The following is a 60,948-nucleotide window of genomic DNA, read 5'->3' as shown; positions in this document are numbered from 1 at the left end:
ACCCAGGCAATCTGGCTTTAGAGACCATACCCTTAACTGTACTAGAGCATTATCCCAATTTATGTTGATATATTTGTGTTATTTCTTCAGCGATTATCTCCCTCGCCAATGCACAGGTCTGCGGGAGCATGGACTGTCTGAAAGGTTCTGAGTTTAGCTTCAAGCACAGTGCCTGGCACATACCATTTGTTGAATAAATGGATCTATCTATATGTGTGTGTGTGTGTGTGTGTGTGTATATATATATATATATATATTTTTTTTTTTTTTTTTTTTTTTTTTTGAGATGGAGTTTTGCTCTTGTTGCCCAGGCTGGAGTGCAATGGTGCGATCTCGGCTCACTGCAACCTCCGCCTCCCGGATTCAAGCGATTCTCCTGCCTCAGCCTCCTGAGTAGTTGGGATTACAGGCATGCGCCACCACGCCAAGCTAATTTTGTATTTTTAGTAGAGACGGGGTTTCTCCATGTTGATCAGGCTGATCTTGAACTCCCGACCTCAGGTGATCCGCCCGCTTCGGCCTCCCAAAGTGCTGGGATTACAGGCTTGAGCCACCGCACCTGGCCTACTGGATCAATATCTTTTTAAAAAATTCCTCACTGGGAGGAATCTGATGTAGGACTGAATCCCCATATTTTAGAAGCTGCCTTGTCTCTTCTCGCCTCGATTTCCCATCCTGTTAATCAGGAGACTCAGGGTGGGAGGACAAAGCCAGGTGCAAGAGGCGCGAGCGCAGCGACTAGCAAAACGGAGTCGGAAGCCGGAATCTTCAGTTTCCCCCGCTGCATGAGGCACCATGTGCACCACGTGGACTAAAGGAGACACTGTCTTCTCCATTTTGAAGCGGTGTCCAGGCTTCAAGACCCAGATTCCAATTTCTCACTGTGAAGAAGCTCGGGAAAACTGGGAACTGGGGGAAGTGCGCGGGCAGGCATTACCTGGCCCCACGGCCTCTAGGCAGGGGCGGAGTCCGGACCCGGCCACCGCGGGCCCCGCCCCTAGACGGCGGAAGCCGAGCCCGCCCTCTCCGCCCGGGCCTGGGCGTGTCCCGTAGGCGCACGGCATGCTGGGAAGGCGGCCGCGCGGCGGCCATTTTGTCTTGTCGGCTCCTGTGTATAGGAGGGTTTTCGGCCTGAGAGCGGGCCGAGGAGATTGGCGACGGTGTCGCCCGTGTTTTCGTTGGCGGGTGCCTGGGCTGGTGGGAACAGCCGCCCGAAGGAAGCACCATGATTTCGGCCGCGCAGTTGTTGGATGAGTTAATGGGCCGGGACCGAAACCTAGCCCCGGACGAGAAGCGCAGCAACGTGCGGTGGGACCACGAGAGCGTAAGTCCCGCGGGCCTTGGGCCTGAGGCCGGGCTCCGTGGGGGAGGGGAGCGGGCGCGGGCTGTGGCCCGCCGGGCCGCGGCGCAATGTGGGGCCAGGGCCGCACCGGGGTCGAGCGTCTGATCCGGTGCCCAGGGAGCCAGGAGGGAGGATGGCCCAGGAGGGAGGATGGTGTCCGGACCCGGGGATGGGGGTGATTTGGTTTTGTTGTTCTAGTATCAAGGGGGTCCAGGAGAACCTTTGGCAGAATTGAAAAGCACCTTGATGAGGCGGGGAAACGCGGGAAAGAAGTATAGCAGCATCTTATTAAATCTAGCGGCTCCGAGGTTTCACCTCATTGTGAAATAGGGAGAAGGGCACATTCTTCTGTAGTTTGGGTTGAACGTCGTATTTAGACTGAAATTTCTGACTAGGATTCATGGTAAAAATCGTGGCGGTATTTTATTTCAGTAATTACAGCAAGATGCTTATACGGGGAGATAGAAATGTAAAATAAGTAGTTTACTTGTTAGGGGTTACCGTGATGATTTACAAATATTGTTCGTTAACAGTATTCTAATAAGCTGTCAAGATTTTTTCTAAAACATCAAACTCATTTGATGCCCTTAGCCCTGTGAGTAAAGGTAAATATTATAACCCCAGTTTCACTGGTGAGACTTAAAAAGGCTCACCCAAAGTCTTGGCAACTGAGGAAACTAATCTTTGTAGTTAGCTTTCCACAATCCTATGAAACTGTTTCTCTGCACATACTGTAACATTTTAAGTATTTTGATCTAGTTTTGAACATGCAGTGTAATGTTTACTTTAGGTCTTATCTGGAGAATAGATACAGAATTTAATTTTACTTTGCGGTTGTAATCTAACATGCTAATTTTAAAACAATTGCTAATCAAAGTATGAAGGAATCGTTCAGGTAATGCATGCTTCTTTAGAAAACTATTTTCTTAACTCTTTTTAAACGTAGGCTTTAGTGAAGGTAAAATTTCTTTTTTGCAGTGTAGGAAAGCAAGTTGGTGCTAGATGACTTCTTTTAGTACCTTAAGAAAGAGTAAGTTTGGCTCAAGTTGTGTTGGGGTGCTACCTGATTCCAAAGTAGTATGAAACATTCTTAGAGTAGAATTTATTGTTTTTAAGAGGTAGGTTTTTTGTTTTTATTTTTAACATGTAGGCTCCCCACAGCACTCCCCCCATTTCTCACAGTAGGAGACTAAGGAACTGCTTATCTTGACCATCTTTTGTAGGCATCTTTGTTACAGCGAAGTAACTTAAAATTTTTTTTTTTTAACTACCTAACTCTAACCTTTCAGTCTAAACTTTGCAAAGGTGTTAGGAATAACGCTCAAAATCCTAAGGAAGGTAAAATCAAACCAAAACATTATGGCGATTCAGCTGATATGCAATAGGATATTTGTGCATTTTGAATTCAAGAGAAAAATGTTTTCCATTGCACTGCTTATCAGTTGGAGCAGGCTTGTATCTCTGCGCCCTTGGCTTTGAACACGTTTTAGAGAAACTTTTCTTTCCCGGGGTAATTTGTTGCCAGATTACATTGTATGCGATGGGTTTATGACTCTGCAATGATGAGGCCCTCAGAATAGCAATTTAGGTTTTATGTCATCTCAGCCATAATCTGCTTTGCTTTCAGTTTTAGTACTTTTCACTAATTTTAACTTTCAGTGTTTGTTACTAAATTATTTAATGCCTTAATGACAAATTGCACTTCATTCTAGATTGAAGGTTACTGACATTTCAGATTCATATCTGCAGGGAAAATGTTGGTAGTGTTGACCAAAAACAAAGCACATGGTCTCATCTAAATAAGTGGAATTATTGTGTAATAAAGCTGGGGAAGCTCTTGATATCGTTTCCGGGTCATCTGCGTATTCTTGTACTGTTGGCTGTTAGTGCTAACCCTGCAGGGATGGTCAAACCCATTATATGCTGAAAAGGATTCACCATCACTATAGTCTGATATTTTAACATATTTTTGCATTCCTATTACATCTGGAAATTTTTCTTGGCCATACTTGCATTAAATGGAAGAAGCCATTTCAGCTGTATTAGGTCCTTGTTTTTTCTTTGGAATAGAGATGAATACCAAAATAAGGAAAGGAAGCAACCATTTATTAAAACGACAGTTGCCGAGGCATCTGTAGGTATTTAACAGTCAAAATGGTGACTTTAGCTTAGTGTTAAAAGTAGTCCCTAGATAGCTGTATTTGACCTGTGGAATTTGTTTTAAATGCAGATTTCTGTACTTCAACGCCTTGAACTCCCCTTCCCAGGGAGTCTGATTCAACAGTCTTGGGGAAGGGTCCCAGTATCTGCATTTTTTAAAATGGCTCCTCTTAGGCATTCTAAAGTTTGTGACCTACTGTTTCCTGACCCATCCTGATTAGTCCTGGGCTTTTAATTGTGCGTATCTGCACAATTAAATCGTAATTGGTATTAATTTGGTAGTAGATTCTACTACTGTGCTTTTTTCTCCTTTTCATGATGAGTGATATGTGAACAAGCAGCACTTGCGAAGCTCAGTTTCAAGTGAAGAATGCATCTGTGATGCAAAATCATCGACCACTTATTTGTAATGGTGTGTATGTAACCTTCACCAAGGTGTTTTACTAGGGCTAGTGCTTTTACAGGCATTTTCAACTTTGTAGATTGCTACCTCTGGATCTCAGAAACTTTTCAGCTAAAGTCAAATCGAGTTTGATACTGTTTCATGGATTCATTGGTACACCCTCCCACCCTGTTTGTTTGTATTTTGCAATTGTTTGAGATTATTGTTTTGGTGTTTTGCACTAAGCAGTTGCTTGGTTAATCCTAAACAACTACAGAGATGAGGGAAGCATGTGATTGTAACTGACTGCCTAGGGGGAGTACCTTTCAGTGAGGGTTTAATTTCAGTGTTTGCCAGAGAAGGCACTAGTAGCCATATTATCAGAAGATTGTAAGTAAATTGTAAAGTCTGATCTGGAGCTTTTGTTATTTTTTTATGTAGCAAGACAGAAATTTTGTAGTTCAAATTGAGGTTTTTATATTCTAGATCTCGACCTGAAAATGAAATTACTTAATTTTGTTAACACTGATTCTAATATCTGAAATGAGTTTTCTTCCATTTATCAAATTCAAGCCTACCCTCCCTTCCATGAAGGTTTAACATGAAGGTTTAATAATTTATGAAGGAAATTGAACTAAATGTTCTTTTCTGAAATCTTTGGAATGTTAGCAGATACTGTCATTGACACTGAAAAATTGTTTAGAAAAGGGAAAACAGTTAAGGCTTCTGTCCACATTTTTTACTTGTAAACTTTTTCTTTTTGCTTTAAAAATGTTCAGAATTTGGGAGTGAAAATCGAAAGCAAAAAAATAGTAATTGTAATGCACGATGGCATCTATTAATATGTATTTTACTAGTTTTCATTCAGAGTCACCAAAATGTTCATAGTAACTTTATACTGTGTTACAATGGAGTAAGATAGAAAAGTAAGCATTTTCTACCCCACCCCATACCCCCCCCCTTTTTTTTTTTTTTTTGAGACAGAGTCTGTCTCTGTCACCCAGGCTGAAGTGTAGTGGCATGATCTTGGCTCACTACAACCTCCATCTCCTGGCCTCAGCATGCCGAGTAACTGGGATTGCAGGTGTGCGCCACCACACATGGCTAATTTTTGTATTTTTAGTAGACAGGGTTTCACCATGTTGGCCAGACTGGTCTCAAAACTCTTGACCTCAAGTGATCTGCCTACCTCAGTCTCCCAAAGTTGCTGAGGTTACAGGCATGAGCCACCGTGCCCGTCTGGCATTTCCTCATTTCCTACCTTACTCCATAGTAACATAGTAAGTGTTGGCTTCTCAGAATTGCCAGCAGTCCATGTGTTATATGTTTATGTAATTACTGTTTGCTTTTCTTCCCAAAACATACAGAATTAGAGTGAATAGTATAATATAATGAACTCCCCATGTACCCATACCCAATTCAGTAATATTAGCACGTGGTCAATATTATTTCCTCTGTAGCCCTTCCATTATTTTGAAGCAATTCTGTATTTCAGCCTTAAATCCATCATTGTTTATCTGTAAAATATAAGGACTTTTAAAAAAACATAGCCGACCAGGCATGGTGGCTCACACCTGTAATCTCAACATTGGGAGGCCAACGCAGGCGGATCGCTTGAGTCCAGGAGTTCGAGACTAGCCTGGCCAACATGGTGAAACCCCGTCTCTACTAAAAAATAAAAAAAAATTAGCTAGGCGAAGTGGTGCATGCCTGTAATCCCAGCTACTCCAGAGGTTGAAGGGGGAGGATCCTTTCAACCCAGGAGGCAGAGGTTGCAGTGAGCTGAGATGGTGCCACCACAGTCCAGCCTGGGCAACAGAGTGACACTCTGTCTCAAAAAAGAAATAGAATAAAATAACCACAATACCATAATCACACTGAAAATAATAGTAAGGTATTTACTAAATCTTTGGTTGCTTTAGGAAAATGTGTTTGTGTGTCTGTCATTATATATGTTATTAGACTTGATTTCCTCATGAAAGGAGAAGGTAGCTTAAGTTTGTAACATTGACTTTTTCCTAATACAGTTCTTCATTTTATGAAATATTTTCTCTTCTTCCCCCCCCCCCCCATGGAGTCTTGCTCTGTTGCCCAGGCTGGAGTGCAGTGGTGTGATCTCAGCTCCCGGGTTCAAGCGATTCTCCTGCCTCAGCCTCCAGAGTAGGTGGATTTACAGGTGCATGCCACCGTGCCTGGCTAATTTTTGTATTGTGGTAGAGATGGGGTTTCACCATGTTTACCGGGCTGGTCTTGAATTCCTGACAACAAGTGATCCTCCCTAGGCCTCCCAAAGTGCTGGGATTACAGGTGTGAGCCACCGTGCCCAGTCCTTCTCTTCATTCTTACTAGTAGGTTAGGAACATTGTTGTATTCATTTATCCAGCGAAAAAGTATTGCTCTGCCGGGCGCAGTGGCTCACGTCTGTAATCCTAGCACTTTGCGAGGCTGAGGCGGGTGCATCACCTGAGGTCAGGGGTTTGAGACCAGCCTGGCCAACATGGTGAAAACCCGTCTCTACTAAAAATACAAAAATTAGCCAGGCATGGTGGCGCATGCCTGTAATCCCAGCTACTTGGGAGGCCGAGGAAGGAGAACAGCTTGAACCTGGGAGGTGGAGGTTGCAGTGAGCCGAGATTGTGCCACTGCACTCCAGCCTGTGCGACAGGAGTGAGACTCCATTTAAAAAAGAAAAATGTTTTGCCCTTAGGTAGATAACAGCAGGATAGTACAGGTATAGCACTTGGTCCTAAAGAGCCATCAGGTATTGGTGACAGGAAGGAGTAAATGCACTTTTTTTTTTCCCAGTAGGGATTATTCCAGTTGAATGTAAATGCATTTCCATAACAGAATATGATAAATGCCACCATTGGGCAAAGTAAAATTGACCCTTGAACAACACGGGTTTGAGTTGAGTGTGTTTGCTTTATACGTGGATTTTTTTCAATAAATATATTGGAAAATTTTTTGGAGATTTGCAACAATTTGAAAAAACTTGAAGACAAATCACATAGCCTAGAAATATTTTTTAAATACAAGAAAAGTGCATCACAAATACATAAAATAGATGTATATACTAGTTTATCATTTTCCTACCAGAAAATACATACTAATCATAAAAAGTTAAACTTTATGAAAACTTATGCACACACTACATGGTGCCACTAGCCGTCGAGAGAAAGTAAAGATTAAGTAATAACTGCACAAAATTAACTATAGTACATACTGTAATACTGTAATAATTTCGTAGCCACCTGTTGCTATTACAGTGAGCTCAAGTGTTGCCAGGATCCACTTAAAATGCCCTATGACCTGTGACTCAATCTCTGCATGAGCAGTTGGTGTCTATAGTAAATTGCCTATCACAGTAAAAAATGATACCTTGGTTCTTGTGTATTTTCATTATGTTTATTGCAATACCATATAAACTTTTGCTGTTTTGTGTTTTGTTGTTGTTTTTGAGACAGTCTTGCTTTTGTCACCCAGGCTGGGGTGCAGTGGTGCCATCTCGGCTCACTGCAACCTTTGCTTCCCAGGTTCAAGCAGTTCTCATGCCTCAGCCTCCCAAGTAGCTGAGATTACAGGCGTGTACCACCATGTCTGGCTAAGTTTTGTATTTTTAGTAGAGATGGGGTTTTGTCACGTTGGCCAGGCTGGGCTCGAACTCCAGGCCTTAAGTGATCCACCCACGTGCTGGGATTAGAGGTGTGAGCCACAGCACCTGGCCTATGTACCATACCATAAACTTTGAATAATGCCCTGAGACCCATACGAGTGCAGCTCGTATTGGAAGTGCTCCCAAGAAGCAGAAAAGTCATGACAATACAAGAAGTTAAATTGCTTTATATGTACGTAGACTGAGATCTGCACCTGGGGTTGCTGGCATTTTAGGCAATTCATCTTTTGTATACGGATGACCTAAACTTAGGGTATTGATAAATGTAGCACTGTAAATGTGTTTTCAGATTTTTTTCTCTAGCTTACTTATAGTTATTTTTTTCCCTAAACATTCTACAATGCACATCTCTAGCTTACTTTATTGTAGGAATACAGTATATAGCCAGGCACGGTGGCTTACGTCTCTAATCCCAGCACTTTGGGAGGCCGAGGGGGGCGGATCACTTGAGGTCAGGAGTTGGAGACCAGCCTGGCCAACATGGTGAAACCCTGTCTCTACTAAAAATAAAAAATTAGCCAGGTGTTGTGGCTGCTGCCTGTAATCCCAACTACTCTGGAGGCTGAGGCAGGAGAATTGCTTGAACCCGGGAGGTGGAGGTTGCAGTGAGCTGAGATCACGCCACTGCGCTCCAGCCTGGTTGACAGAGCGAGACTTTGTCTCAAAAAAAAAAGAAAAAGAATACAGTATATAGTACATAATTTACAACATACGTGTTAACCAACTGTTAATGTTATCATAACGCTTCCAGTCAGTTGTAGGCTATTAGTTAAGTTTTGGGGGAGTTAGGGTCAGTAACTCTCTCAGTTGTTACAAAGGAATACCTGAGGCTGGATAATTTATAAAGAAAAGAGGTTTATTTAGTTCATTTCCACAGGCTGTACAAGAAGCATGATAGCTGGCACCTATCTGGTGAGGGCCCCAGACTGCTTCCACTCATGGCAGAAGGGGAGCTAGCATGTGCAAAGATTGCATGGCTAGGAGTGCCAGACACTGTTCAACCAATTTTCCAATCAACTAAGAATGGCAATTCACTGCCACAAGAATGTTTTTTTGGGACCAAACAAAGCATATCCAAACCATAGCAGTGCCCCTAGCTCCCTGAGTTCAAAAGTCAACTGTACAGTGCACACAGGAAAGGAGTGCATAACCCAGACTGGGATGGATACTCAGAAAAGGCCTCTCAGACAAAGCGGTCTTTAAATACAGTTACCTAAAAGATTGGTAGGAATTAGCCTGAGGGAGAGGAGAGAGAAGACACCTTACCAGCCTGAAGGAAGAGCTGGAGAAAAATCAGTGAATTTGGCAAATTTTAAATAGTATTATAGTGTGTTTCTTTTTGTTGGGTGGGGGAGTGTAGATAGGTAGGCAGGAACTTGGTTTTAAGTAGTTTTTATAAGCCTTGTTAAAAGTTTAGACTTTATTACATTGGGAAATAACTGAAGGCTTCTAAGCAGAAGAGAGTTGATGACTAACTGGCTGCTGTGGAAGATTGATTGAAATTTTACTAGAAGTTTGTGTAGGCAATAAATAGTGAATCATGCCTGCAAAGGTACATGTAATAAAATTAAAGGCATGGAAATGAATGTGTGGTCGTGGTATAGCTGAAACATAAAACTATATGTTATCAGGGACATAATTTTTGTTATAAATTCTTTTATTAAAAATTTTCTCTTTGGGGGTTTATCTTTAATACAATGAATTGAACTCTTTTAGCTAGAAAGAAAATATTTACTTACAGAATTAAACTGTTAATATTAAGGCAGAAGTGACAAAAGACTACAGCGTGAAAGGTTGTTTTTTTGAAACAGAGCCTTGCTCTGTTGGCTAGGCCGGAGTGCAGTGGCGCGATACCAGCTCACTGCAATCCTCCGCCTCCCAGGTTCAAGCGATTCTTGTGCCTCAGTCTCCCGAGTAGCTGGAATTACAGGCGTGTGCCACTATGCCTGGCTAATTTTTTTTTTTTTTTTTTTTTTTTTTGAGATGGAGTCTTGCTCTGTCGCCCAGGCTGGAGTGCAGTGGCCGGATCTCAGCTCACTGCAAGTTCCGCCTCCCGGGTTTACGCCATTCTTCTGCCTCAGCCTCCCGAGTAGCTGGGACTACAGGTGCCCGCCACCTTGCCCGGCTAGTTGTTTTGTATTTTTTTAGTAGAGACTGGGTTTCACCGTGTTAGCCAGGATGGTCTCGATCTCCTGACCTCGTGATCCACCCGTCTCGGCCTCCCAAAGTGCTGGGATTAGAGGCTTGAGCCACCGGGCCTGGCCGCTTGGCTAATTTTTGTATTTTTAGTAGAGATGGCGTTTTGCCATTTTGGCCAGGCTGGTCTCGAACTCCTGGCTTCAAGTGATCTGCCTGCCTCGGCCTCCCAGAGTGCTAGGATTGCAGGCATGAGCCACTGCACCTGGCTCGTGTTCCTTTTTTTAGCTAATAAAATTTCCAGGTATTCCTGGATTCTAAATTAATCAATATTTGTGTATATGTGACATTTGAAGTATTCCAGTAATATGTCCTGTTTCAGAAACAGTAAGTCTTCATTTAACGTTGTTAATGGCTTCTTGGAAACTGTGACTTCAGTTGAAATTACATATAACAAAAGTTTTACCATAGATTAGTTAATATAAAGAAGAGTTAGGTTTCTATGGCACATTTCTGCTTACAAAAACATAACTAAAAACGACCCAAAACATTTCTGACATCAAACATTGAGATAAATTTGAGTTATACATACATTTAAGAAAGATGAATAAAAGCGAGATAATTACCCAGTTTTTGGTGAATCAGTGAGTGATGGCAATTGTGGTGGTGGGTTAAGTCAAGGAATAAATGTTTACAACTTGAACACTGTCAGAAGCACCTCCTACCTCCATTCAGTTCCAACACAATAATAAATTTGATAAACTCACCAACCACTTTTGGACTACGCTGTTTATTGTCATGCATTTGTGTGATTATCATATGCTTTACAAACTTTTGTTTTACAATAATTTGTATTAATTCCTTTCCAGCCTCCTTATTCCAGTTCAGGGTGGCGGGTGGCCAGAGCTGATCCCGGCTGCCCAGGATGCAAGGCGGGAACTAACCCTGGACAAGATGCCCTCCCGTACTCACACACCCACACTCACCTAGACTGGGACTTAGCCATGCCATTTCACTTACTGTGCACAGCTTTGGGATGTGGAAGGAAACCAGAGTACTGGGAGAAAACCCATACAGACATGGGGAGAACTTGCATACTCCCACACAGTTAGCCCTAACTGGGAATCTTTTTTTTTTTTGCCTCATCACATTATTCAAGGACTTACTGTATATAGTAATTAGGATTGGCTATTTAGATTTTTAAAATTTAAGTCCCTGTCAGTTTTACTGTTTCCAACATGAGTTGTGTTGCCAGTATTTAGATAATCAAAGTAGATAGTGAATATGAATACATTTATATATATATTTTTTTGGGGGGGAGGGCGGGGAGACAGTGTCTGGCTGTGTCACCCAGGCTGGAGCGCAGTGGCACGATCTCGGCTCACTGCAACATCAACCTCCTGGGCTCGAGCAGTCCTGCCACCCCAGCCTCCCGAGTAGTTGGGACTGTAGGCTCGCACCACCCCCGGCTCAATTTTTTGTATTAGTGGAGATGGGGTCTTGCCATGTTGCCTGGGCTGGTTTCAAACTCTTGAGCTTAAGCCATCCACCTGCCTCAGCCTCCCAAAGTGCTGAGATTACAGGTGTGAGCCACCACTTCCAGTCTGTTATCTTTATGATAAGCAGTTTAACAAAAATAGTGCAGACAGGCCAGGAGTTCGAGATCAACCATGGTAAAATCCCATATCTATTAAAAATACAAAAATTAGCCAGGCATGATGGCAGTTGCCCATAATCCCAGCTTGGGAGGCTGAGGCACGAGAATTGCTTGAGCCTGGGAGGTAGAGGTGGTGAGCCGAAATCGAACCACTGCACTCCAGCCTGGGCGACAGTAAGACTCTGTCTCCAAAAAAAAAAAGACGTAAAAATAGTACAGAGGGCATTGAAAATATTTGATTAGCTCAAGGGAGAATTGTATTGCTTAGTGTTGGATCTAAGTAGATACAGAAAGACAAAAATCATTAAGATGTCCTTAATGGGCCTGGTGCTGTGGCTCATGCCTGTAATCCCAGCACTTTGGGAGGCTGAGGTGGGCGGATCATTTGAGGTCAGGAGTTCGAGACCAGCCTGGCCAACATGGCTTAACCCCATCTACTAAAAATACAAAAATTAGCCAGACGTTGTGGTATGCTCCTGTAATCCCAGCTCCTCAGGAGGCTGAGGCAGGAGAATTGCTTGAACCTGGGAGGCGGAGGTTGCATTGAGCCAAGATCGCGCCACTGCACTCCAACCTGGGCAAGAGAGAGGCTCTGTCTCAAAAAAATAAAAATAAAACTGTTAATGAGATTGAACACTTGTTGTCACTAGTGTTGCCTTAAATTTGTTAAGAGGATAAGTCACGATTATGTCGGTATTTAGAGAATTTGCATGGGTATTAATCTGTAATAAGCATTTGTGTCTTTTAGGGATTACTATTAAATGAAGAATGCTAGTATTCCAAAACTTGAGCAGTTGTCATGATTATGTCCAAAAGTAAGAATTCTCTGGGTTTATTCTTTTTTTGAGACAGTCTGTCTCTATAGTGGTGCGATCTCAGCTCGCTGCAACCTCTCCCTCCTGGGTTCAAGCGATTCTCCCGCTTCAGCCTCCCAAGTAGCTGGGATTACAGGCACTCGCCATCATGCCTGGCCAATTTTTCTATTTTTGTAGAGACCGGGTTTCACCATGTTGGCCAGTCTGGTCTTGAACTCCTGACCTCAGGTGATCCACCCGCCTCCGCCTCCCAAAGTGCTGGGATTACAGGCCTGAGCCACCACACCTGGCCTGTCTGGGTTTATTCTTACTATCATTATTGATGACTTTATTTGAAGCACCCAAATATGTTCTTCCCGTTTTTTCGGATCCCTTGTTAATATTTTTAGTTAAAATCAGACTCTGGAGAGAGTTGAAAGAAGCAGTCCAGGTAGCTAGTTTGTTGCATAGAGTAACAAATAATTTTGATGTACCATTAAATGGTAAAGCAGGAGAGTTGAAGTGGAAGGAACACTCAGAACTGGATTGGGGAAATGGATTCTAGTTTGGATTCTGTAGATATAGCTGGATGCTATCAGGGCAAGTCATGTGGTCTCCAATGGGGTGATTGGACTTGATTAGGTAGCTCCTGGTTAGCCCACAGACAGGCATGTGTTATTTGTTCTACACAGTGCAGAAAAACATGTAAAATAATAATCTGCAGTGGACAGGTCTATGGTAGGTCTACGGAAACCTATCCCCAAAGTCTGAGAGGCCGAAGAAAGAGGCTGACAAATCCAGTTTCTTGGAGACAGGTAATAGGAACCTATGAACAGAAGTCAGGTCTGTCTCGGGCAGCTGCTGGTGGCAAGACAAGATGACATCTCCTCAGACCCAGGGCCTATGTACCATAGGGAAAGGGTATCTGTGCTTCAGAAGGCATGTGTAGGATAATTACTTATGGGCAAGATTTATGTTAAGTACACAATCATCAAAATTGTTTTGACCTAAGGGCAGGATTTACAGTAAGTACGTGTTCTTTTTTTTTTTTTTTTTTTTTGAGACGGAGTCTTGCTCTGTCGCCCAAGCTGGAGTGCAGTGGCGCAATCTCGGCTCACTGCAAGCTCCGCCTCCCGGGTTCACGCCATTCTCCTGCCTCAGCCTCCCGAGTAGCTGGGACTACAGGAAGTACGTGTTCTTAACACAAGGAGCAGTAGATAAAATAGAAATCTTGGCCGGGCGCGGTGGCTCAAGCCTGTAATCCCAGCACTTTGGGAGGCCGAGACGGGCGGATCACGAGGTCAGGAGATTGAGACCATCCTGGCTAACACAGTGAAACCCCGTCTCTACTAAAAATACAAAAACTTAGCCGGGCGAGGTGGCAGGCGCCTGTAGTCCCAGCTACTCGGGAGGCTGAGGCAGGAGAATGGCGTGAACCCGGGAGGCGGAGCTTGCAGTGAGCTGAGATCCGGCCACTGTACTCCAGCCTGGGTGACAGAGCGAGACTCCGTCTCAAAAAAAAAAAAAAAAGAAATCTTAGGGGCATTCCTGGAATTGGAGTTAATTGGAAGGCAGCCTGGCAGTTTAACACCCAAGATGGAGTTGCTTTAGCTTTTACATAAGCCAACACCTTTTTCTTTCAGTTTAGCAAATGTATACAGTTTAATCTTTACAATCCCACTATAAGAAATTTATTACCTCTTTTTTTATTTAATTGAGTCTTGCTCTTTCACCCAGGCTGAAGTGCAGTGGCATGATCGCCACTCACTGCAGCCTCAACCTCCTGGGCTCAAATGACCGACCGTTCCACCCTAGCCACCCAAGTAGCTGGAACCACAGGTGTGTGACACATACCTAGCTAATTGTTTTCTTTTCTTTTTTTTTTTTTTTTTTTTCAGAGACAAGGTCTCACTGTGTTGCCCAGGCTAGGCTCAAATGATTCTCCTGCTTTGGCCTCCCAAAGTGCTGGGATTACAGGCATAAGCCATTGGGCCCAGCCTATCTCCCTTTTTTTAATACTGTGAAGAAACCAAGGCAGAATTACGACCCCTGGTTCTTTTTCTTTTTCTTTTTTTTAGACAGGTTACGTTCTGTCACCCTAGCTGGAGTGCAGTGGTGTGATCACAGCACACTGCCACTTCTACCTCCGAGGCTCAAGCAGTCCTCACATCTCAACCTCCCAAAGTGCTGGGATTACAGGCATGAGCCACCACGCCCCATCAGGTACCCCTGGTTCTTTAGCAGATAAGCAGATTTAAACTGTGCCATGTTGCAATGTACCTATTTCACGTGCTTCGAGAGTCAGGAGGGACCGTAGAGATGTGTCTATTTGTTTTTGTTTTAATGGTGAACCTGTCTGAGGATCATAGACATTGTGTCTTGCCTAGCTTAAATTTACGGAACACTTAAATTGGTCATGAGGCCAGTAGAAGTCCTATTAAAAACAATAAAATTAATCTTTAAATAGAATCATCTCCAAAACCCTAGAATGTATTACTGTAAAAATGGGAAATAGAAATGAAATGTTTATAAGTGAAGATTAAATTCACAATAATAGTAAAACTTTCTCTTTTTTTTTTTTTGAGGCGGAGTCTCGCTCTATCACCCAGGCTGGAGTGGAGTGGCCGACTCACTGCAAGCTCCACCCGCGGGGCCCCCCCCCCCCCCCCCCCACTGCCCCGCCACCGTTCACACCATTCTCCTGCCTCAGCCTCCTGAGTATCTGGGACTACAGGCGCCCGCCACCACGCCTGGCTAATTTGTTGTCTTTTTAGTAGAGACGGAGTTTCACCATGTTAGCCGGGATGGTCTTGATCTCCTAACCTCGTGATCCTCCCGTCTCAGCCTCCGGAAGTGCTGGGATTACAGGCGGTAGCCACCGTGCCCAGCCAGTTCATAGTAAAACTTTCATGTCTGTGAGGATGGTACACAAAATTTAGTTTTTAAATTATTTTACAACCATACAGTTTATGGCTATAAATTATAGCAGATTTTGGCAATAACTTTTAGTAAATATAGTTGTGTGAAATTTTTGGGTCTTCAAGGTTAATATAATTGAAAGGCTAGGTCACAGTAAAAGTGGCATAATGGTTGCTGTATCCTCCCTCCCCCAAATGAAAGAAATTCTCAAAGAAATCTTTTTAAAAATTGAGTATTGGCCTTGGTATTTTGTTGTGATGCACTTAAAGTGAACACAAAGTTGAACAAAATGGATGTTTTGAGGTCAGGAGTTCGAGACCAGCCTACAACATGGTGAAACCCTGTCTGTACTAAAAATATAAAAACTAGCTGGCCATGGTGGCACATACCTGTAATTCCAGCTACTTTGGAGGCTGAGGCAGAAGAAGTGCTTGAACCTGGGAGGCAGAGTTTGCAGTGGGCTGAAATGGTGCCACTGTACTCCAGCCTGGGCAACAGAGTGAGTAAGACTGTGTTTCAAAAAATTATATAATGATAATCCACCTAGTAACAGTGAAGTTTTGTGTGAAGGAAAGGTGATATTTTGGAATTTTGATTTACATGGTTTGTAGTGTTATAAAATTAAATTCAGGATAGAGCAGTTTTGGAATATATCTGAAGGAGTTACAAAAGTACCAGTGGGAGAGAATTAAACATTGGTTTTATGTTAATAGTTTTTCCCCATACCGTGGGAACCCACCAAGAGTCTACTGTGTTGGCATGTATGAAAATATCCAGTGGCTAGGAGCAGTGGCTCATGCCTGTAACCCCAACACTTTGGGAGGCGGAGGTGGGAGAATTGCTTGGAGCCAGGAGTTTGAGACCAACCTGGGCAATGTAGCAAGACCCCATCTTTCCAAATATTTTTAAAAATTTGCCAGGCATGGTGCTTGAACCTGTAGTTGTAGTTACTTGGGAGGCTGGTGTGTTAAGGATCTTCTAAACAAAAAGATGGAGCCGAATTGCTTTAAATGAGTGTTATCTGTGATTTAGATGGTTATTTCCAAATCCTAATTTGTAAGTAGGCCCTAATCTACGAAAGAGTTGAAATGATAAGAATAGTGTAAGAGTTTTTAAAAATATAAAAATTGCCCTTTATTTTGGGATGTCTTTCCTATATTTGTTTTTGCTACTTAGGGGTCAGCAGTTGGTGATTAAAAATAGATAATAGAAAATACTAGTAATACAAGTACTGTATATTTTTTCTTCTATCGAAATTCAGGAGTCTGAAAGTCACTAACTTAATATGATTCAACAAATGAAATTCTTATATTGGTTGAAGCATACATACCTCAAGAAATGAGAAAATAGTTATTTGGCACCATTCTCCAGTACAGTTTTAAAACCAAGCAATTTTTTAAGTACCTTTGTTTTTCTTTACTAGGTTTGTAAATATTATCTCTGTGGTTTTTGTCCTGCGGAATTGTTCACAAATACACGTTCTGATCTTGGTAAGTTAATTTTCTGTGTAACTTTTATCAAATTTATGATATTTAAAATGTTGAATAGGAGTGGTGAGAGGAAAAAAACTGGTTCTTTCTAATTCTGTAAAGTTTTTTCTTAAAAGATTTGTTAGTAAGTAATTTCTTACTTGGTTTAGATATTTGAATGTATTAATAAATGTCAGTCTGATTAAACATGGTGGCTTGATTAAACATACATGTCTATTTCCACTCCCTCCCAAAACTCCACTTAAATGAAAAAGTTTTTAAAAAGATGTATATGGAAGAGGAGATAACGTTAGAGATGTCAGCAAATTTTTGGAAGATGACAAGTGGATGGAGGAGTAGCAGCAAACGCAACAGAGCAGAACAACCTGTACCCTAAAAGCCTGCAGAAGGGGATACTAAACAGAAGCGAGTGTTTGATCAGCAGAACCCTGGACAGGCTCAGGATTTGGAGGCACCAGGTACCGCAGAAGGCAGGGTTGAGTCATGGGGCTGAAAATGAGAGAGATTAGTCTGTAGTCTAGTTCAGGGTTTCTCAGCCTTGACATTGTTGACATTTTGAGCCAGTTTTGGAGGGGGCTTTTCATGCATTGTGGGATGTTTAGCAACATCCCTGCCTTTACCCACTAGATAATCAGTAGCACCCCCTGTTGTGACACCCAAAAATGTCTTCAGACATTGCCAGATGTCCCCAGGATGCAAAATTGCCACTAGTGTAGGCGGTCCTGTACATCTGTTGATCTTACTCTCCCACCCATAGACCCCAGGAGAAGAGAGGGTTATTTTCAGGAGAAATTGGGCTAGAGAGACTAGTTTATCTGAACCACAAAACAAAAAATGATTGACAATTTCCTCATTTCTCTCAAGGATGGTACATAACCAGGATCATTCTGGATATATAAAAGAAGTCAATTCATTATGTACAATGTTTGCCTTAGAGCATTAGGAGCGTATTAAGGCAGGACCAGTCTAGATCTTGAGATTTCAGACACAGCAGGGGCAGTAGTAGTAAGTTAAAAAAAAAAAAAAAATGTAAAAGAGAGTAAATGAATCTATATTTTTATTGGTGGGGCTCTCCTCTGCCCTGTTCCTAGAAGGATACAGCCAGATGTTTTTCCCCAGGCAGAAGAAAAGAGGATTCTTCTCTAGAGAAAGTGAACAGTTCCTGAGAAGTGATCTCTACAGGTACTGACCCTTGGGGAATCTCTTAAAAGAAAGTCTTACTGCCTGGTTTTCCTATGATAAAGCCCATTCATGAGCTGACAAACCCTGCCTAATCCCTACTAACTTCCAGTCAGATTTTGGAAGTGTCTTTTTAAAAAACTAGTTGCCTGCCAAGGACCACCAGCCAGACTTTCGAAGAAAGCCTTCAACACAAGAGATTAAGAAAACCAACAGAGAAAGAAGAATTTAGTGGAATTGGAGATAACGGGGAAAGCAGAGAGAGATTCCTCAAAATCTTAAGAAATTTAGTATCTTCAGAGACATATGAGAAGATACTATATTCATCAGCAATAATAGGATGCCATAAAGAGGGAACTTGTGGAAAAAGTTTGGAAAACAGTTTTTGAAAAACAGCTCGTAGAAATTAAAGCTGGAGAAATAGAACTAAAATCGCTGGAAAGATTTGAAAATAAAATTGAGGACGTTTACTGGAATGTTGGGCAGTATGACAGAAGGATTTTTTAAAAACTTAGTCCAGGAACTGTACTACCAACTTAATAGTTGTGGACAGAATAAAAGCAGAGGGAATTGCTTAAGAAAAAAATTTGCGGTACTAAAGAACATTCATCTTTAGGTTGAGCAGGCCCTACAGGTGATCAGGACAGTGAATGAAAAAGATCCATACCTAGGCATACCCCTGTAAAATTTTAGAACGTAGGGGTGGTGGGGGTGAGTGTAGGTCACAGAATTATGAATCAGAATGGCCTAAGACTGGTCAGTAACAATGGGGAAAGTTGAAGACATTGGAGAAACATCCTCAGGGTGCTGAGTGAAAATGTGTCTACCAGGCTTAGCTATGTAGCCAAACATCAAAATATGAGGGGAAAAAAGACATTTTCAGATATACAGGGTCTCAACAGATTTATCTCCCATGGACTTTTTCTCAGGAAACTCCACCAAAACATGTCCATAAACTGAGAAAGAGGAAAGAAAAAACAAGAGATCCAGTAATTCTCACCTACTGCAGAGCAGGAAAGGAATTCATCAGGATAATAGTTCTATAGTGAGCTTAGAAAATAAGTATCCCAGATTGAAGTAAGGCAGAAGGCCAATGGAAGAAAATGAAACTGATGATCTGATGTATTTTGACTCATATATGAAATTAGTATTGAGATAGTTTCTATAGCTGAGTTGAAGTGTTTGAGAAGAGTTTGAAAATATAGAGAAAAAACTAGGTTCATACCTGTAATCCCAGCACTTTTGAAGGCAAAGGAGGGCAGATCACTTGAGGTTAGAAGTTTGAGAACAGCTTGGCCAACAGGGTGAAATCCTGTCTCTACTAAAAATACAAAAAAATTACCCAGCTGTGGTGGTGGGTGCCTGCAATCCCAGCTACTTGGGAGGTTGAGGCAGGAGAATCCCTTGAACCCAGTAGGCGGAAGTTGCAGTGAGCCAAGATTGCGCCGCTGCACTGCAGCCTGGGCGACAGAGCGTGACTCTGTCTCAAAAAAAAAACATCAGAAGTGTCTCATAGTGCACCTTTGTTTGGCCTGACAGTGAATAGTATTTGCATAATATAAACACTAAGTGTTTATTTATCCCAAAATTTTGATGTCTAGGATTGATAAATAGCAAAATAAGCATAGAATTTTAAAAGGTGGAGGTAAATTCAAGAAGAAATAGAGAAGAGTTAAGATAATTGCTTTTTAGAGGTGGGAAGAAGTAGGAGTTGGGTACTAGTCTAGTGCTATTTGACTTTATATACAGATTTGAAAATAATAAAATCAGCAGTGGTTCAGTTCAGTGTCTATCCCCATTAGTTTTCTTGAGTGGCAATAAAGAACAATTTCCTTTTGCCTTCACTCCCTTTCTCTCTCCCTCCCTTACTTCTCTTTTAACCATATATGGTTGCTATCCATTATATTGACTTTGAAGACTGAGCAGATCAGTTTTATGTCCTATTTGGTTATAATGCTTCATGATTCAGTAGGATCAATTTAGATGTCTACAAACTACTCAGTGATAAAGTAAATTCTTTTTCTTTTTAAAAAGAAAAATAACTTTTTGTTTTTGGCAAGAAACGGTTGCTAATAATCACAGATAATTTATACAATTGTATTTTTCCCCCAGGTCCATGTGAAAAAATTCATGATGAAAATCTACGAAAACAGTAAGTTATTTTGGTTGTCATTTCCCTCCCAGTTATTATTTGGTTTAAGGGGGACAAGGGTTGAGGAATAATTGGAATTAATTGTAAAATGAGTGTCTGAGAGAAGTCTAGTCACTGGCTAGGGGTAGTAAGAAACTTCTATCTTACTGCAACCTCCGCCTCCCGGGTTCAAGTGATTCTCCTGCCTCAACCTCCCGAGTAGCTGGGATTACAGGCGCCCACCACCATGCCTGGCTAATATTTTGTATTTTTAGTAGAGACAGGGTTTCACCATGTTGGCCAGGCTGGTCTCAAACTGCTGACCTCAAGTGATCCACCCACCTCGGCCTCCAAAAGTGCTGGGTTTACCGGTGTGAGCCACCGTGGCCAGCCCCAATTTTATACATGAGACTTGTCCCAGGTCCAGGGTCATAGATCCAGTACAGTGGTAACGCTAGTGGTTAAACCCCTGTGTAAAGCTCTGTGGTGAGGGGCAGTCAGAAAGGCACTTCAAATACACCTGGTTTACCCTGCAGCCTAAATGCAATAGTCGTTGAGGCTAATTAAGATAGAATATTAGAGTTGTAATGGATGAAGATTTGGAAATGAATACTTGTTTATTTTCATGTTACCAGGTATGAGAAGAGCTCTCGTTTCATGAAAGTTGGCTATGAGAGAGATTTTTTGCGATACTTGCAGAGCTTACTTGCAGAAGTAGAACGTAGGATCAGACGAGGCCATGCTCGTTTGGCATTATCTCAAAACCAGCAGTCTTCCGGGGTAAGTGAAATCAATTCAGCCTTTGTAAAGGGTCCTTGTTTTCTGGAGATTCAGAGACCTCCCTAATATTTTTGAAACTTGTCTTCTTTTCATTACTTTGTTCTTTTAAAATGATATGAAACTTATAAGGCATTCATTTTTTCCAGTCTTTTTTAGCAAACATAACATTGATTTTGCTAAACATAAGATTTTTCTTTCTTTTTTTCTTGAGGCCAAGATTTTTCTCTTAAATAGTAGTAACTGACAATATGTGATTGACCACCAGAAGTTGAAGATAATTGAATTACTGTCCTTTCAATTAAGCATTTTAATTATTAAATAGAAATATTATGTATGGTATGTGCGAGTTTGCATGTTTATCTTTGTCTTCAACTTGTTGGTAATACGTTTTATTGTCTTCAACAGGCCGCTGGCCCAACAGGCAAAAATGAAGAAAAAATTCAGGTTTTAACAGACAAAATTGATGTACTTCTGCAACAGGTGAGAATTATATGCATTAATGTCAGGAAATACTTGAAACAGACGTGTAACCAGCAAAAATACAGGGATGGGCCAGGCATGGTAACTCATGTGTATAATCCCAGCACTTTGGGAGGCCGAGGTGGGAGGATTGCTTGAGCCCAAGAGTTTGAGACCAGCCTGGGCAACAAAGTGAGATCCAGTCTCTACAAAAATTAGCCAGGTGTGATGATGTGCACCTGTGGTCCCAGCTACACAGGAGGCCGAGGCAGGAGAATTGCTTAAGCCTAAGAGGGTGAGGCTGCAGTAAGACGTGTCTGCGCCACTGCACTCCAGCCTGGGCAATGGAGTGAGACCTTGTCTTGTGTGTGTGTGTACATGTATGTATATGTGTATATAAAAGGACGACAAATATGAAGATGCTCAACATTATTAGTCGTTAGGGAAATACAGATTAAAACTACAATCAAATACCTATTTGACACCTATTAGAATAGCTCAAATTAAACTGATCATACCAGCTATTGGCAAGGATGTGAGTCAGCTGGAACTGGGATATGATACTGTACAATCACTTTGGAAAAAATAGTCTCATTTTTTTCTTTCTTTCATATTCCTGCAGATCATATTGGAATCTGTTTTGTTGTCGTTGTTACTGTTTTTTTAAGACAGTCTCGCTTTGTCACCCATGCTGGAGTGCAGTGGCGCGATCTCAGCTCACTGCAACCTCTGCCTCCCAGGTTCAAGTGATTCTCCTGCCTCAGCCTCCCGAGTAGCTGGGATTACAGGTGTGCGCCACCATCCTCGGCTAATTGTATTTTTAATAGATACGGGGTTTCACCGTGCTGGCCAAGCTGGTCTCAAAATCCTGACCTCAAGTAATTTACCCACCTTGGCCTTCCAAAGTTTTGAGATTACAGGTGTAAGCCACTGTGCCTGGCCCTGGAGTCTGTTTCTTAAAAAGTTAAAAATGTACCATGAGCCATTCTCCCACATATTTATCCAAGATAAACGAAAACGTATGTCTACACAAAGATTTACACTCCAGTGTTCATGAGTGCCGTATTCATAATAGCACTAAAAAAACCAAAAAAAAACCCAGACTGGAATCAATTAAAATATCCGTCAGCAGGTGAGTGGATAATTAAATCATGATGTATCCATATGGTGGAATACCTGTCAGTAATGAAAAGGAATTAGTTACATGAGACAGTATGAATAAATCTTAAAATAATTAGGCTGAGTGAAAGAAGCCAGACAAAAAAGGAATATAGACTCTGGCTCTATATAAAATTTTAGAAAACGCGTATTTACCTATGGTGACAGAAAGCAGATCTGTGGTTGCCTGGGGATTGTGTTTGGGATTGAGGCTGGAGGAGGTACTGAAAAGAGTAGGTGTCTTACACCTGTAATACAAGCACTTTGGGAGGCCGAGGTGGGAGGATTGCTTGAGCTCAGTAGTTAAAGACCAGCCTGGGCAACATAGTGAGACGCTGTCTCTGTCTCTCTCCTTTTGTTTTTGAGACAGAGTCTCATGTCATTACCCAGGCTGGAGTGCAGTGGCACGATCTCGGCTCACTGCAGCCTCCACCTCCTGGGTTCAAGTGATTCTCCTGCCTCAGTCTCCCCAGTAACTGGGATTACAGGTGCCTGCTGCCATGCCTGGCTAATTTTTTTTTGTATTTTTAATAGAGATGGGATTTCAACACGTTGGCCAGGCTGGTCTTGAACTCCTGACTTCAGGTGATCTGCCCACCTTGGCCTCCCAAAGTGCTTGAATTACAGGCATGAGCCACCATGTCCAGCTGAAAGTGCATTTTTCTTAACACATCAGTTATACTTTATTGAAGTATAAAAAAAATCTAGGATGAATTAAACCCAAAGAGGCTTTTGTAAATAAAACCAAACAAAAAGATGGATAAAACCACTAATGAACCATGGGGAAAAAAGGAAATAGTTGGGTTTGAAAGAAATCTTAACTGTTTTTTTCCCCCACTCTTCTAAGATTGAAGAATTAGGGTCTGAAGGAAAAGTAGAAGAAGCCCAGGGGATGATGAAATTAGTTGAACAATTAAAAGAAGAGAGAGAACTGCTTAGGTCCACAACCTCGGTAAGTAAACCTTATTTCACGTTATCTCACCTGTCTGTTAACAGTTAGTAGGAACTCATTTTTATCTGAGAACCTTTGAAAATTATTCTGATGTTCTAAACTTAGAGTCAGCACAATTTGTAGGCCACAAGGTCTGTGGCAGCTACTAAGCTCTGCCTTTGTGCAGTATGCAAGCAACTTTAGATAGTACAAGAAACAAACGGGTGTGGTTGTATCCCAATAAAATGTTAGAAAAAGGCCTCCCTGGCTTGCCAATCACTGCCTTAAACCATAAATTTCCATATGAGCCTCGTTTTATTTTCATTTTTGTTGTAATAAATTACTCAGTACATACTTATATCTTTGTTAAAAATTAATACACCCTTAAAATATCTTATTATTTTAATTGAAGAAGAGAATATATGTGTTTCAGATACTATTGATTGCAGAATATAATTGGTCATTGGTTCCTCCATATTGAATAGGATATGTTCAGATTATAGTCAATGTGCTTAGTTCCTTAATTAGTTTTGTGTATGGACATCATATCCCTTGACCCTAAGCAAGGAATGAATTCATACTAAAATAGGTGGCTTTCTGAAAGGTGGTTTAAATTTCGTAAGGTAATGTGTGTGTTGAACATTGAACAGTGGGTCTCAACATTTTTTCTGGGTGATTCAGCAAGTTAGTTGCTGTTGCCTTAAACGTCTCTCTTTAAAAAAAGTTGACCACTTGTAGCCCAGTATTACTGATTTGGGGAAATGGGAAAGAGCAATTCACACACATTAGAAATCTTTTCTAAATGTTGAGTACTTCTTGAGATTTGTTTCTCTTCCTCAGATGTTCTTGTAACTGATTTATCATTTTAGACAATTGAAAGTTTTGCTGCACAAGAAAAACAAATGGAAGTTTGTGAAGTGTGTGGAGCCTTTTTAATAGTAGGAGATGCCCAGTCTCGGGTAGATGACCATTTGATGGGAAAACAACACATGGGCTATGCCAAAATTAAAGCTACTGTAGAAGAATTAAAAGTAAGTTTTTTTGTTTGTTTGTTTTGAGGCAAATTCTTGCTCTGTCACCTAGAGTGCAGTGACGTGATCTCAGCTCACTGTCACCTCCACCTCCCAGGTTTAAGCAATTCTCATGCCCCAGCCTCCTGAGTAGCTGGGAGTACAGGCATGTGCCACGAGGCCTGGCTAATTTTTGTTTTTTTGTTTGTTTGTTTTGTTTTTGAGACAATCTCACTTTGTCACCCAGGCTGGAGTACAGTGGCATGATCTCACCACAACCTCCACCTCTGGGGTTCAAGCAATTCTCATGCCTCAGCTTCCCGAGTAGTTGGGATTACAGGCATACACTACCATGCCCGGCTGATTTTTGTGCTTTGTTAATAGAGACGGGGTTTTGCCCTGTTGGCCAGGCTGGTCTTGAACTCCTGCCTCAGGTGATCCGCCCTCCTCAGCCTCCCAAGGTGTTGAGCCACTGCGCTCGGCCAACGTTAAGTTTCTTCTAAAGATACATTTTAGCTATTTAAAAAAAAAAATTATTTTAGCTATAGCTACAGCTTTTAGCTATCACTAGCTATAGATAAAAATAACTATATTTTAATATGGCTTAAATGTGAGTTCCTGTGAATTTTTGCTGTTTATCGAACTATGAAAGCACTTGATTTTCTTAACTCTCGCATGCCAGAAATTTGGGAAGAATATATCCTGAGGATTTAGACAAATAATACCTTGTGTATGTACATGGTGTTGGAATGTCTACATTTCCCTTAAGGGCATCAATTCCATAAGTTGGTCTACAGATTACTTCACATTAGTTGACCATTGTTAGTTACATTTGTATAAGAATCCAACTTGATTTTTCTAGGAGAAGTTAAGGAAAAGAACCGAAGAACCTGATCGTGATGAGCGTCTGAAAAAGGAGAAGCAAGAAAGAGAAGAAAGAGAAAAAGAACGGGAGAGAGAAAGGGAAGAAAGAGAAAGGAAAAGACGAAGGGAAGAGGAAGAAAGAGAAAAAGAAAGGGCTCGTGACAGAGAAAGAAGAAAGAGAAGTCGTTCACGAAGTAGACACTCAAGCCGAACATCAGACAGAAGATGCAGCAGGTCTCGGGACCACAAAAGGTCACGAAGTAGAGAAAGAAGGCGAAGCAGGTATATATGGAACACCTAAGACTGATGTCCAGCTCATAATGAGTGTGCAATAACAATAATAATTACTAGTATTATTCCTCAGAATGGTAGTTGGGAAGCTCTTAAGCATCTTTAAGTGATAGAATGGGTTGTGAGAGCAGAATCAGTGAATAAAATAGTTCCATTTTCGGGGCAAGTTCTGTGCTATTTCCCACCTGTCTAGGAAATTTCACACAATCTTTTTACAGTTAGCATACCTGATGGTCTCTTAAGTGCTTGTCTTACTCATTCCAAGAAATAAAATATGAAATCAGCCATACTGTTTTAATTATAACTACAAATTGAAGAAGAGTCTTAAAGAGCACAACGATAACCATCTTAGCACTATTGGAGATGAATTTAGAAATATTTTCAATAATTTTTAGTTCTTAAGATTTCTTATGTAAATAGTTTGAGAAAAAGGGTAAGTTTTGCTAAGAGTTGTTAATTAATAATATCTACTTTAAGGCCTTTACTCACTGTAATACTGGCTGAAGTTGCCTTTTGGTTTTTTATTAAGAAGTAGAGATCGACGAAGAAGCAGAAGCCATGATCGATCAGAAAGAAAACATAGATCTCGAAGTCGGGATCGAAGAAGATCAAAAAGCCGGGATCGAAAGTCATATAAGCACAGGAGCAAAAGTCGGGACAGAGAACAAGATAGAAAATCCAAGGAGAAAGGTTAGTTTATATGAGAATTCAGTTCATTAAGAAACTGTTTTCACACCCTAATTGCCCCACTCACTTTTCTCCAGACACAGACAAAGATCCATTTCATTCATACTCCTTTTTACTGTGAGGAACGCCATTCAGTAGGAGACAGGCATTCTTTCCCCGTCTCCTACTTAGATTTGTGAAAATGACAGTTTATCTGGTGTTTTGATGCTAAACCGCGTCTTTCAGTTGATAACCTGAAGGTTTTTCATGTAGATTCTTTTAAGTATTATATTAACTTTCAGGGTTATTAGGCATAGGATTATATTACCTTGGTTGTTGGCTACCTTTTTTTTTTTCTTCACACTGCAGTGTTTCATAATGTGTCTTATAAAGTAAGTGTACATTGTTGCATTAGTCTTCATTTGTAGCATTCATTTAAGTTAGTAGTTAACATCTAAGTCCCTGGAAGTTGAATTGCTTATATGTATCTTAACCATGTTTTCAGTGGGATCAACATGCTCTTTCCCCTCTTTTTCTTTTTCTTTTTCTTTTCTTTTCTTTCTTTTTTTTTTTTTTTTTTTTTTTTTTTTTTTTTTTTGTGGCATCCCATTAGCTGATGTACTGTGCTGTTAGCACTTTTAATGGACTTTTTAATTTTGTGTGGAATGTTTTCACAAGAATATTCTCATCTAACTTAGCCTTTATTGGAAGATAATTCTGTTAACCATTAGGCTCTCCTTTCTGAATTTTGTGTTCTCCAGATTCTTTTAGTGTCTTTTATTTTGCACTGAATGAGCTGTTGTGCTTTGCATGGTTTTAGGAATGAGAGAAGGGGCCTATTTCTGATTTTCTCAGCTCTCCTTGTTTCATTTCATTCTACCTGTCTCCATGTTTAATCACCAGCATAATATATGTGCTGCTATTTAGGTTTATTATACTTGTCTTTTTTATACTTGTTGTTTATTATATCCTTCAATAGAACTGTTCTGGTTTTTTGTTTTTGTTTTTCCTCTAGACTCAGCTAGAACTAGCGGCACAAACCATGGATATATTTTTTGGCCTCTGCTTTTGTTTTCTTAAAATAAGCACAGTCTTTTTCTGAAATATTTAACATATATTGGCTTTTTCTGTAATGTGGGAAAATGTTGAAAACTTACTGCCAGACGTGCTAGTGTTTGCCATTCAAGTTGAGAACTCGCTTCTCTGATTCAAAAGGCAATTGCTACAATGGGTTAACTGATTTAACATTAGATTTAAGAATGTTTTACCCAATCTTTTTGCAAGACTTTCTGTGTAATTTATTTTTGGGTTGAGAGGTCAACTCTCAAGAGCCAGGTATGACTGTCAGGTCAAATTAATAATATTTGTCTTGAGAAAGTTTTTAGTTTTACATTTCCTATTGTTAGCTTTAGTTGCTCTATTCTGTGTTATCATTTGTGCCATTTAAAATTGTTGGGTTGATTTTTAGGGATAAAAGCTAGCTAGCCTTCATAACTACTTGAAGTCAAAGTTGAGTAGTAAATGACACTGGCCTGACTCAAAACAGGCATATTTGTGTAATTTCTGGATAGAGCAAAAAGATGTCCAGAGTTGCTTACCTTTAATCCTAAAATTGTAATGATGATGACATGAAATTTAGTAAAGCTTTTTGTTTGTTGTTTTTTCAGACAGGGTCTTACTCTGTCATCCAGGCTGCGTGCAGTGGCACGATCACGGCTCACTGCAGCCTCCACCTCCCTGGCCCAGGTGATCCTCACACCTCAGCCTCCTGGGTGGTTGGGACTATAGGTGTACACTACCATCCTTGGCTAATTTTTTTTTTGGCGGGGGGTGGGGGGTAGAGATGGGGTTTTGCCATGTTGCCCAGTCTGATCTTGATCTCCTGGGTTCAAGCAATCCTCCTGCCTCAGTCTCCTAAAGTGCTGGGGTTATAGGTGTAAGCCACCATGTCTGGCCCCTAGCAAAACTTTTGTTTAAGCAGAATAAGCTGAGTTATGTTTAGATTAGCAACAGACAGGGATTTTCCATGTGAGACTTGGTGGAAAGAGAGAAGATACTGAGAAAACTGTATCAGTCTTGTCTTCCATAATTGGGTATGCTATGATAGAGTTAAACATTGGAATCTCTTTTAGAAGTGATATAATTTATTGGCATTTTGAAAATGCTATGTAAAAATTAATTAAAAATCAGTGTGCAGATGAGTGGATGAAAAAAAAAATACAGAAAAGAAACTACCATGTAGCCATCTAGGTAGCCATCTAGGCACTCTTATAAATGATTGAAGATCTGGACTTTGGAACCAGTTGTGAGCCACAGTGGGCATATAATAATGGCAAATGAGAAAGAGCAAGTTTATTACTCCAGGTGCTATGATAGAAGCAGTTTATCTCACTCCACAAATGAAAAGTGGTTTCTCACACAAAGCTGTCGGCAACCAGTGTAAGGTGCTCTCTTTGTCAAGAGAGTTTCCTTTTTTCATCTATAGCCCTAAAATCCACCACAAATTGTGGATGTCCTTAGGACTATTAAGATCTACCATATTTACATAGGGCAGAAGATAAGATTATTGGACTGACTACTAGTCCTCTACGGGACAACAAGACGACTCTTCCTCATTGAAGCTACCTGTGCACCGGAGAGGCCCATAAGGCACAAAGGGAGGACTTTCCCACAAGGTCAGTTAGAGCCCACTGTCCTGGCATAGTTCTCACAAGTGGACAGACAGACATGAAGCAAGTCTTGCACTTAACTACTTGGACGTGGCTTGTGTATTTTGCAAGTGTTATGGACTAAATATGCTCTTTTACATAAGATCTTCAGTTCTCTTGAGTGGGTGCCCCTCCCATACCATATTTTGTTTTCATTACCATCTCTCTTTCCTAGATATTTGGTGTTGTGTCTTCATAACTGTGCAGAAATTATGTAGAGGGTTCTGTTTCTCTTTAAAATGTCTTTTTGTCTTATTAACTACTCTGCCAGAACAGCTATTCTTAGTAAGGGGAAAAGTAATTTTTCCAGAAAGTTTCTAGTTGACTTGAACATTTTCTGTAGAAATTTTTTGTTGGGGGAATACTTGGAACTGAAAAGGCTAGACTATGCTTGCTCTGTGTACCACTTTTACCTCTAGTCTGAGGTCTTACCCATCCAAAGAATAGTAGAGGAAAAAGTTGTTTACCTTTTTCATTCTTCATTTGCAGCTGAGTTGAATTTTAATTTCTCTTTTAGGAAAAACAACTCTCAGATGGCATATATATGACTTTTCTTAGCAAAGCACAAAAGTTCAGTTGCTTAGATTGGGATTTAAGATCATTTTCTTTCATTAGGCTTATCCTTCTTGGATATTCAAATATATATACACACACACATGTTTTTTGCATTTTAAAATATGTAATTGTATTTTTAAAAACATGCCTGTTATAAACGTTCAACTTTTTCTCACCTTTTGGGGTCACCATTTTTACCCTTCTAACTTAATAATTGAACCTCATGTGAACATAGTTTTGTATGCTGTCTTTTATACCTTTCCCAGTGCTTTTTGATGTTTTTTACCCACAATGAAATTTATTTAAATATTACATTCTGCAATGTGCTTAATAGCTTCTCAGCAATTGAGAGAATTTGCCCACTATTTTACCTTTTGCTTCCTTGAATTCCCCTTCCTGCCTTCTCTCCCATATATTACAAATTTTGTCCCTTTGGTAAATTCACCAAACTGTTGCTTGCAGTCTGTGAGAAATGATTGTCTCTCATCTCTCAGTTGTTTCACTTTTTTTCAAAATCATGTCTTTATTGTATTTTACTTTAAAATCCATGGTCAATGTCTTCTTTTATGGCAGAAAAGAGGGGATCTGATGATAAAAAAAGTAGTGTGAAGTCCGGTAGTCGAGAAAAGCAGAGTGAAGACACAAACACTGAATCGAAGGAAAGTGATACTAAGAATGAGGTCAATGGGACCAGTGAAGACATTAAATCTGAAGGTGACACTCAGTCCAATTAAAACTGATCTGATAAGACCTCAGATCAGACAGAGGTAAGTGTATTGTTTCTCACTTTGATTAGGGCTTTTTGTTACTGTTTGACAGTGCAGCGTAAGTATGCACAGATGAAGATGGAACTAAGCCGAGTAAGAAGACATACAAAAGCCTCTTCTGAAGGAAAAGACAGTGTAGTCCTGCAAAACATTTTGAGGTACATTGTTTTGTCTCAGCTATTTTGTAGCAGACTCGTGCCCCCATTAGTGTGCCTCTTTGGAAATTATTGCCCACATTTGTAATATAGTCGCCATTGAAAAGTTAATTATCCTTTTTTTAGGGATTTTGCTGTCATTTCTTTTTTTTTTTTAATAAAAAGGTTGAACTGTTTTTTTTTTTTTTCTTTTTGGTATTAAGTCCATCTTGTGTTGGTACATTGGCAGAGACATATGCTTTAAAAACTTAAATATTTCGGAGGCACATGTTGGACTACTTTGTTTTAATTAAACTGCTAGTATTTCTTTGTCAAGGATGTTTCTAGTTTTTTGCTTTATTGCCTTGCATTCTAATGCAGTTTGTTCTGTAACTCGAGAGCCAGTAGCATTGGATTGATGGAAGTGTAGGGTTTATGAATTATTGCAGCTGACTACCATACCTCACACAGCGTTGGTGTTGTGAGCGGCCCATGAAAAGCCAAATTAAAAATCAAGGATTCAGTCAAACTAAGCAGGTACTCATGCCAGGTACTCCTTTCTCTACCCACATCCATGTTTGAATGCTATTGCCTGTGATCTTTACGCTTAACTGTTGTGTATCTTTTTTGTTCTTTACAAGAAGTGCAGAGGGGTTTTTTGTGTATTGCGTGAAAACTTACCAAATGTTAACAGAATGGAATTTTTTTTCAACTGTATGTAGGGCTGCAGTGGTGGCCAGAATTAGATATCTTTAAAGAATTTTAAATACAATAAACACTTCATATTATTCGCCTTGTTACACTCAATGCAATTCTCAAGTCTATAAGAGGTATGTGCTTAATATTTCCTACTGTGTAGGAGAATTTGCAGTCAGCCATAGGTATGTAGGAATAGTCACTCACTGGCTGATACATTTAAAGCAGCAGTGTGAATAGCAAGGACAGACACCTTCAGTTTGTGAAATCAAAGAACTGATGCACTATATAGAATGAATTTGGGTTTTTTAAGAACTATTAAAAGTTAGGTACTGTAAGTGTTCTTAAAACCTGTAAACTTCATTCTGTGGGCTAGTGGCGTGGGACAAAATATTCCTAATGAAAGGAAGTACCAATTAGTTTATTTGTTGATGGCATTCCTCTTTTGGGAAAGCAATGTAAGATTATATCTGTGTGTGTCATTCACACGTAGGGAAGCATACACAGGCACATGACTTTAAGAACCACACTGATGCCTTGATAATTAAAAAGAATACAAGCATTCCATATACACATGTTAATTAGCAGTTAGTGACTGGGCCAACACTTTCTCATAAAAATTGGCCTTTTACATGTTGTCTAATTATCATTTTTCCCCAAATTTTGCGTTGTAGGACTACTGTTCGAAGATTTTTGGAAGAATACTGAGAACGGCATAAAGTGAAGATCGACATTTAAAAAATGAGGTGAAAGAAAGCTATAGTGGCATAGAAAAAGTATAAAGCTCAGTTAGTTTTTTTATTATTATTATTATTATTAAAAGTTAATTCAGGACTGATGTGACCTACCAGATTTCAGAACATGTGTTAATAGTATATATGCCACTGAAAACTTAGGTCCTGTATCATACTTTTTTCTTTAAGACTTTTTAAGAAATATTACTTAAACATGTGGCTTGCTCAGTGTTTAATTGCAAGTTTTCATTCTTGGACTTTGAAAACAGGATTAAACGTTAGTATTCGTGTGAATCAGACTAAGTGGGATTTCATTTTTACAACTCTGCTCTACTTAGCCTTTGGATTTAGAAGTAAAAATAAAGTATATCTGACTTTCTGTTACAAAGTTGATTGTCTCTGTCATTGAAAGGTTTTAGTATTAATCTTTTTCTAATAAAGTTATTGACTCTGAACTAGTCCCCTGTTTTAAATACAAGAGTTACACTATCACTAGAGGTGTTGGTGTACAGTTTTATCTAATTTGTTCTGTTTAAGACTAATTTTTATAGAGTTTCTAATGTTTTAAATAATGGTGCTTCAATTTTAGGTGGTTATGAATAAATTTGAATTTTGCTTTTAATAGCAAAGATGTACAGTGAACTAGAATATATTTTTACATCCCTGAGAAATTCCTTTAGTAGAAAATTCCAAGTATCCTTCTGACAAGCACTCTTTAGCTAGCTAGCTATGAAATAATGATGTAGAAAAGCTTTCAAGTGCTAGTTTTTGTTAAGTCCTGTATCAAGATTTCTTCTCACCCGGTCGTGTCAGTTTATAAATGTACTTGTGTATAGGGTGTGTAGTATATATGGCAAGGGTTCCCCCCCCCCCAAATGATTATTTTTGTGTCACATCTAGGAAAACTGGCAGCATGTTTCTATCTATAGCCAGCTTCTTCAACTGTATAAAAGTATTCTCTCCAGCTACGTATATACACACGCACATATATATCATAGCAATTCCTTGTGGTTTATAACTTTCAAATACTGCTATCAGTTTATAGGTAAAGAAACTGAGTGTGTTAAATGATTTGCCCAGGGAGGGTCTTGTGGCTTCATGTTTATGGATTTGCTAGGTCTCTGTCTCATGGTCCACTGCCTAACTGTTAAGACAGTGTGTTGATTCTAATAGGCATGATGAATTGTTAAAAGAATTTACTAAAATCTCTTCCACCAAACTTTGAAAAATAATGAAGCCCCCACTTTAGAGGCTCTGTTGGAAACAATGCTGTGGAGACAGATCCCTCCTGGCTCCCTAGCTGATCCTGGAGATGCAGCAGTAGATGAGTGGGTTATCTCTGAATTTGTAAGAGATGATTCCCATGAGGATTAAGATAAAATGGGAAGTAAAATCTAACAAACACAAAGATAGCTCCCAGGCACTGCTTTGTGTAGTTTGACAAGATTGTGGTTGTAGTAGCAAAGGACTTAAAATCATAGTTTTTAAACCATATTCTGTCCCTAAGTATTAAAAAATCTAGGAAGTTATTAAAATACAAGATTTGTTCTGCTCTGTCTCCTCTAGAATCAACATCTAACTTAAATGAAGTATAATCAATGAGCTCATATGAAAAGGCTTCCTCTATGGACGCTTAGATCTATTAGAACTATTGAAGTTACCTGGGATTTGGGGGCGGTGGGAGGAGGACCTGCCTCCTCAGGGCAGCTATGACTAAGGCCTGGCTTTAGTATGGAGAGAGACCTAGAAGTTGAATTTTATACCCAAAATTGATGTGGCTGAAGAGGAACTGATTCTTGGTAACCATCTCATAAGAATCCAGTATTGAGACCAGTTCAGTAGAAGAAACAAACATTTCTGCCTTGCAGACCAAAAAGTTATTAGTTGGGGAATATATATTTTCTCTTTGGAAAGTCTTTAAGGGGAGCAAACCAGTTTTAATCAGATTGCTTGGGAAGTTTGAAATCTGCAATCAGTTGGTCTTAAAAAAAAACCAACAACTTTATTTTGGAAATTTAAAGACATGCACAAAAGAGGAACACAATATCATTAACCTCTATTAACTCATCACCAACAAGACTCATGACCACTCTTATACTTCATGAGTGATTGTATTTGTATCCACTGTCCCCTATTATTTTTGAGCAAGTCTCAGACACACCATTTAATCTGTAAATAATTCAACATGTAACTCTAAAAGACAAAGACCTCTTAAATAACAGTTCATTAGTATAAAACAAATTGGGTAAACTTTTGTCAGTCATCAAACTATATAGCACTGGTCCAATAGTTTAATTTCCATTGAGCCTTTCAAGAGCACCGACCAGTCTGCTGTTCAAGACATCCTCTCCTCTGGAATGTAGAGATGATACATATCATGCTTCTTTTTGTTAAAACACTTTTTTTCCCCTTCAAACACAGTCCAGTCATTTTTCAGTTTGGGTTGAAACATCCTTCTTGTTTTCTTGATCTTGAGCTTATAATAACCTAGTCATACTGCTCAGCTCAGATATTTTTACCCCCTCTCCTTAGGCATTCTGGTTCCTTAAATATAGTTAGTGTCACAGAGGATAATCAACCTTATTTCCGAGGTCTGAGAACACTTGGACCACATTGGTTGAGCTCAGCCACCTTCTGATTGAAGTTTTCAGAGTTGTAAGAACTGAACATTTTTATGGCGGAAGTTCTCTGAGCCCTCATCCATTCTGTTTTTAAAAATGCATTGCCGATGGGCTATGTGAGTATGTTTTTAAACATGTTATGTGCATGAAACAAAACACCTGAAGTTATTATTATGTATACAATTCTGTGGGATGGGACTTCATTCAGGGTTAGTTTTCAAGTTTGATTTCCTGAGGGATTTTTTAGTTGTTTGTGAAAGAACCCCAGGTCTACTTTTGAAATTTTGTATTATAATTGTAATGTTGCCCATGGTTAAAAAAAAAAGTGTTTAGTGATCTGTCTCCTATTATTCCTCTCCCTCTGTTTTTCCTCTGCAGGAGCTTGCTGCTGTTAACAGTTATTCTTCCAAGTAGTTTCTTTGTGGGGAGATGGGAGGTGGGAGAAAATATAAACATTTATGTATAGATCTTTCAAAATATATGACGGTATACACATATCTTCTGAGTCTTGCTGTTTTTACCTGGTAATATTTAGAAACATTTATTTTGAGATAAAGGAGACAGCACTTTTAAGTTGAACCTGTAGTTTTAAAAAGTACATTTCAAGTAAGCCAAAGCAGAGAAGTAAATGTATTTTTCATTGTTGTATCAGAATTTTGAATTTACTATTTTAAAAATTCAAGAGTTTTGTAGCTGATCTATTTCCTCCCCTCAGCCATCCCAAATAGGTCATTTGTCAACAGATTTAAGAATGTTTAGGAACAACAACTTTGGGAAACGGGAAACAATTTGGCATAAGTGGGTGTGCCATAACCTCTCATAGCCATTCACTCTCGGATACATACCCTAGAGAAACTCTCACACATGTGTACCAGGGGATGGATTTAAGCATTGCGTGTAATAGGAAGAAAAGAAGAAAAAACCTGGGAAGACCCTGAGTGTCCACCAACAGTGCGTTGGATAAATACTGTGGGTATATTCCAACAGTGGAATTCCACAGAAGTGAAACTGAACTGCAGCTCTGTATGTGAACATGGACAAAACTCAACAACAGAAGGATCAAAAAAAGCAAGTCAGAAGAAGACATCACTGTGGTTCCATTTCGATGAAAGTCAAAAACAGGCTGTCAAATACATAATAAAAGGAAACGATTAAGACAACATTTAATGTTAGCCGTTCTGACGGAGGGAGAGGTGATCGTGAGGGCAGAGAGGGGTCTTCAGAGGAACTGGCGAGGGTCTGTTTCTGAAGCCCTGTGGGCATTTTCTTTTTTAAGCTGTATGTTTATGTGCTTTTGTATGTACGATATTTCTTAATAAAATTTTAAAAGAATGGGAAAAAGTCTTGGCGCAGGTAGTTACTAATAGATATATAAGCTGTAGTGTATTTCATAAAACTAACCATCAGTGAGTGACAAATTTAAAGATACTGTTTCTTGAGTGCCCAATTTAAGGTTTTATTTTGTTTGAGACAGGGTCTCACTCTTGTCACCCAGGCTGGAGTGCGGTGGCACGAGCTCAGCTCACTGCAACCTCTGCCTCCAGGGTTCAAGCCATTCTCATGCCTCAGCCTGCCAAGTAGCTGGGATTGATTACAGGTGCGTGCAACCACACCTGGCTCTTTTTTTTTGTATTTTCAGTAGAGACAGGGTTTCACCATGTTGTCCAGGCTGGTCTCAAACTCCTGACCTCAAATGATCAGGCCCACCCCGGCCTCCCAAAGTGCTGGGATTACAGGTATGAGCCACTGTGCCCAGTCTTCAAATTGAGGTCTTAATTGTAGTTCTTAAAAAGCTAGAAATGGCGACAAGAGCAAGACTCCGTCTCAAAAAAAAAAAGCTAGAAACGAGACCTAAATGTATGTTTTCTGTGTGATATCTTATTTTCATCTTAACATAATTTCTACTTGTCTGCCAGCCAGGGAGCTGATGCTTTTGTTTTCCTGTCTAAGCAGCTTCCAAAGAAGCTTTTCTCAGATTTATGCCATTCTGCGAAGGAAAACTGCTGGACTGTGCTGTACTCCTTTCCCTGGCCCAAGTTAGATTGTCACTTCACAGAGGCTGCTGCTTTGGCCTTGTTCTAATTTTAGTAGGGGCACCGTGAACACAAAAATGTTTACTCTTTAAAAAGAGGAGGCCGGGCGCGGTGGCTCAAGCCTGTAATCCCAGCACTTTGGGAGGCCGAGACGGGCGGATCACGAGGTCAGGAGATCGAGACCATCCTGGCGAACACGGTGAAACCCCGTCTCTACTAAAAAATACAAAAAACTAGCCGGGCGAGGCGGCGGGCGCCTGTAGTCCCAGCTACTCGGGAGGCTGAGGCAGGAGAATGGCATAAACCCGGGGGGCGGAGCTTGCAGTGAGCTGAGATCCGGCCACTGCACTCCAGCCCGGGCGACAGAGCCAGACTCCGTCTCAAAAAATAATAATAATAATAAAAAAATAAAAAGAGGAAAGTGATGGAAATTTGAATTGCACTTGCAGATTCATAAGGCTCATATAACTAAGGCCCTACGTCAGTTCACACTAGCCCTGTTACCCCTCAACTATGCCCCAGGTAAAACTTGGATCCCCTCAGTATGAGCATAGGGCTTGGTTGTGAGTTCGTCCAACACACATCCCTGAGTGTTCCTATGTGCTGTGGAGTAACTGATACCTTTGGATACACCAAGGTGCAGCTTCAGCCCCCTCCACTATGGAATCTGTCCTCACTACAGCAGTGGCACCCTCAGGGCCGTGCCTTGTACGTAGGACTTCTGAAAGGGGAGTGGAAAGGGGTAGGGCTGTGAGTTACTAATCACCCTATTAAAAGTGCACAGAGGTTATGAACAACTAAGAATTCTAGGTCATTTCATATTTCAACCTAAATGGTTCTGGGACTTATCAGGATGGCGTTTTGGTAAGGCCATTTTAAAAATCGGTGGAATTGGCCGGGTGCGGTGGCTCACGCTTGTAATCCCAGCACTTTGGGAGGCTGAGGTGGGTGGATCACGAAGTCAGGAGTTCAAGACCAGTCTGGTCAACATAGTGGAACCCCATCTCTACTGAAAATACAAAAAAAAAAAAAAATTACTGGGCATGGTGGCGGGCCCCTGTAGTCCCAGCTGCTTGGGAGACAGGCAGGAGAATCACTTGAACCCAGGAGGCAGAGGTTGCAGTGAGCCAAGATTGCGCCACTGCACTCCAGCCTTGGTGACACAGTAAGACTCTGTCTCTAAATAAATAAATAAAATAAAATCAGTGGAATTGCACCTTACTCAGGGATTAGTTTTTTATAATCAATGCATGAGGTGAAGACTAATCAAATGACTCTTGAAGCTTTTCAAATTTTGTTTTACTGATAATCTGCAGCCTTAAGACTTACTTGTGTTATAGAAAATGAGTTTTGGCTGGGCGTGTTGGCTCACACCTGTAATTTCAGCACTTTGGGAAACTGAAGCAGGCACATCACATGAAGCCAGGAGTTCGAGACTAGCCTGGCCAACATGACAAAACTTTGTCAAAATTTTTTTTAAAACATTAGCTGGGCATGGTGATGCATGCCTGTAATCCCATCTACTTGGGTGGCTGAGGCATGAGAATCACTTGAACCTGCGAGACAGGTTGCACAGTGAGCCGAGATCATGCCGCCGCACTCCAGCCTGGGTGACAGTGATACGCGCCCCCAAAGTTTTTTGTATTTTTTTTCTTTTAAGAGATAGGGTCTTGCTACGTTGCTTAGGCTAAACTCGAACTCCTGGGATTACAGGCGTGAGCCACTGTGCCTGGCCTCAAAGTTAAAAAAAAAATGCAGTTTAGAAGCTGAGCTGCACTCTGCTGAAGTGCTTCTGTCACCTTGTTCCCGGAGGCCACAAATAATGAGCAAGTTGCAGATGGTCTCAAATGACATTTTCTGAATGAAACAGGACACGCTTATTATTATTGGAACCATTTTTCTCTGTTTTGAACAGTTGGGTAAGATAAATCTTGATGTGCTGCCTATGTGTCCACTGCCCTTCATCAAAGTTGAACTACTGAGAAATTGGAGTTGAAGGAACAGTGGCTGACGGCATGTGCTGGGATGCAAGTAAGACATTACGCTTTGGCCATAAGGAGTTTTGGTATTTTATGTATACCTCTCCCACAAGGATTAGAGATGACTTCGTGGTCTAGGAGGAACAGGTATGTAAAGTGACACTGTGGTGTGTGTGAGTAAAAGTGGGTAGATAGGGTCAAGCCATTGCATGAGCCTGTACAAGGTGCAAGCAGAGTTATTAACTAGAATTTGGCAAGGAAGCTGACCTGGAAGGATCCTAGGGAGTATGTTAGGGAGGCACATAGCATGGGATGTGATGACAGCTCACTTTAGACGTATGTGAGGGCACCAGCTGGTGTTTCAGTTTATTTAACAGACCAGTGGTGTGGGCTGTGCCTCGCCTACTCTGTAAGTGGTATGTTAAAAATGGCCTCAAAGGTGTTAATCGTTATTGGCTGGGCATAGTGGCCATGTCTGTAATCCTAGCACTCTGGGAGGCCGAGGTGGGAGGATCACTTGAGCCCAGGAGTTCCAGACCAGCCTGGCCAACATAGTGAGACCTTGTCCTTTTTTTGTTTTTTGAAACGGAGACTCACTCTGTCTCCCAGGCTGGAGTGCAGGCTCATTACAACCTCTACTTTGCAGGTTCAAGCGATTCTCTTGCCTCAGCCTCCTGAGTAACTAGAATTACAGATGTGAGCCACTGTGCCTGGCCAAGACCTCGTCTTAAAAAGTAAAGTTTAAAACATATTTGGACAGATGTGGTGGCTCACACCTGTAATCCCAGCACTTTAGGAGGCCGAGGCGGGCAGATCACTTGAGGTGAGGAGTTCGAGACCAACCTGGCCAACATGGCAAAACCTCGTCTCTACTAAAAATACCAAAGTTAGCCAGGCATTGTGGAGCATGCCTGTAATCCCAGCCACTTGGGAGGCTGAGGCAGGAGAATTGCTTGAAACCGGGAGGTGGAGATTGCAGTGAGCCAAGATCGTGCCATTGCACTCCAGCCTGGGTGACAGTGAGACTCCATCTCAAAAAAAAAAAGGCATTATTTCTCAACTCAGAAATCATGCCATTTTGTAGATGAATTTAAAAAGGTGTAAACAGGAAGTGATAGTATGGGACACGTTTAAAAATGAGGACAATTGGCTGGGCACAGTGGCTTACACCTGTAATCCCAGCACTTTGGGAGGCCAAGAGATCACTTGGGGTCAGTTCGAGGCCATCCTGGCCAACATGGTGAAACCCCATCTCCACTAAAAATACAAAAATTAGCCGGGTGTGGTGGCACATGCCTATAGTCCCAGCAATTCAGGAGGCTGAGGCAGGAGAATCACTTGAACCAAGGAGGCAGAGGTTGCAGTGAGCCGAGATCACGCCACTGCACTCCAGCCTGGATGACAGAGCAAGACTCTTGTCTCAAAAAAAAAAAAAAAAAAAAAGTAAAAAAGTTAGTGGGGCCTGAGCACAGTGGCTCACACTTGTAATCCCAGTACTTTGGGAGGCTGAGGCGGGTGGATCACCTTAGGTCAGGAGTTCAAGACCAGCCTGGGCAACATGGTGAAACCCCATCTCTGCTAAAAATACAAAAATTAGCCGGGCATGGTGGTTCATGCCTATAATTCCAGCTACTCGGGAGGCTGAGGCACGAGAATCGCTTGAACCCAGGAGGCAGAGGTTGCAGTGAGCCAAGATCATGCCATTACACTCCAGGCTGGGCAACAGAGTGAAACTCTCTCTGTCTTAAAAAAAAAAAAAAAAAAAAAAAAAAGGGAACACTAATAGAACTTGTGTTGCCAAGTGGGTCCTGGCTTTCCCAGCACCATCAGCTCACCCTGCCCATGTGGGTTCACGTGAAGAGACCCTGGCCATTTGTCCTGACTGAATCTCATAAAGCACACCTATACTCATCAGGATTGGGGCACAACTCTACAAAATAAACTGCCCTTGTTGTAAATATCATACCTTGCGATGTTTTTTATAGCTGTTTGTCAAAACCCTGAACTTAACTCTTCTAGCCCAGATAAATTGGAGATGAGGAAACAATAATTTCTCACAGTTCAAACATGAAGTTAGGCAAATTGGTATATGCATCCAGACTTCATTATTTATGAAATAATGATTTCAGTTTTTGATTCCTAGGATCGATTAATCATTTATTTATTTATTTATTTATTTCAAAAGAGTCTTGCTCTGTTGCCAGGCTGGAGTGCAGTGGTGCAGTCTCAGCTCACTGCAACCTCTGCCTCCCGGGTTCAGGCGATTCTCCTGCCTCAGCTTCCCATGTAGCTGGGACTACAGGTGTGTGCCACCACACCTAGCTAATTTTTGTATTTTTTTTAGTAGAGACGGGGTTTCACTATATTGTTGGCCAGGCTGGTCTAGAACTCCTGACCTCAGGTGATCTGCCCACCTTGGCTTCCTAAAGTGCTGAGATTACAGGCATGAGCCACCACGCTCGGCCATTCCTGGGATTATTTAATAAGTCATTTTTGCAGCTTTGCTATTATAGCAGGGCCTTTCTGTCAGAGATGGTATATATTCTGTCAATCCGGAGCTTCCATTTTTCATTAAAATGAGTTCCACTTCCTGAGAGTCCTGCAGTCTTCGAATGTCGTTATCCTTAATGTGGAAAAGAAATTATATCATACTTAATAAATTTGAATGTAATAGAAAGACTTAATATTGTTCAGCATCTTGGGTTCTGAACCCATATTTTTTTTTTCTTTTGAGACGGAGTCTTGCTCTTGTCACCCAGGCTGGAGTGCAATGATGCAATCTCAGCTCACTGCAACCTCTGCCTCCTGGGTTCAAGTGATTCTCCTGCCTCACTTGCTCACTGCAACCTCAGCCTCCTGAGTAGCTGAGATTCAGACACACGCCATCATGCCCAGCTAATTTTTGTATTTTTAGTAGGGAGGTTTCACCATGTTGGCCAGGCTGATCTTGAACTCCTGATTTCAGGTGATCTGCCCACCTCGGCCTCCCAAAATGCTGGGATTACAGGTGTGAGCCACTGCGCCCGGTCACTATAAGACAGTTTTGGTGTTTTGGTTTTTTTGTTTTTTGTTTTTTGTTTTTGAGACAGGGTCTTGCTCTGTCACCCAGCCTGGAGTGTAGTGGCACAGTCACAGCTCATTGCAGCTCCAACCTCCTGGGCTCAAGCAGTCCTTCCACTTCCACTGCAGCCTCCCAAGTCTACCACACCCAGCTAATTTTTGTATTCTTTTTGTAGAGACAGGGTTTCACCATGTTGCCCAGGCTGGTCTCAAATTCCTGAGCTCAAGCAATCCACCCACCTCAGCCTCCCAAAGTGATGGGATTACAAGCATGAGACACCACACCCAGCAGATTTTTATTGTTAAGGTATCTGGAAGGCATGATCATCCCTTGACATGTTTACAAGGAATATACACTATCAGCCAAGACGCCAGTAAGAATTGCCAAAGGCACAGCAGCTCACCACCTGTTATCCCAGTACTTAGGAGGGTGAGACCAGGGGTTTGAGAACAGACTGGGCAATATAGCAAGACCCATTTCTAAAAAGAAAAAAAAAAATTAACAGAGCGTGGTTGTGTGTCCCTGTAGTACCAGCTACTCTGGAGGCTAAGATGGGAGGATCACTTGAGCCGAGGATTTCGAGGCTGCAGTGAGCTATGATCATGCCATTGCGTTCCATTGTGGGTGGCAGAGTGAGACCCTGTCTCAAAAAAATAAAAAACAAAAAAATTGCCAAAGGAATTTTGAAAGCTTTAAAGAAAAATTTTCAAAGAAATAAGATTTCCTTTCCAAAATTAAAAATTAAGATCTGTATTTTGAATCTGGGAAATATATAAAAATGCAAAACAATTTTTGTTTGCTAATATTTCAAATGCTTAGCAAACCCACGCTTTGCTAAGCAAACAAGGACGGGTTTGTGTTTTCTTTCCTGAGGACTATGTCATTTTATGTTAACCAGTCAGTTTTGCAGAGATCGGTAGGGCCAAAAGCACTGAACTAAAGTCTTAAATTGGGGAGTCACTTGTCATTCAGAGGTTTGTTTTTTTTTGAGACAGAGTCTAGCTCTGTCACCAGGCTGGAGTGCAGTGGTGCTATCTCGGCTCACTCACCGCAACCTCCGCCTCCTGGGTTCAAGCAATTCTCCTGCCTCAGCCTCCTGAGTAGCTGTGATTACAGGCACCCACTGCCATGCCCAGCTAATTTTTGTACTTTTAGTAGAGACGGGGTTTCACCATGTTGGCCAGGATGGTCTCCATCTCCTGACCTTGTGATCCCCCCACCTCGGCTTCCCAAAGTGCTGGGATTGTACTGGCGTGAGCCACTGTGACCGGACCATTCAGAGGTTTTCAAAAGGTTTATGGATTAGATGTGCAAATCTTAAAAGCGCGGGATTGAAAATGACCTAGCTACCATGTTTGGTTATTCTGCAGCCAGGATTTCTGGTGTCATGAAATGCAAAAGTGTAAACGATTGGCTCCGAGAACATGATGTCACCCACTGTGATTCTGCATTTAGAAACTCTTAACCCTTACCTTTCTGAGCAGTGTGTTTGGTAGCTTTCTGATCTTCTCCACTTGTTCTGGGTTAATCCCCAGTTCACAGCAACTCACTTTTAGTAGGTTTTGGTAACTCAGTTCTTGCCTCTTCAGTTCAATTTCAATGAAGTCATTTTCTTTGGGGTTCTGAATTCTGACTTTAAGCACAAGCTCTAAATCACCCATAAATTCAAATACAATTTGTAAAGGAAACAAAATACCTGTTAGAGATTTTCATATCTATTATTATGGCATAAATAATCCTAAAAACTGAATGTTAAGTAGACATGGAGCTTTCACGGGCACATACACACTTTGCATTAGCTGAGGCTTCTTTTCTTGGAGTGTTGGGCAAGCTCCAGGATGTATGCCCCCATTATATCCACTGAAAACAGAAAGCTTACAGCTTTAAGCCAGCCAAGGATTTAAAATATGCAATGGATATTTAAACACATCACCCTTGGGCAATACATAGCAGGCGCCCATACCTTATCTGGTAAGCTTCAGGGAAATGTATAGCCCTGGGGGCCCTGGTGTCCTTAAAGAAGTTACTGTGCAGAGGAGCAAATAGCTCTTGAGATTCCTACCCACCACCCCCACTCCTCCAGAAATAGGATAATTCTAGCATCTTTTAGGACAGTGGCATTGTATTCCAACTTAACTGTCCTGAGAAGATACAGTATGAACTAAAAGTCCAAATGGAAACCAGAATGTCAGTTTGGCTTTGCTACATGGTCACGTAGGGGCTGAGTCTTCACCTAGACAGATGTCGTTGGGTTTCCTGTTATCACTTGGATCCACTGGCAAGTGTGGATCTGTGCCTTGTTGTTTATATTCACTGGCGAAAGAATCAGGAGAGAGCTGAGAAGGAGCAGTACCTCACCAGTTGGCTGTCCGCCAGACAAAGGACAAGGATGCCCCACTTCCATTTCCTGCCCTGCAGCTTATCCTCCCCTTCTCAAGGGAAAAGGCAAGTCAGGAAAAGGGCAGTAATGACTTTCAGTCTTGAAGAGTAATTTTCTTTAATCACCACCCAAATCATGAAAGGAGCTGAGACAGTATTTTTAAATGGTGCGTAATCTGGGGAAGAAATATTTATAATCTCTGTGCTTAGCTCAAGTTTTTACTTAAATATTTTTGGCACAGAGTGCTTTATGTCTTCAATTCTCTAGCAGAGATACACAGTGAGGAGGGTGCCTTTATAAGGAGAAATTTTCTCACCCAGAGGGAAGGGAAAGGAGTGAATATTTAAAGTGCTTTGCATATGCCAGGCCTTTTGCGTACTTCTTTCTTTCTTACAATATCCACTGAACATGTTGAAAGCCTGCTTTGCACCAGGCACTGGGCTAAGGCCTGGGGAAATAATATTCAAAAATCCCAAAGAGATCTCTGTCCTCCTGGAGTTTGCAGGTTAGTAGAAGAGACAGATGTTAATAAATGGGAAATCACAGTTGTGGGGGGCATGATGAATGTGCAATACACAATACTTTGAAAGCATGTTAGGGGTCAAGGGAGGCCTCCGTGAAGGTTGATTATTGGAGCTGACATCTGAAGGATGAATAGGCTTAACTAGATCCAGAGGGCAGAAGAGGTGAAGAGCTTTTCACAGGACCCTGTGGAGAGTTCAGGATGGCTGCAGGGCAGAGAGCATAGGGGGACTGAGTGTCAGACAGGCTGGCAGGGGCCAGTTAGTCCAATTACGTAGCTCCTTGTCACATGAGATAAGATACGCAATAAGGTAAAATATACCCTGGATTTTGGAGGCAATAAAAAATTTTCATACTTATATGTTGATATAATGATTTGTATATAGTGGGTGAAGTATATTATTAAAATTAGTTTCACCTGTTTTTACTTTTTAAAACGTGGCTACTAGCAATTTTAAATTACATATGTGACTTGCGTTACATTTCTATTGGGCAGCATTGGTCTAGACGAAAGGTTTTGGTCTTTGTCTTAAAACACCACCAGGCCATTCTAGTTTTTAGCAGAGAGCTGTCATAATCAGACTTGAATTCTGGAAAAGAGAAAATCCTCACTGTCCGCAAAAGAATCTTGTGGGGTATGGACATTATTATTTTCATTTTCAGACAGGAAAATTGAGGCTGAAAGGGGAAGTAATTTCTTCAGGTTGGTAAATGGCCAGACATGGATGTGACCAGGGCCAACTACATAATTTGCAGAGCCGGGTGCAAAAGGAAAATGAAGAGGAAACCAATTTCCCCTTCTCACAGCCGCTGCTGCAACCCAGGGCAAATGGGTGACGCCCAAGGTATTGCGACCTCCCCACTGGAACGCGCCAACTAGCTGGATGGGGGTGGGTGAGTGTGTCCAGGGCTGCCTGCCACTCCTCAACTTCTGATCCTTGTTTTGCCTGGGCAAAGGTGACAGCGGAATGAGGGACTCTGGCAGAGGGTTACAGCAGTGGTGGGGCTGGTCTGGGTGTGGAGACCATACGCATGAGCTGAGGCTCCAACTCCCAACCCTGGCACATGCTCCATTGTCCCATCTGACTCCACTCACAAAACACGTTCAAGGCTAAAATTATGATACATTTCAAGTCAACAACCACAGAATGTTGAACCCCAAGCCAGGGCCTTTCTGAATGCAAGGCCCTGGGCAACTGCACTGATTATAGCCTTATGAAGTCAGCCCTGTTTGTGCCACCCTGCCAAATGCCTCCAAGGAGATGAGACGCTCCTGCCCAACTCAGCCCCTTCCCAGAACAGGAATAATGTCCCCTCCCCTAGTGAGCGGGTATCTGCAGTCTTCTCTTTGCCTTTCAGTGCTGGACCCTGGAGGTGGCTCAGGGCTGTGGCCCCTTCTCAGGCAGCCCCTATAGCAGCTGGGCCGCAGCCCACCTGCCAGTACCTGACCTGATACCGATACCTGATACAGATACCAGTACCTGACCTGAAACGAGGCCTTCCTGCCTCACTGCTAACTCACCCAACACACAGCCCGAGAACTTTCCCTGCCCCCTCCATTAGGTTTGAAAGCATTTTATTCTGTGATCAGTGTCCAGCTCTGTGAATGGACAGGGTCTCATAGAGGTCACAAAGCATGCCCTTTGCACTCAGGCAGATTTGGGTGTGAATTCCTCTGCCACTTGGCAAATTTGATACCTTGGGCAAGTTATATACCCTCTCTGATCTGAAAATGGGGTTAACCATCCTACCTCACCAGATTGTAAGAAGCCGATGACAAAGTACACAGAAGGTACAACTTCCTAGCAGTGGTAAGCACCAGTAATTGCCGGCTGCTATTATTATTTATTGTAGCTATAGACACTTGCTTCCTTCTGAAAGGACATTTGGTCTAGTTGCTCTGCTTTTCACTACCCCACTGGCAGAGTGGGGGAGGACACGGGGCACTGCTGGAAACAGCCTCACCCCTGTCCCAGCCTTCCCCAGCCCCCTGCCCCATCCTCCTTGAGGACCATGTTGGGAACAGGACTCCCAGACTCACCTGCTGGCTTCTCCCCGATATCCTGTTCCGGTTCAGCCATGAGTCACCTCAGTAGTCCGTCAGATGTGCAGCCCCTCTCGCATTTATGCACAAGCTCCCAACCAAATAAAAAGCACTTTCTACAGCCTCAGCACACCTGTCTGCAAGGCAACAACAGTGTGTTCTTGCCAGCCCAGTGAGATAGCGCAGGGTCATTTTTATTTTATAGACAGGGAAAAGGAGGCTCCAGTGTGTGGCATGATTTGCACAGGGTGAGGCCATTGAAGGAAGGTACTGAAGTTCAAGGCTCCAGACTCCCTTCTTAGGCTGTCTCCACTGGAAGATGGTGCAAACCAGTAGTACCCACCCAAGGGAATGGTGCCCTTCAGAGGGGAGGCCTGAGAGGCACAGCAGGCACCCAGCCAGACCCGAGAAGGGGGCCAGCACCTCCTTGGAAAAGGTTGGTAGCTTCTTCATCAGGGGTAAGAAAAACCAAACACTTTGTTTCTTGGTTTGAATGGAATCTTCCTCCCCATTTCGCTGTCTTTTCTCCCAGCCCCTTCCTCAGCAGCTGTGCATGACAAGAAAGAAGCAGAAAGACCCTTCCTTACCTGGGAAAATGACCTTGTTGATGATCCTGGATCCCCTGATTCTAGACATCAAAATGGATGAGGCAGAGGCTGGAGCAGGAGGTTCAGTGAAGAATGGGTGGGGCCGGTCAAAGTCCCCAGTGAGGCTGCTGCCTCAAAGGCAGCCTGAAGACAGGAGGAGGTGCACAGATAGGAACCCAGATGTTCGGGTGACACTCACATTTCATTTAACCCTCCAATGACAAAAGACGGGCAAACAGACGGGGCATCAGGGTGGGCCTCAGCATCAAAAAACTAGAGGGAGCTAGCTGGGCGTGGTGGCTCACGCCAGTAATCCTAGCACTTTGGGAGGCTGAGGTGGGTGGATTGCTGGAACTCAGGAGTTCGAGACTAGCCTGGGCAACTCGGTGAAACGCCGTCTCTACTAAAATACAAAAAATTAGCTGGGCGTGGTGGCATGCGCCTATAATCCCAGCTACTCAGGAGGCTGAGACAGAAGAATCACTTGAACCTGGGAGGCAGATGTTGCAGTGAGCCGAGATCGCACTATTGCACTCCAGTCTTGGCGACAGAGCAAGACTCCATCTCAAAATAAATAAAAAAATAAATAAAATAAACACCAAAAAAAAAAAAACCCAAACAACAACAAAACAAAACAAAACAAAACAAAAAAAGCCGGAGGCAGCTATGGAGATCGTAGCCCACCGGCTCTCAAACGTGGTGTGCATTGAAGTCACCTGGGAAGCTTTAAAAACTGTGGATGCCCAGGTCCCACCCTATAAAGAGTCTGATTTAGTTGGTCTGGATGCAATCAGAGCCCCAGAACATTCAAAAGGTTCCCAGCTGATTTCAATGTGCAGCCAAGACTGTGAACCACTGATTTGGCCAAACTGCTTAAAGGAGCAAACAGGGAAACTGAGGCCTTAGGAAGTGAAATGTTTACCACTAGTCACGTGGCCAGTCAGGCACAGGCCTGGCACCGGACCTGGGTCACCTGGCTGCCAGGCTGACGCTGTCTTCCCAGAACGCTGGTGTGTCTTTCTGCAAGAACAGGGGAAGGGTGGGGTGGGGCAATGGAGAGGCGGAAGTAGCAGGGATCCCCTGGCCCGGACTCTGAGAAAATGCACTTTGGCCAGCCTGGCTGCCAGGGTGTGGTCAGCCATAAAAAAGGCATCCTGGGCCTCCTCCCCTGAGTGGGTGCGGCTACAGGTGCAGGGAAACTGTAGATGAAAAGGTCTGGCACTTGAGGGGAAGCCTCAGTTCATTCTCACTTTGCTCACCTGTTCAGTCCATTCATTCACTCACTCCCTGTTCACTGATTCACTCATTCACTCACATGTTCACTCAACAACACTCATTTTTTTCTTATTTAGGGGAACACACTTTCTTCTTTTAATTTATTTTATTTTTTGAGAAGGAGTTTCGCTCTTGTTGCTCGGGCTGGAGTGCAATGACGGGATCTCAGCTCACTGCAACCTCCATCTCCCAGGTTCAAGCAATTCTCCTGCCTCCGCCTCCCTATAAATAGCTGGGATTACAGGTGTGTGCCACCGTGCCCAGCTAATTTTTGGTTTTTTTTTTAGTAGAGATGGGGTTTTGCTATTTTGGCCAGGCTGGTCTTGAACTCCTGACCGCAGGTGATCCACCTGCCTCAGCCTCCTCAAGTGCTGGGATTACAGGTGTGAGCCACCGTGCCTGGCCTTTTAATGAATTTTAATGTTTAAAATTAAAGTATTACATGTTTTAGTTAAAAAAAAAATCTACTGGTACTAAAAATAAAGGTCGATTAGGAAGGAAGAAAGCAAAGTGTGTTGGGGGGACAATCAACTGCCACACAGGCCTTGTCATGTGACTTGTTCCATTCATTATGCTGGGCATTTAGTGGGCCCTTTTACCCATGTATTAGTTTTGCGTGTGTGTGAGCCTGTGAGAGGCAGCTTTTAATTCTGATATAATTTCAAACTTACAGAAAGTCGTGCCAGGAGTAGTGGCTCATGCCAAGGTGAGAGGATTGCTTGAGCCCAGGAGTTCGAGACCAGCCTGGCCAACATGGTGACACTCCATCTCTACAAAGAATAAAAAAAAAGAGGCCGGGCGTGGTGGCTCAAGCCTGTAATCCCAGCACTTTGGGAGGCCGAGACGGGCGGATCACGAGGTCAGGAGATCGAGACCATCCTGGCTGACACGGTGAAACCCCATCTCTACTAAAAAAATACAAAAAAAAACTAGCCGGGCGAGGTGGCGGGCGCCTGTAGTCCCAGCTACTCAGGAGGCTGAGGCAGGAGAATGGCGTGAACCCGGGAGGCAGAGCTTGCAGTGAGCCGAGATCTGGCCACTGCACTTCAGCCTGGGCGGCAGAGCGAGACTCCGTCTCAAAAAAAAAAAAAAAAAAAAAAGCTTTTCTTCTCATCCATTCATTCATTTATTATCATTGTGAACTCATGGATTCTTATTTTATTCAGTGGGTCATATAATCCATCACTATCATGATCTATTTTGATGCTTTAATCATCCCAGCGTTGTCCAGCATTCTGTCCTAACAGCTGTTTCCCATATCCTTTGACATATCCCCATTATTTTGTGAGCACTTTCTTTTTTTATTTTATTTTTTAGTCAGAGTCTTGCTCTGTTGCCCAGGCTGGAGTGCTGTGGTGCGATCTCAGCTCACCGCAACCTCCGTCCGCCTCCTAGGTTCAAGCAATTCTCCTGGCTCAGCCTCCCGAGTAGCTGGGACTACAGGCATGCACCACCAGGGCCGGGTAATATATTTTGGTGTTTTTAGTAGAGAGGGAGTTTCACCATGTTTGTCAGGCTGGTCTCAAAATCCTGACCTCAAATGATATGCCCTCCTTGGCCTCCTAACGTGTTGGGATTACAGGCGTGAGCCCCTGCACTCGGCCTGTGAGCGCTTTCTTATTTCCTGGCACATCAAGACGTTCTGGGTTCCATTGTACTTTCCCTGCCCCAGCCCTGCAATCAGGCCTTTCTTCAAGGAGCCAGGTTCTTTTCCATGAGGCACAGGTGTGATCATTCCCATGGAGATGTCAGTGTTTCTAGGCTGTTCCCGTGTGCAGAGCTAGGAGCACACATGCACACGTGCACATACGCACATAAACACATAAACGCATAAACGCGTGCATCTATTTCTGTATATAGATATATGTTTTAAAATCAATCTAATTTATTTAGTTTCCTCTTTTATGTGTGTGTGTGTATTTAAGAGAACAACTTCATATTTCCATTTCCATTCCAACACCGAAGGGTTCTCCCTTGCTGGCTTGCTTGCCTTCTTTTCTTCCTCCCCCTTTCTCTTTCTATTTTAAACAGCAGAAATTTATTCTCTCACAGTTGTAGAGGCCAGAAACCCAAGATCAAGATGTTGGCAGGGTTGATTCCTTCTGGAGGCTCTGAGAAAGAATCTGTTTCATGCCGCTCTCCTGTTCTGGTGGTTGCCAAAATCCTTGGTGTTACTGGCCTAGCTGTCTCCAGTTTCATATTGAAACTCTCTTCTCCCAAGGGTGAAATCTGGCTCCTAACGTCTTTGATACATTTACTCCTTTGCTCAGTCCAATACACAGAAAGTTTCAAAGAAGAATTGTTCATTTGAAATATATTTAGGTTCATTGTTTCTGTTTGTATATGAGGAATTTTCCCAGTTGATTTTATTTATTTATTTATTTATTTATTTATTTATTTATTTATTTATTTATTATTTAAAGCAGAATCTTATTCTGTTGCTCAGGCTAGAGTGCAGTGACGTGATCTCAGCTCACTATAACCTCCGCCTCCTGGGCTTAAGCAACTCTCGTGCTTCAGCCTCCTGAGTAGGCTGCACCACCATGCCCGGCTAATTTTTGTGTTTTTTGTACAGACAGGGTTTTGCCATGTTGACCAGGCTGGTCTCGAACTCCAGGTCTCAAGCAATCTGCCTGCCTCGGTCTCCCAAAGTGCTGGGATTACAGATATGAGCCACTGTGCCTGGTCAATTTATTATTTCTTGAACATATTAATCATTAAATGGTTCTGTAGGTAGAGTCAAAACATTGATATTTTAAAAAGTGTCGTTTTACTTTTTTATCCCTTCCATTTCATCCCCATCTATTTATCCCCTGTAGGAAACTAATCTCACTCGTTTCTGACTTATCCTTTTTATGTTTCTTTTTGCAAAATTAAATAGATATGTTTTTGGCCGGGCGTGGTGGCTCACGCCTGTAATCCCAGCACTTTGGGAGGCCGAGGCGTGTAGATCACGAGGTCAGGAGTTCGAGACCAGCCTGGGCAAGATGGTGAAACCCCAGCTCTACTAAAAATACAAAAATTAGCCAGGCGCAGTGGCGGGCACCTCCCAGCTGCTTGGGAGGCTAAGGCAGGAGAATCACTTGAACCCTGGAAGCGGAGGTTGTGGTGAGCTGAGGTCACGCCACTGCACTCTAGCCTGGGTGACAGAGCAAGGCTCTGTATCAAAACAAAAACAAAAACAAAAACAGTTTTTTTCTTATTCCTTTCTTACACAAAAGATGCTACATATAGTCTTTTCTACTTTGCCTTTTTTTCACAAAATAATATATCCTGGAAATCATTTCATATCAGTTCATAGAGACCTTTCTCACTTCTCTCATCCAATAGTGTGGCTATTCTGTAGTTTATTCAACAAATAGCCTATGTATAGGGATTTAGTATGTTTCTGATATTTTGCAATTACAAACAATGCTGCAATCAATACTCTTGTGTCTATGTATTTTGTATTGTGTATCTTCTGGGTAAGTCCCTAGAAGTGGGATTGGTGAGTCAAAAAGCACAAGGCTGGGTGTGGTGGCTCACACCTGTAATCCCAGCACTTTGGGAGGCCAAGGTGGGGGGGATCCCTTGAGGTCAGGAGTTCAAGACCAGTCTGGCCAACATGGTGAAACCCCATCTCTACTATAAATACAAAAATCAGCCCGGCATGGTGGCAGGCACCTGTAATCCCAGCTGCTCGGGAAGCTGAGGCAGGAGAATCGCCTGAACCTGGGAGGCAGAGGTTGCAGTGAGCCAAGATAGAGCCACTGCACTCCAGCCTTGGCAACAGAGCAAGACTCCATCTCAAAAAACAAAAAAACAAAAAAACAAAAAAACAAAAAACAGTAAGCACATAGGTAGTTTTGTTAGACATTAAAAATTTTTCCTTCATGAAGTTTAACCATTCTGCATTCCCACTAGGCATGTGTGAGAGTGCCTGTTTCCCCAGAGCCTCACCAACAGTGAGTTGTCAAGATTTGTATTTTTTGCCAATCAGATGGTAAGAGATAGTATGTAAAATGTGGATTTGATTATTATCCAGGTGTGGTGAGACCAACAGATCCGGGGATGACTGGTAATGAAAAGATAAGTTTGTTGCTCGCAGTTCCAAGAGGAGGGGGCACACCGGGGCATGCAGGGCTACATGGCAAACACCAGGGTTGGTCAGAAGGCAGAGGGAGTGAGGAGAAACTGGGCAAAAGCCTGTCTTTCCTAGGAAGGAGATGGGTGAGGCAGGATAAGCAGATTTAGGATTGGTTAGTTTGAATAATTTCAATGGGCTCTGGGGTACAGGGGCTGTCCTAGTTGTTTGGTACTTAGCCGCGCAGTGATGAGGGAAGGTGAATGGTGGTTTGGGGTGTAGCAGTCTTGTGACAGGCTACTAAGGGAGGAGGTTCGGGTTATATGCTCCAGATTGGGTAGTTTGTATATGAAAGGCATGCTCACAGGTGAGTCATTTACTATGTCCAGGAATTGACCAGCCCTGGGAGGGCCAGTGAGTGAGGCTCCAGATGTCAAAATATCGAAATAACAAGACATGCTTAATATCAATTATATCACAGTTTGGGTTTGTTTTTGTCTTGTCATTGAGGTTGGACAGCTTTTCATATGTTAAGGACCATTTTCATTTGATATATCTTCTTTTGTTGTTTGTGTCTTTTGCCCCTATTTCTGTGGGATTTTTCTTTCTTCAAATTTTGAGAGTTCTTCACATATACTGTACAATGCTAATGTTTTTCGGAATACATAGAGATAATATGTTACAAATATGTCCTCCCAGTTTGTCATTTATACTTTGACTTTGCTTATGGTGTTTTTTGGTAAGTTTTAAAAAATTTTATATAGTGAATTTATCAATTATTTCTTTTATTGGATCTGTGTTTTTTTTTTTTTTTTTTTTTTGAGACGGAGTCTTGCTCTGCCGCCCAGGCTGGAGTGCAGTGGCGGGATCTCAGCTCACTGCAAGCTCCGCCTCCCGGGTTTACGCCATTCTCCGGCCTCAGCCTCCCGAGTAGCTGGGACTACAGGCACCCGCCACCACGCCCGGCTAGTTTTTTTTGTATTTTTAGTAGAGACGGGGTTTCACTGTGTTAGCCAGGATGGTCTCGATCTCCTGACCTCGTGATCCGCCCGTCTCGGCCTCCCAAAGTGCTGGGATTACAGGCTTGAGCCACCGCGCCCGGCCTGGATCTGTGTTTTGATTTGCAGTTAGAAAGCATTTCTTTTACCTTGAGATTACAGAGGAATTCAACTATGTTGTTTTTCCTAGTACTTGTATAATTTTCACTTTATACATTTCAGTCTCTAATCCACTTGGAGTTTATTCTTGGAGTATACCATGAGATGTGGTTCTAATTTTATCCATTTTACAAATGGCTATCCAGTTGTCCCCGCATAATTTATTTAAAAGTCCATCTTTGCTCTGTTGATTTGAGATGTCACCTTTATTGTATGCTAAATTTCCAAATGTTCTTGGGAGTGTTCCTGGACTTTTTATTCTGTCTACTGGTCTCTGGCTAATTCATGTGCTAATATAACACTGTTTTTTAATTACAGAGGAGTTTTAGTCTTTTTATATCTTTTATATCGTTATATAGTTTTAGTATTTTTATATCTAGAAGAGTTAGATCCCGTCTTAGTTTTGATTTTTCTATATTTTTCTAACTATTCTTGCATGTTTACTTTTCCATGTGACTTTTTTTTTTTTTGAGATGGAGTCTCCCGCTGTCACCCAGGCTGTAGAACAGTCAGCTCACTGCAGCCTCCGCCTCCTGGGTTCACATGATTCTCCTGCCTCAGCCTTCCCAGTAGTTGGGATTACAGGCGCGTGCCACTGTACCCAGCTAGTTTTTGTATTTTTAGTAGAGACAGGGTATCGCCATGTTGGCCAGGCTGGTCTTCAACTCCTGACCTCAAGTGATCCCCCCTACCTCGGCCTCCCCAAGTGCTGGGATTACAGGTGTGAGCCACCATGCCCAGCCATACCAGCCTGATTTTTTTTTTTTTTTTTTTTGAGATGGAGTCTCGCTGTGTCACCCAGGCTGGAGTGCAGTGGCGCGATCTAAGCTCACTGCAAACTCTGCCTCCTGGGTTCACGCCATTCTCCTGGCTCCGCCTCCCGAGTAGCTGGGACTATAGGCACCCGCCACCACACCCAGCTAATTTTTTTGTATTTTTAGTAGAGACGGGGTTTCACCGTGTTAGCCACGATGGTCTCGATCTTCTGACCTCGTGATCCACCTGCCTCGGCCTCCCGAAGTGCTGGGATTACAGGCTTGAGCCACCGTGCCTGGCCATACCGGCCTGATTTTAACTCACCACCTAATACTGCTTCTCCCTTTTGTGGTTTTGAGAAAACAAGCCATTAGCATCTCCTTCTGACAGGAGACCACCAACCAGGGAGTACTTTGGCCATTCTGCAGAGAATGTGCTGGGAAGGTCTTCCTGTCCTCTGCGTTACCTTTTGACATCAGAGGGCTAAACACTCCATGCTCCAATCATACTAATGCTGCCATTTTTTGAACATGGGTCTCGTGGAGAAACAGGAAGCACAATTGCACACAGGCCTATTTCTCCATTCATAAATATTCATGACTCCTCCAATACCTTATTGAATATGTATATCTGGCCACCTTGTTCATCGTAAATCCCTGTGTTATTCTTCCCATCCTTGAGGTGGTGGCTTCTGGCTATGCTTCCCAGCCTGTCCCAATGGCCACCCTGCAGGCTGCAACCCTGTGTGAGAAAGAAGGCTCTCCTCTCCAAATGGATGAACCCCATCATTCTTCAGCTGACACAGTTGAGAAGGCAGCCTCACAGAGCCCCGCACACCTGTGCAGTGAAGACAACTGAGGGCTCTCAGGACCTCCAGAAGGCCTTGAGGCCCTGTGAAACCACTGGGTCCAAGGTTGCTGTGAAGGGTGAGACTGAAATCAACACACTCTCCTGTTTCTGTGATAAACAATACAGGGACTAGACAAAAACAGCTTTGGCTACTTGCTTCTAGGAGATAAGACTGTAAAGCAACTATTAGGTTGGTGCGAAAATAATTGTGGTTTTTGCCATTTAAAAGTAATGGCAGGCCAGGCAGGTGGCTCATGCCTGTGATCACAGCACTTTGGGAGGCCAAGGTGGGCAGATCACTTGAGGTCAGGAGTTCAAAAGCAGCCTGGCCAACATGGTGAAACCCTGTCTCTACTAAAAATACAAAAATCAGCAGGGCGTGGTGGTGCACACCTGTAGTCCCAGCTACTCGGGAGGCTGAGGCAGGAGAATTGCCTCAACTCAGGAGGTAGAGGTTGCAGTGAACTGAGATCATGCCACTGCACTCCAGCCTGGGTGACAGAGCGAGACTCTGTCTCTAAATAAATAAAAGTAATGGCAAAACCCACAATTAACTTTTGTACCAACCTGATAAATAGTACTTGGCTCCTAGCTGACCCTTGTATTTATTGAATCAACGAAGAAAATCTATAGAGTTAGGCATGGTGGCTCACGCCTGAAATCCTGAGAATTTGGGAGGCCTAGGGGGGTAGGATCACTTGAGCCTATGAATTTAAGACTAGCCTGGGCAATAGAGTGAGATCCTGTCTCTACAAAGAATTAAAAAAATAGCCGGGTGTGTTGGCATGTACCTATAGTCCCAGCTACTCAGGAGTCTGAGGCAGGAGGATTGCTTGAGCCTGGGAGGTTGAGGCTGCACTGTGCCATGATTATGCTACTGCACTCCAGCTTGGTGGGGGGTGGGGAGAGAGACAGAGAAAATAGAATCTGTACCAGATTCTAGGATTGGAGAGAGAGAGAGAGACAGAAAGAAAAAATAAAAATCTATACCAACTTCTAAGATTGGAGACTCAACAAATAATTCAATTTGGTTGTATAAAAAATATGGCAGCTCTGGGAGGGCGGGACTGTCATGGGGGTAGAAGTCCTATTCTTACTTCTGAGTGTGGAGCCATAGGCAATTTGTTTATCTTCTCTCTGAGCCTCAGTTTCTTCATCTGTACAATGGGAGATAATAATACCATCTATTCTACTTGTGAGGACGATTCAAAGATAGAACATACAAAAATACACACTGTGAATTTTTTGTTTAGACATAGTTTCGCTCTTGTCGCCCAGGCTGGAGTGCAACGGCACAATCTTGGCTCACTGCAACCTCTGCCTCCTGTGTTCAAGCGATTCTCCTGCTTCAGCCTTCCTAGTAGTTGGGATTACAGGCACGCACCACCATGCCTGGCTAATTTTGTATATTTAGTAGAGACAGGTTTTCATCACGTTGGCCAGGCTGTTCTCGAACTCCTGACCTCCGGTGATCCGCCCACCTCGGCCTCTCAAAGTGCTGGAATTACAGGCGTGAGCCATCGTGCCCGCTTATTCTATACATTTTAAACTCCTGTATCAGTTGCTGTCTATTGCCATTCCTTGGGAATCCTGGAGGCCTTAGAGAAGCCAATTCAGATAAAGATCTTGGGCAACCACTAGGGGTCAGGAGAGGACTGGATGTTTCTTCAGGGACAGCTCTCTTTACCAAAGACCCTTCACCCGCTAGCCCCACCTTCCCTGCGCCGTTTTGTTTTGTTTTCTTCTTGGGAGTGGGGCATTATTGTAGCCATACCATTCTTTTCTTTGGTCTTGGAATCAGCAAGAAGGCTGGATTGAGTAGGATGATGACTTCATCTTGAACACACATATGGGCTGTTGGCTGCCTTATAGTGCTTGGGCCACAAGAATAGGTGGAAGAGGAGAGCCCCAGGGCAGTTGCTGGGTTTTGACTTCATAAGATGGCAATTTGAACAAGGGATAGAAGGGAACCAGGGCAAATCAAAAAGGCTAACTTTGCTCGGCACAGTGGTTCATGCCTGTTAATCCCAGAGCTTTGGGAGGCTGAGGCCAGGAGTTCAAGACCATTTCGGGTGACATAGTGAGACTCTGTCTACAAAAAAAATTTTTTTTTAGTTAGCCAGGTGCACGTTGCTGGGCACGGTGGCTCATGCCTGTAATCCCAGCACTTTCGGAGGCCAAGGCTGGTGTATCACCTGAGGTCGGGAGTTCGAGACCAGCCTGACCAACATGGTGAAACCCCGTCTCTACCAAAAAATACAAAAATTAGCCGGGCGTGGTGGCACGCACCTGTAGTTCCAGCTACTTGGGAGGCTGAGGCAGGAGAATTGCTTGAACCCAGGAGATGGAGATTGCAGTGAGCCAAGATCATGCCACTGCACTCCAGTCTGGGAAGGCAAAACTCTGTCTCAAAAAAAAAAAATATATATATATATATATATATATATGTATGTATGTGTGTGTGTATATATGTGTATATGTGTATGTGTGTGTGTGTGTATATATATATAAACAGGCATGAGCCACTGTGCCTGATCAGAATATATATGTATATATATGTGTATATATATATATATATATATATATATATATTTTTTTTTTTTTTTTTCTGACCAGGCACGGTGGCTCATGCCTATAATTCTCACACTTTGGGAGGCTGAGGCAGAAGGATGCTTGGGCCTATGAGTTCTAAAGCAACCTAGGCAACATGGTGAGACCCTGTCTCTAGAAAAAAAATTAAAACATAAACTAGCCAAGCATGTTTTCATGGGCCTGTTGTCCTAGCTACTTGGGAGGCTGAGGTGAGAGTATCACTTGAGCCCAGGAGATCAAGCCTGCTGCAGGCCATCATCATATCACTGCACTCCAGCCTGGGCGACAGAGCGAGATCCTGTCTCAAAACAACAACAAAAGGCCGGGCGCGGTGGCTCAAGCCTGTAATCCCAGCACTTTGGGAGGCCGAGACGGGCGGATCACGAGGTCAGGAGATTGAAACCATCCTGGCTAACACGGTGAAACCCCATCTCTACTAAAAACTACAAAAAACTAGCCGGGCGAGGTGGCGGGTGCCTGTAGTCCCAGCTACTCGGGAGGCTGAGGCAGGAGAATGACGTGAACCCGGGAGGCGGAGCTTGCAGTGAGCTGGGATCCGGCCACTGCACTCCAGCCTGGGCAGCAGAGCAAGACTCCGTCTCAAAACAACAACAACAACAACAACAACCACCACAAAATTTCCCAGGGCTTCTGTATTACCTTGTAAATAAAAAACAACATGGTAAAACAAACAAACAAACTAAACCAACAAGCACATAGATACAAATGGAAAGAAACAGAGCAGGGCAGGGAGAGTCCCACAGTCGGAGAACATCACGGCTGGGTGGACAGGTGATAAGACTCTCACCCCAGAGCTCTTCTCAGCTGCTCAAATCTTCTGGAATTAGAAAGATACCCACAACCTGGGAGAAACTAAACAGCAGCAGCACCATAAGGAGACAGACACAGATGGCATGGAGAATTCGTACACACTGAAGCCTTGTGATATAGGCGGCACTGCAACAGACAGGCCATCCTGCCATCCAACAAGTTATGCTGTTTCTTTTCTAAGAGACAAAGTCTTACTCTGTCTTCCAGGCTAGAGTACAGTGGTGCAGTCATAGCTTACTGCATCCTCAAACTCCTGGGCTCAAGCAATCCTCCTATCTCAGCCTCTTGAGTAGCTGAGTCTACAGGGGTGCACCACCATGCCTGGCTAATTGGAGATGGGGTTTCACCACGTTGGCCAGGCTGTCTAGGACTCCTGACGTCAAGTGTTCTGCCTGCCTTGGCCTCCCAAAGTGCTGGGATTACAGGTGTGAGCCACCGTGCCTGGCCTTCGCCTATTTTAAAATTGGGTTGTCCTCTTATTGAGTTGTAAGAGCCTTTTTACATATTCTGGATACAAGTCCCTGATCATGTATATGATTTATGAATATTTTCTCCCATTCTGTGGATTGTCTCTTCACTTTTTTGATGTGCACGTTTTGTTTGTTTGTTTGTTTGTTTGTTTTGAGTTGGAGTTTTGCTCTGTTGCCCAGGCTGGAGTGCAGTGGTACGATCTCGGCTCACTGCAAGCTCTGCCTCCTGGGTTCACGCCATTCTCCTGCCTCAGCCTGCCAAGCAGCTGGGGCTACAGGCACCCACCACCATGCCCAGCTAATTTTTCGTATTTTTAGTAGAGATGGGGTTTCACCGTGTTAGCCAGGATGGTCTCGATCTCCCGACCTCATGACACCCACCGTGGCCTCCCAAAGTGCTGGGATTACAGACGTGAGCCACTGCCCCGGGCCTATGTGCACATATTTTTACATTATGTTACTTGGTGCATATTTTATTTTCTGGGGTCTTTCCCTCTTAGCAGTACAAAGAGATCTGTCGTATTTCATATAAGTTTTTGAGCTTCATGTCATGACCTTGGTTTTCTTTTGGTTCACATATGCCTGGGTATCTTTGCCCTTTTTTTTTTTTTTTGAGATGGAGTCTTGCTCTGTTGCCCAGGCTGGAGTGCAGTGGTGCAAACTCGGCTCACTGCAACCTCTGCCTCCCGGGTTCAAGTGATTCTCCTGCCTCAGCCTCCCAGGTAGCTGGGACTACAGACATGTGCCATGATGCTCCGCTAATTTGTTTGCATTTTTAGTAGAGATGGGGTTTCACCATGCTGGCCAGGATGATCTCGAACTCCTGACCTCAAGTGATCTGCCCACCTCGGCCTCCCAAAGTGCTGGGATTACAGACATGAGACACCACTCCCAGCCTGCCCATTTTAAAAGTCGATATTGTTTTCCACCTGTATCTTGTGAGCATAGTCAATGTTCAGTGAAGGTCAGCTTCCTTCCTCTTGTCTGTCCTCATGAAATGCCCCTCCCCATACCGCCCCCCCGCCCCAGGATTAGCCTTTGCTGTCCCAGGACTGAGCTCCAACATGGGAGCCCTTCTCAACAGCCCCTCTTGAGCCTGCCCCTTTCCTTCCCTGCCACTCCCATGCAAGGCCTGCAAGGCCACTGGGCAGGGCAGGTCCGCCCCACTGAGTTGCCATTCTCCCCATGTCCACCAGGGGCCGCCCCACTCCTGCCTGAGTTCCCTCCAAGAACCTGCGTTTTTAATTCAGCTCCTCCCTGACCTCCCATCTCGCCCAGCACCACCTTTGGGTGTAAAGCCCCAGAGCAGTATTCCTGATTATCCAAGGAGTCCATAAACTGTCCTGTGAGACATCAGCCAGTGCACCCTGGCTCCCTCATTCAGCAACTGTGCTGTCGTTTTCTTGTCTGCAAAATGGGAATAATAATTTCCACCTCACTTAGAAAGAATATGTAGGCAGGGCACGGTGGCTCACGCCTGTAATCTCAGCAATTTGGAAGGCCAAGGTGGGCGGGTCCCTTGAGGCCAGCAGTTTGAGACCAGCCTGGGCAACACGGTGAAACACCGTCTCTGATGAAAATACAAAAATTAGCCAGGCGTCGTGACACACACCTATGATCCCGGTTACTCGAGAGGCTGAGGTTGCAGTGAGCTGAGATCGCACCACTGCACTCCAGCTTGGGCAACCAAGTGAAACCCTGTCTCAAAAACAAAACAAAAAAACAAAACAAACAAACAAAAAAACCAAAGAAATAATATATAGTTCGGGAGCCTGATGCACGAGAATTGCCTGAACCTGGGAGATGGAGGTTGCAGTGAGCTGAGATTGTACCACTGCACTCCAGCCTGGGCAACAGAGTGAGACTCTGTCAAAAAAAAAGGAAAAGGAAAGGAAAATAAATAATATGTAGTGTTTAGCAATGTGCCTGGTATACAGTAGGTGCCTAATAAAAGCAAGTCATTTTACAAGGGTTCAAAGTCCATCCCTCCACAACTCTCCCTAAAGCTCTCCAGGCCTGTCTGTTTTCTTAGGTAATGGGGTGGCACCTGGGTTACATGGGGGTGAGATCTCCTTGTAGGGGCACAAGCTTCATGGGTTACAAAGTCAGATG

General features: G+C 42.6%; 2 protein-coding genes across 11 annotated transcripts; one reads left to right on the top strand and one right to left on the bottom strand.

Annotated features, from left to right (window-relative positions):
* Positions 1–1,086: 1,086 nt before the first annotated feature.
* LOC105472393 (LUC7 like 3 pre-mRNA splicing factor) lies at positions 1,087–32,071 on the top strand. Of its 9 annotated transcripts, XM_071082954.1 has the most exons (12): positions 1,088–1,324; positions 16,487–16,553; positions 19,845–19,884; positions 20,499–20,643; positions 21,049–21,123; positions 23,108–23,212; positions 24,061–24,222; positions 25,064–25,347; positions 25,886–26,046; positions 29,859–29,999; positions 30,105–30,210; positions 31,557–32,071. In XM_071082954.1, the coding sequence occupies exons 1-12, from the start codon at positions 1,226–1,228 to the stop codon at positions 31,588–31,590; spliced, it is 1,419 nt and encodes a 472-aa protein (XP_070939055.1). In that variant the 5' UTR covers positions 1,088–1,225; the 3' UTR covers positions 31,591–32,071. The 9 variants fall into 9 exon arrangements, with proteins under 9 accessions (XP_024645705.1, XP_011723898.1, XP_070939055.1 ...); XM_024789937.2 differs by having other exon boundaries at positions 1,087–1,324; positions 25,889–26,046; positions 30,105–32,071; XM_011725595.3 differs by having other exon boundaries at positions 1,089–1,324; positions 30,105–32,071.
* Positions 32,072–39,696: 7,625 nt separating this feature from the next.
* ANKRD40CL (ANKRD40 C-terminal like) lies at positions 39,697–46,930 on the bottom strand. 2 transcript variants are annotated; one of them, XM_024789938.2, is made up of 4 exons: positions 46,844–46,930; positions 46,254–46,393; positions 42,783–42,958; positions 39,697–40,872 (listed from the first exon to the last, which is right to left on the bottom strand). In XM_024789938.2, the coding sequence occupies exons 2-4, from the start codon at positions 46,291–46,293 to the stop codon at positions 40,729–40,731; spliced, it is 360 nt and encodes a 119-aa protein (XP_024645706.2). In that variant the 5' UTR covers positions 46,294–46,393; positions 46,844–46,930; the 3' UTR covers positions 39,697–40,728. The 2 variants fall into 2 exon arrangements, with proteins under 2 accessions (XP_024645706.2, XP_024645707.2); XM_024789939.2 differs by having other exon boundaries at positions 42,783–42,943.
* Positions 46,931–60,948: the final 14,018 nt, after the last annotated feature.

The sequence above is a fragment of the Macaca nemestrina genome, chromosome 17 (genome assembly GCF_043159975.1).
Source record: "Macaca nemestrina isolate mMacNem1 chromosome 17, mMacNem.hap1, whole genome shotgun sequence".
NCBI lineage: Eukaryota > Metazoa > Chordata > Mammalia > Primates > Cercopithecidae > Macaca > Macaca nemestrina.
The sequence above is the reverse complement of the archived record's forward strand: the minus strand, read 5'-3'. Positions and strand labels throughout refer to the sequence as shown.

Coding starts and splice junctions, on each gene's coding strand:
- ANKRD40CL (XM_024789938.2), bottom strand. CDS start 46,293: ATGGCTGAACCGGAACAGGATATCGGGGAGAAGCCAGCAG. Junction 42,959..46,253: donor TATCGGGGAGAAGCCAGCAG/GTGAGTCTGGGA, acceptor TGGGTGATTTAG/AGCTTGTGCTTAAAGTCAGA. Junction 40,873..42,782: donor CAAACACACTGCTCAGAAAG/GTAAGGGTTAAG, acceptor TTCCACATTAAG/GATAACGACATTCGAAGACT.
- LOC105472393 (XM_011725595.3), top strand. CDS start 1,226: ATGATTTCGGCCGCGCAGTTGTTGGATGAGTTAATGGGCCGGGACCGA. Junction 20,644..21,048: donor AAAACCAGCAGTCTTCCGGG/GTAAGTGAAATC, acceptor TGTCTTCAACAG/GCCGCTGGCCCAACAGGCAA. Junction 26,047..29,858: donor TAGAAAATCCAAGGAGAAAG/GTTAGTTTATAT, acceptor CTTTTATGGCAG/AAAAGAGGGGATCTGATGAT.